Source organism: Malania oleifera, chromosome 13 (genome assembly GCF_029873635.1).
Source record: "Malania oleifera isolate guangnan ecotype guangnan chromosome 13, ASM2987363v1, whole genome shotgun sequence".
Lineage (NCBI taxonomy): Eukaryota > Viridiplantae > Streptophyta > Magnoliopsida > Santalales > Ximeniaceae > Malania > Malania oleifera.
The window spans coordinates 8,045,907-8,109,583 of NC_080429.1; the positions used below are offsets into that span (position 1 = coordinate 8,045,907).

The 63,677-nt window shown below is 33.9% G+C and overlaps 3 protein-coding genes across 4 annotated transcripts; all 3 read left to right on the forward strand.

Moving 5' to 3' along the window:
- Positions 1 to 798: 798 nt before the first annotated feature.
- On the forward strand, positions 799 to 27,555 carry LOC131146502 (glutaminyl-peptide cyclotransferase-like). 2 transcript variants are annotated; one of them, XM_058096135.1, is made up of 11 exons: positions 799 to 1,085; positions 1,563 to 1,619; positions 2,231 to 2,266; positions 6,952 to 7,016; positions 7,366 to 7,429; positions 24,920 to 25,037; positions 25,146 to 25,243; positions 26,241 to 26,311; positions 26,604 to 26,631; positions 27,053 to 27,107; positions 27,299 to 27,555. In XM_058096135.1, exons 1-11 carry the CDS (start codon positions 909 to 911, stop codon positions 27,415 to 27,417), a joined length of 888 nt encoding a protein of 295 aa, XP_057952118.1. In that variant the 5' UTR covers positions 799 to 908; the 3' UTR covers positions 27,418 to 27,555. The 2 variants fall into 2 exon arrangements, with proteins under 2 accessions (XP_057952118.1, XP_057952119.1); XM_058096136.1 differs by having other exon boundaries at positions 861 to 1,085; positions 27,305 to 27,555.
- A 7,054-nt stretch (positions 27,556 to 34,609) lies between these two features.
- Positions 34,610 to 36,995, forward strand: LOC131146904 (probable polygalacturonase). Its single transcript, XM_058096747.1, has 6 exons — positions 34,610 to 34,699; positions 34,820 to 35,152; positions 35,433 to 35,553; positions 35,656 to 35,830; positions 35,940 to 36,010; positions 36,146 to 36,995. Exons 1-6 carry the CDS (start codon positions 34,664 to 34,666, stop codon positions 36,844 to 36,846), a joined length of 1,437 nt encoding a protein of 478 aa, XP_057952730.1. The 5' UTR covers positions 34,610 to 34,663; the 3' UTR covers positions 36,847 to 36,995.
- Positions 36,996 to 56,751: 19,756 nt separating this feature from the next.
- On the forward strand, positions 56,752 to 59,994 carry LOC131146848 (probable polygalacturonase). The gene is made up of 6 exons (XM_058096655.1): positions 56,752 to 56,955; positions 57,181 to 57,492; positions 58,491 to 58,611; positions 58,707 to 58,881; positions 58,985 to 59,055; positions 59,166 to 59,994. The coding sequence occupies exons 1-6, from the start codon at positions 56,917 to 56,919 to the stop codon at positions 59,867 to 59,869; spliced, it is 1,422 nt and encodes a 473-aa protein (XP_057952638.1). The 5' UTR covers positions 56,752 to 56,916; the 3' UTR covers positions 59,870 to 59,994.
- Positions 59,995 to 63,677: the final 3,683 nt, after the last annotated feature.

Below are 63,677 nucleotides of genomic sequence, written 5' to 3' on the forward strand. Positions count from 1 at the left end.
AATAATATTTTTTTTCCAAATTACTATAGTTACGGAATGGGTTAAAGTTACACAATATGACTTGTTAATTTAAATTTATTAGATTTTTATTACTTGAACCAAAAAATAAATAATATAACTTCTTTAGTTTATTATATTTTATTTGTTCTTAGGTGCCTAATAATTGGTAGAGTATATAACATATTTTATTTTATTAATTAATTTATGAAGCATGTGATTAACGAAAATGAGACAAAAAATTTTAAAAGTTAAGCATGTCAAGGTCAAATTCTGAGCTTGTGTCAATGTGAGTGTATGATTAATTAATTTATAATATTATGCTATTGTTGTTTAAAACTAAATTTTGTATAATTTCTAATCACATATGATCCCCCTCATGAACCATAATTATTGAAAATAACTTCTATTTTTTTTATCACAAGTAATGATTATTAAATTAATAATTTTATTAATTGAATTTAATAATTTTACAGCTCCTAATAATAATTAAATTACTTTGAAACAACAAATATATATAGTAATATTTTAAAGCTATCTCATAAATAAATTGATTAGTATTCAAAACATAGGACTCGGTAATTCATTTTTAAATACTAATAATGAAATAAATTTTTTATACTCTCTAGTAATAATTAAATTAATAAGTTTAATAACTAATAATGCTTAATCTAATAATGAATAAAATTTATTTCATAACTATTTCTAATTTTAAAATTTTAATTTAATTTAATTTTTTTTACTTAATCTTATACTTAATATTATAATAAATACATTATAATTTTAAATATAGTTTTTTGAAAACACGGGTGGGGTGACGTAGCCACCAAGCGATTCCTTTTCTGTGATTTAAAACGACGCCACCTGGACTGTTCTTCATCTTCTCAACACTGCCTTTACCTTACCCTTCCATGGCTTCTCCTTGCTCACTTTTCACAAAACCATTTCCGATCGCTTTCGTTCTTCTGCTCCTTATTCTTAACTTATGCTGGAAGAGTGAGCCCTCCGTCGCGGGCCACGCTGCCGCCGACATTCAATCCGTCGAAGTAGTCAACGAATTCCCCCACGACCGCAGGGCCTTCACTGAGGTGAGTTCGTTTTTTTTCCCCCTTTTGAAAAGTTGTGCGCATTTTGATTTCGTATCAGTGGCTGGAGTTCTTGGCTAATTTTTTGATTTTATTACCAAAGTTGAGATTAATTTGAAATCTAAATCTAATACACTAAGGTAGTGTTTGATTAGATTCACATAAATTTGAAATTTAAGATATAATCTTATATTTGAATTTGTATGAATTTGAAAGAAATCTAATATCACATAAATTTAAATTTAATATCTGAATTTTATACTCCCAGACATAAAATGATTTATTATTTTAACTTGTCTTTGTGAAATTATGAGATCTTTTATGTTTGTTCGAATGATGATGAGCATAAGTTATATTTCTTCCTCATCTAAATTTCGAGACTTGAAAATTATTGTTATTTTGTTATCATACTGTTTTTGTTATTAAAATTCCATGTTTGATCCATTCAATTGATTGAGTTTGATGCTTATGTGCTTTTAGGGGCTTGTATATGGAGGAAGCGACACCTTGTTCGAGTCAGTTGGTCTTTATGGAGAGGTGACTTAAAAAATAGAATTTATTTTTTAATTTTTTAAAAATTATATGAGATAATATTTAGATCATCGATTTTGAAACTTGAATTTATTTTTTTTATAAATTTAAAAAAACATAAATATGCAAAATAATTTTTTATTTTTGTTTATAGATTTCAAAATAATGATCAAAATTATAATTTATTTTTTTCTTTTTAAAAAATATATAAAGTCCTATTTAGTATTATGAGTTTTGAAATTTAAATTTAAATTTGTATGAATTTATTAGAAGTTTTACATAACTCACACAAATTAAAGTATAGGATCTAAATTTCATGTTATCTATGTAAAGTAAGGGTTGAAATTTTCAAAAAATAATAAAAAATATCTTTCAAAATTTTAAAATAAATTTAACAACTAAAAAATAAGGTAATATTTTTGTAATTAATAAAAAATTTAAAATAGAAAATAAAAATTATTTTCCAGAAACAGATTGTGCATACAAATGTCATAGTTTTAAAAAAATTAAAATTGAAAATAAAAATCATTTTTTACAATTAAACAGGAAAAAAATTAGATTCTTCTCATGTTTGTTAATTTGTCACCTGACCACCTTAATTATTTTTGACATTTCAGTCGTCAGTTCGGAAAGTTTTCCTTCGGACTGGGAAGGTACGAGTCTTTGAAGCATCCGGGCTCTTATATTATATAGACTTCCTTTAGCATGTTCAATTTCTTAGCTTTTCATTTTGCACATTTGCCATGCACAAACATTGAAAAAGAAAATCATTATTTTGGAATAACTGTTGTAACATCTCAGAAAATAATATGTTTGTAAGTATAAAAATAAAAAATAAAAAAAATAAAAAATAAAAAATTAATTAATTAATAATTATTTTTAATTACATAATATAATATATTTTATATATATATATATATATATATATTCAGGAAAGTTGATTAAGGAATTCAGGCAACACTCTCTCTCTCAACTCACGTCTCTCAACTTTCTCTCTCCTCCACCCGTCTTTCTCTCTTTTTAATTTTTTTTCCGATACTCGACCGATCGAAAAATAGAGAATATTATTAAGTTCATATCTCGACCACCAATATTTTAACTGGAGTGAATTTGTCATAAAAGCGTCGTAGGCACTACTCTTGGGATAAGGTAAATTTTTTTTTTTTCTCTCATCAATTTTTCTTTAAATCTTTAGTCAAATCGATGATTGGACGCTACCACGAGGTCCTAGCTATCCTCTTCATTTTAATCGGAGCAGATTTTTAATTCGGATTTCTGAAGCACCACTTCAAGGTTAGGGTAAGGATAATGGAATTATATCCATTAATTATTTTTAAAAGTTTAATTAGTTATTGGGAGTGTGTGAGTATAGAAAATGTTAAAATAATTGTAATTCTGGGGTTAAGTTAATTGAATTGAGGAAAAATGTGATTTCAAGGTTTTGAATTCCGAACGCCACGAGTGTGGATTTAGGGATTTTAGCAGACCTCTCAGTAAGCAGATAAGAGAATAAATTATAACAGTTATTTTTTTTTTTGAAAACTACTAGTTGAGTAAATATGTGAAAATGAGATTATGATATATTCACTGTGATAATTATAATATGAATATCAGGTGAAAAATTGTGTGGCATGAGGAATTTGAAATAATAAATTTATACTGGGAAAATGTTAGAAATTGAAAAATGTGTTTTGTATTGAGAAATATCCTATGTTATAGTATGGAAATGTTTTACTTAGATGTGAAAATATGAGAAACTCAGTATTGTTATATATACATACATGTGTATTTTACTGATAAATGATGAAAGTGATATACTGATGAGTATTTTATGAAAATTGATAAATATTGAAATAGAGGTATATTTTACTAGATAATGATAAATGTGTTATAGATAAAATGAGATATATATATATATATATATATATATATATATATTTAAATAAAATAATGAGAGATGTGTTATACAGATATGCGAAATGAAATACATATGAGATGAGAATTGTGTAGAAATGATGAAAATTATACAAAAATGATATAATGATACAAAAATGATGTGAACTATACTGACTTGTTGAGATATATTGATATAATGTAATGTGAATACTAAAATTTGGAAATGAGAATCCTGATAGACTAGAGTAATTTTGAGAGCACGGTATCGTTGCTAACATTGTGTTAGTGTAACCACACGACTTGTATAGCGTGTGGTGTGACAGTCGATTGGGCCAGTGAGAAGGGTTGTGTTGTCCCCTAGAGTCTGGACCAGGTGTAGGCAGACCAATTGTACTATATACATGTTCATTGTTTTGATCTAACCAGGTAAGCTAATCACGGTTAGATCCAGCTTTCGGGTCGCACAACCCAATCATGTGGGGTGAATACATGCCAATGTGAATATCCTCAGGACAGCCATGTGTTACAGACATGACGTGTAATATATATAGGTGGATGTTCATGAGTTAGGGAATGTTATGAAAGTGAAAAGTGAAATGAACAGTCATGTGTTATAGACATGACGTGCTATATACTGGTGAATACCTATGAGTTAGAAAATGTGAATATGAATATGAGAAATGAAAGAATGTGAATTGATATGAGAAATGTACAGTCATGGGCTACAAACATGACGTGCTATATGCTGGTGGACACCCTAGGAAATGTGAAAATGAATATGGGAAATGAAAGAATATAAATATGAATATGATTATGAGGAATGAGAAAGTACGTAAATAGTATAAAAATGAATAAATACGTATATGATATGAGAAAGAAAGAGTATGTATATGACATGAGATGTGAAAGTATACAAATAAGAATTGAGAAATGAAAGTATACGTATGTGATTATGAAAATGATATGAAAGCTTATGAAACTATGCTTTACATACGTATATGATTATGAATACACATCCGTATATATTTTTCCAACTAGTATATTTATTAAAATGGAATGTAATATGATATAATTGAACTCATGTGCCACACTGTAAATAATTTATTTCGACTTACTGAGAGGTGTGTCACCTAAATATCTAAAGTTTTTAAGGAATCGTGACAAACCAGTAGATAGAGTTCCGTGATAGAAGAGGAGATGGTACCTTGATAGACAGGGCAAGTGTTTGAGTTGAGAAATAAGTTTTGTGAAATCTATTGGGATATTTTGTGGAGTTGTAGAGATGTATGTGTGTATGATAGATATATAGTACTCTGGTATTTGTATTCGAAATGTTATGTTAATATTGACTTTCGTTGTTAGGTTGTATGAAATGGACTGAATACCCGGTATCCCATTTCGAGTTGGGTTATGTTAATATGGTATCAGAGTTTGTGATGTGGTAGATGCTTGTTTATTATGAAAAAAAAAAAAATGGTATGAAAAAAAAGATTAGGGCGTTATGTGATACCCCGTAGAAGAAAGGTTTAAAAAGAATTAGATGTTATTACCCATATCAATAAGGTGTACCTTTCTTTTCGAGAGCCTTCCCATAAGAACTCCACGGTTAATCATGTTTAGTTTGAAGTAATCTTGTGATGGGTGACATTTTGGGAAGTTTTTTCAAGAAGTGTGTGAATGAGGACAAAACACACTTAAAAGGGCACGTGTTGATCTGTGGGTTCTGTCATTAGTTCGACAAGGCCCGCCCCCCTATTGTTTGGTCCAAGTGGAGGAGGAGAGACCCAGTGTTCCCTGGCAGACCCATGCCGGGGCATTACAAAATGGTATCAAAGCCGATTACTCAGCCGGAAGTGTGATGAGATTCACATCGCCAGGGTTTGAAAATGTGGGTTCGCAATGAGGACATTGCATTCTGTAAGTGGGGAAGAATGTGATATCCCGTGGAAGAAAGACTTAAAAAGGATTAGATGTTATTACTCATATAAATAAAGTGCACATTGTTTTTGGAAGCCTTTCCATAAAAACTTCATGGTTAAGCGTGCTTGGCTTGGAGTAATCTTGGGATGGACGACATTTTGGAAAGTTTTCTCAAGAAGTGTGTGACTGAGGACAAAATATACTAAAAATGACATGTGTTGGTCTGTGAGACCAGTCATTAGTTCGATAAGGCCCACCCCTCCTGTTCTCTGGTCCAAGTGGAGGAGGAGAGATGCAGTACTTCCTGATATACCCAGGTCAGGGCGTTACACGTTACATATATGAGTTTCTTAAATGGCATAAGCAAATACTTAATACTGTGTTTGGGAGCATACATTTTTAATTTTGAATATTAGATTTGAGTAAATTTGGAAAAATTTTAATATAATTTTATATTACATCTTATCCAAATATAATAAAAATTCAAAACTAAAGTCTCTCCAAACTCCAAACATGTAAATCCAAATGTATAAAAGAGATTGAGTTTCTGTAAATTTTTTAAATTAAAATTTGGAAAAAGGCTTATATCTTGATAGGGTGTCTGTGTGGCTTTCTAATACTTCTTGTTGGATATTGATTGCCATCTTGATTTGTGCCATGTAATATTTTGGGTAAAAGATATCGATTTCTTTTGAGGTTTGACAAAAAAAATACATTGCTTCTAAAATTTCAAAATTTTCATAAACCTCGACGGCATTTGATTTTTGAGACACTTATGTCCATCTGAACACTTTTTTTTAACCAAATATAGGGAAGGTTGTATTTTTCTGTGCAACTCTTAAGACAGGTTTGTAAAATTTTTGAAATTTCAAGAGAGTTTTTTAAAGTCTCTTAGGTCAAACCTTATGAGAGGTTACCATTTTTTTAACTTTAATATTTGAAGAGAGAGAGAGAGAGAGAGAGAGAGAGAGAGAGAGAGAGAGAGAGAGAGAGAGAGAGAGAGAGAGAGTTAGTGCGTTCTGAACATCTAGACAAGCTTATTTCTATTTAATTTCAAATTGATTCTAATTGAGTCCACAAAGGTTGATATTCGCCTTGAAAGTCTTTTTGGTTTGTATCAAAGTAAATGGTCCTTTGCTAAAGTGATAAACTACTCTATTATAAGTTGCACTACTTGGTGGTGTTTGTCCGTAATACGGAGATAGCGTTTAAGAGTATGAATTTTGAGAACTTTAATTTAGATTTTAACAGATTTGTGTGAAATTCAGAATAATTTTGTATCATATTTTTTACAAATTCATACAAATTCAAATTCAAAACTTGAAATCAAACTCCCAAATGCAGAATAAGATCACTATAATTTGAGAAATTGATGGTCGTCTTTTGTGGGATGCTTAGGTCTAAATGCCAGTATTTTATGAGAAGTTGCTAATTTATTTTTTGATCATAGTATTGTCAACAAAAAAATTTGCAATGCATCAGCTATTAATTTGGAAGTGATTCATATTTTTGGCTGTAACAGGTTGAGGTTCTTCAGAAAATGAATAAATCTTATTTTGGGGAGGGTTTAACTCTTCTTGGCGGCAGGTTTGTAAATAGAACCATATTCATTAGAATTGAAACTCTCTTGTTGGTTCATTAATTTTATTTTTTGGGTAATAATCTTAGCAACTTTAGGCATGAGCTCCCAGAGGACATGATAAAATCAATAAGCAATTAATCATTATCATGCAATTACATGTTACTAAAAAAATTATTATGGCATTAACTAATGGAGCAGTTCTTTTTCCTTTATAGATTGTTTAGATTTGATAATTAATATTAATTGTTTATGATTTTATCAACCTTGAAACTTTATAATGTTTCCACTTCAGTTAACTTTTTTAGCTTCGTAGGTTTAATTGTTCTAATGCAGCGATAATATGCATTTTTGTAGGTTATTCCAAGTAACTTGGCAGACAAGAATTGGATTCAAATACGACCGAAATAACTTAAGCAAAGTTTGTGCTTCTTATTTTTGCCTTAACTTTATTTGAGGTTCATATTTAACTTAATGAATTAGTATATCGTTATTGGTTAAATGATTTTGCGTTATATGGTTCTCTGGTTTTTTTAACAATTTAGTTTTAATGAAATATAAAAAAGCATCACCTAATATCATTTTTATGATACATTTTTTGTACCTTTTACATAATCTTTTTGAGTGAGTTTGATCTCTTTTTTTTTGTCCCAACTTTTTTAAAAATAAAAAATGGGTGTAACGTGTTTGGTAAGCAATTTTTTCAACTTTTACGTGTTAACTTTTAACTTTTTGGGAGATTTTTTAAAAATTACAGATTTGAAACTTGTAAAAGCTAAAAGCTAACTTTTTCTCCATCTTTTTTTTTTTTTTTTTCAAATATTGTAAAAATATCAAAACATAAATTATATTTCCTAAAAATATATATTCATTTTAATCATTTTAAATACTTTTAAGTACCTTTCAATGTAAATGTTCGTTTAACTTGAACACGCGCAACGGAAGCATACAATCAAACATAAATACCAACAATCACTAGTGCAAACACTGAATAATGAAATATACTCAAAAAGCAAGCAAACAATAATAAAAAGAATAAAAACCACAACTAGATTGCACAAGATTTACGTGGTTCGGCAATAACCTACGTTCACGGGAGCAGCACTTGAGTTTTCACTATAATTAATGTCTCTAACCCCAATAGAGTTATATAATGATGTTTATATAACATCTAATGTGTAAAGAAGTGTTCTAGTAAACCTAAACTACATCTATAGCGATCCCTCGGAGGAAAATCCTCTAGATAAGCTCAATCAACAAGCCTCCGAATTCAAATCACGTAATTTGCTCCGACGGAAATCGTTGGCGGTTTGATCAAATCATCAACGGTTTTGTGCTGAGCAAAAGTTCTCCTGCGTATTGCTTGAAACCTCATCTCATGCAATTGTCCCTCACTTCACGTAACTCTCTCCGGTACATGTGATCCACTCTGAATATGAATCACATCCCCAACATACGACTTTTTTACCAAATGTTCAAAGTCAATTTTTTATTTCTAATATCTCATTTTTCGCAAGGGGACCAAAATTTTTTAAAATAATATCAATAAGTTTATTCTAGTCATCATTTTTTTTTTTAGTAACTTTTGCTTCTGACATTCATTAAAATTTGAAGTTGAAGTACTTAGCCTAATTTCTTGAAACCAAAGCATAAAAGATAAAACTTTGACATTTGCTTGATGCAATGCAAGCAGCTTTAGCGAAACATAAATACTCTTGTGAGTTTTCATATAGTATCCGTGAAAATTTTTAGATATAATCGGAATAGGTTAGTGTTTGCTTAATGTAAGACAAAGGGATTGTTAGTTATAATTTATTTTGTGTTTTTTTATTTTTACGTAAGGAAGAAACAATAATGACAACATATTTATTTTTGTTGCTCTTTCACATTAATGCTTTAATATCTAGAACAATTTTTTACATTTTTATTATTTTAATCGTATGTTGTTTATGATATGACTCATATACTTGGGGTTTATAAACAAAGGGAAGGAAAAACATATGGATGTTTTTTGGCGTGGTGTAGCAGTAGGTACTCGTCGACGGGTGCCCTATGTTAGTTGATCGACTAGTAGATACCAAAAGTAAGAAAATTTCAAACTTGAAGATTCATCGACGAGAGGATAGACTTGTTGTCTCTTGTCGATGAGTGGGCTTCTTTGGCTCGTCGATGAGTGGGCTTCTTACTCGTCAACGAGTGCGCTTGGGCTACGAGTAGTGTTTTTGAATTTTGAATTTAAACATTGGGATGGTTGGGTAATTGGAGGGAAACCTCCGAGAGACTATTATATATGTCATTCTAGGCATGTATTAACAAAAAGAAGATTTGATATTGTCAAATTTGATGGAACTAGGAATTTTGGTTTATGGCATAGGAGAGTTGTTGGAATTGGTGTGTTTCCAAGAAGAAGGGAGGGGGAAGGGGGGGGGGGTGAATTGGATATTTAAAAACTTTTTGGCTAATTAAAATATTTCGATTCACCACAGTTCATATTCCAATTGAATATTAAAACGTGTACGTAAAATGATTAAGTTATCAGTGCAGACATACACGTGTGCAGTATATCTCATTTAAATTAAATGTATGCATGCAAATATTTATAACAGTGAACAAACAAGCATACACATATTATTAAAGTGCAATAATTAAATGAGATAGAGAGAGAGAGCGACACAAGATTTGTTATCGATGTTCGGCCAAACCAACCTACATCCCCGCCTTGGGCATACCCCCTAAGGATTGTACTATCCCTGCTCACTTAAATGGGCGGAGTAGAAGTCGTTACCTCTCCTTACGGGGCGAGGTAAACCCCAGCTCAATTATAAGGTTGAGCCCAACTTGTCTCACGAGGTTGAAACTCTCTAGTTCAATTTTTAGGCTAAACCGAACCGGTCTCACTTACGGGATGGAGACTCCCCAATTCAATTCTGGATTGAACCCAATCAATACAATAAATACATTTTTGTACATATAAAAATGTTTTTACAACTAAGCTGAGATGTATAACATGAAAGCTTTATAATATATACTTTAATATGATATGAGTTATGCTTAATAGAGTAAGAGTGTTTTTCTAAAAATGATTTTGCAATCTTTGAAAAGAATATATATGATAAAAGGTTTCAAAGATTTAAACCTTACAAAAGATTTTCTCCAAACAATATTTTTCAAGAACAAACTAGAGAACTTAGGGTTTTGGTTTCAAAAGATTTTGCACAAAACAAAAATACAAGCATTTGATATTCAATGTGCAAATCAAAGTAAGAATTTATTTCTCCAATATAATATCTACCATGGAAATATATGGAGAAATATCAAAACAAACTCCCAAAATGATTTTCAAAAGTGAAAAGGAAATGATAGGATTAATGCCTTGAATGAAAAACAAAATGCCTATAAAAATTACTCTTTTGTAAAAATAGTTTACAATAATAAATGAAAGAGAGTTTTGGAGAGTAAAAGATTTAACTCCAAAAAGAATTTTTGAAACAGAAGTTCAAATGGGGGAACTTTGATCAAAAAATATTTGAGAGAATTTTGGAACTAATCAAAGTTACTAATTTAAGTTATGCAAGGGATGTTTACAGTTTTTCAACAAAATATGACCATTGGGGACATATTAAGAATTTTAAAAATTATTTAATTATGTTTTTACCCTAATTACCTTGGTAAAAAATTAGCAAACCGAGAGGTTCGGTTGCTCGGTGCAATGGGCCGATTGCCCAAACAGACACTTCAAATTTGAAATAATTTCAGGGTTCGATTTGCTGTGGGCAGTAGCTAGTCGACCGAGCAAGGCGAAAATCCAAACCTTCGAGGTTTGGTTGCCTATCCTCAAGTTCGATTTGCTGGATCATGGGCTTTGGTTTGCCGAGGCATTTTTGAATTTTAAGTTCGGTTTGCTAAGGGCAGTAGGAAAAGTCAAATCTAGGGTTCGGTTAATCGTGGGTAGTGCATTCAAATTGGGTCGGTCGGCCGGGCTACGGTCAACATTTTAACTTTTGGACAGGTCGGTCGCCTGAAGCGTTTATAACGCAATGAGTTCGTTCAACTGAGGTTCTTTGAAAAACTTATTTTTCCTATCTTTTGACCTTATATGATATTGTCCCTTTTTGTGTGTTGGAAATTTAGGCTTAAGGGAATTTTCATGATGTGTCTTAAGGTCAATCTATGGCCTTGAAATAATCAAAAAAATCTAATGTCGGTCGACCGAAGATGAACCCTGAGGTCAGTCAACGGACTTGTGGTTCCTTATGGTTAGTCTATGGCCATCTGAGCATACAATCCATATCATACAGATGTATGCATTATTACAGACCAAATAATAAAATCAAATGCAATTACAATTCAAAATATGTCTTCTTTTTTTCCTTTGCGCTTTGACATCATAGAATGCGCCAGATTTGTGCTTTAAGACCTGTGTTGGCTTCCATGTTCTCTTGATCTTATGTGTAACCTGAATAATACCTGTTCACACACTAAAACACACACATAAGAGACACTTGTGTTTGTCAGCATCAAAATAGAGATCAAACTTAAAAAACCAACAAAAGTGAAAGACATTCTTGTGCAACAAGGAATGACTAAGACTCTACTTGGCAATCAAACAGAAGGAATGAACGAGGCAACATAGGTAGATTTGAAAGCAAAGGTTGGTTCTATAATATGCTTGTGTTTGACCGGCAAAGTACTCTATCGAGTGATGGATGAAGATTCTCCAGCGGCTATATGACGAACGTTAGAAAGCCGGTACATGTCCAAATCTCTCAATAATAAACTTTTTCTTAAGTAACATTTGTAACGACCTGCTCCTTTTTCGCATATATTATTTTTTTATATAAATAAATTATCATCACATCATACATTCCAGCTCAGCAGGTGACAATCCACCTGGGCCCGTGGGCACCAAGGATATAACAAAACATACAGCAGAAACCTACGCAGCAGAAAGTACAAAATCATATACATCTCATCATAATGTGCATAACACATACCAGAGTCACTACAATTACTATCTCACAGTATATACATCTCAAAAATGAAATCTAGGGACAATCCCAACAAAACCTAACTGTCCCTACCAAAAACTTACCATTCCAAAGAGGGCAAACAACTGATCTAGATCAGCGGGGCTTTTCCCGCTCTCCTATTAGGGGCTCTTGAAAAATGTATAAGATTTAGGGGTGAGACACCTCTCAGTAAGGGAAATAAACTAATACCAGTGTGTGGCAACATGAGTATTCTGTGTTCTACATATACCACACATAACATGTTCAATACTGTTTATCAAATCTGGGAAAACATATGCATATCAAAACATGGCAGAACATACTGCATTTTCATAAACATTTCTCATCTCATATAATAATAATAATAACATAAAAACAATCCTGGTAGGTTAGCTGGCTGTTGTCATGTATTACCCCCACATGACTGGGTTGTGTGGCCCGAAGGCGGGACCTGACAATGGTTGGCCGACCACTGCCAAGTCAAACAGTAGTTTGTAGGTCCGATGGGTCTACCCAGACTGGTCCGTACACCAGGGGCGATAACAGCACACTTCTTGAAAATAACCACATCGACCATCGAATCTCACACCACTCCGTACAGCGGCGTTAACACAGATATCATGATCACGAGGACCATGGACACATAGCAACGGTACCGTGCAAGTGTTAGCCTAGACCAAGCCAACCAGGTTCTGATATCATATACATATACTAAAACCGTGATACATAAATATCTCATCTCATTTATTTTCACATCAATCATATCATTTCACATATATACGTGTATCATAAAAATCATCGGCCCGTACGCCGGCAAATCACATAACACAGCCTGTACGCTGGCAAATCACATAGCACAGCCCGTACGCTGGCAAATCACATAGCACGGCCCGTACGCCGGCAAATCTCATCCACATAGCACGGCCCATACGCCGGCAAATCACATATACATATAAAAATATCTTGGCCCGTACGCCTGTTTTCCATCATAAAAATCCATATCGTCCCCATTAAAAAAAAAACAGTATTTCACAACATTTTTATACTCATGCCACACTAAACAAATTTTCTACGTATTCAACATATCATCATTTAAACAGTATTTTTCAAATATAAATCATATATATAAATATATTTATTTTTCCTGAAACCAGATGCCACATATATATACATACATTTTCTCAAAACAAAACTAGCTTAGTTTATCCCCTTACCTGATTCCTGAAAAGCCCCTAAGAAAATCTTCCCCGTACCCACAGGGTTCTCAACTCAATACCCTGAAAATGAAAACTCGCAGAATTAAAGTTTAGTATTTTCGTACGTACAACATTTTCTATAACTACCACTAAGTCAATTTCGACTTAAAAAGTCTTACCTCAACTTAGGGATGATTCCCAACGTTCCCAATCAATACCTTGGAACTGAAAATTTTCAATATTAAAGTTCAGTATTTTTACGCGTATATCATTTTCTTCAACTGTCAAAAATCCAAATATTGAATATAAAGCCTTACCTTGGATTTGGGATGAAATCCAACTTCGTTTCCCTGACGATCCGCTCCGGCAGACTTGTAGAGAACTTTGCCAGGAGCGTCGTGGTGGCTTCGGTTTGTCGATCCGGCGTAAAACTAGCCCGGAATCGAAGAGAGAGAGTCGTTGGAGAGAGAGAGAGAGAGAGAGAGAGAGAGAGAGAGAGAGAGAGAGAGAGAGCACTTCCAAAAAATATCCAAGTAAGCTTCTTGAAGAAGCTTTCCACTTTCTATATATATATACCTTTAACCTTTATATTAAATACATATCATAATAACTTACTTATATATATATATATACACACACACACATATATATATATATATATATATATATATATATATATATATACATGCTTCAATATATATATATATATATATATATATTTTCCTTATCATACTATTCATTTTACTTGTTAATTTAATTAATTTATTTTATTTTATTATTTTATTATTATTATATTTTTTTAAATTAAAATTTATTATTTTTTTTCCCGGTTACTACATTCCTCCCCCCTTAAAAGAATTTCGTCCTCGAAATTTATTGTTTCCGCAACTCGCCATCCTTTAATCAGGAAAAAGGGTCTACTCATTTTATTACCTACCCTCACTTATGGCGGAGGAATACCGTGGTTACATCTCGAGTCTTGGAAGATTACATATACAAAAGAAAACTATTCTCCAAAAACTAAAGTACTACACTATTCAACCATTACATGTACCTGCAACAGAAAACTATTTAACTATTTACATTTATTCACTCAGACTTCTTGAAATAAATGTGGATACCTCTGCTTCATCTGCTCCTCAGACTCCCAAGAAGTCTCTTCTACTGCATGATTCCTCCACAAGACTTTTACTTGAGGAATCATCCTGTTACGTAGCTCTTGCACTTTCCTATCCAAAATCTATACTGGTACCTCCTCATATCCCAGTGAATCACTAAGCTCCAACTCATCATAATTGATGACATGAGAAGGGTCTGGGACGTATTTCCTCAACATAGTAACATGAAATACGTTGTGAATCCTAGACAATACAGGTGGCAAAGCTAGCCTGTAGGCTACCGGTCCCACTTTATCTAGAATCTCAAATGGACCGATAAACCTAAGACTAAGTTTACCCTTCCTCCCAAATCGCATAACCCCTTTCATCGGAGCTATCTTCAAAAATACGTGATCACCTACGTCAAACTCTAAATTCCTGCGGCGATGGTCGGCATAACTCTTCTGTCGGCTCTGAGCTGCACTGATCCTATCCCTGATAAGACAAACTTTATCACATGCCTGCTGAACCAGCTCTGGTCCCACTACTCGCCGCTCACCCACTTCATCCCAAAACAAAGGAGAACGACATCTCCTATCGTACAGAGCCTCAAATGGTGCCATGCCAATACTAGATTGATAACTGTTATTATAAGCAAATTCTACTAATGGCATGAACTGGGTCCAACTACCCCCAAAGTCTAGTACACACGCTCTGAGCATGTCCTCTAATATCTGTATCGTCCTCTCAGTCTGCCCGTCTGGCTGAGGATGGAATGCCGTACTAAACGATAACTGAGACCCTAGAGCCTCCTGCAGACTCCTCCAAAATCGTGATGTGAATCGTGGGTCTCGATCCGACACAATAGATACAGGCACCCCATGAGAACGTACTATCTCCTGAATGTAAATCTCCGCTAAACAGCTGAGGGAGTAGCTAATCTTGATGGGAATAAAGTGGGCGGTCTTCGTCAATCGATCAACAATCACCTAGATGGCATTATGACCATGTAACGCCGTCGGCAGTCCTGACACGAAGTCCATCGATATGTGATCCCACTTCCACTCCGGGATGAATAACGGTTGCAACTGCCCTGCCGGTCTCTGGTGCTCAGCCTTTACCTGCTGGCACATCAAACACTGCGCAACATACTCGACAATCTCTCTCTTCATACCACTCCACCAGTATGACTATCGCAGATCTCTGTACATCTTCGTACTACTGGGATGAACTGTATACAAAAATCTGTGAGCCTCCTCTAGAATAGTCTTCCTGATCTCAGTATCGGCAGGAACACATAATCTGGAACGGAACCGCAAAGCTCCGTCATCTGTGATACTGAACTCCTCCCCCTGCCCACTCTGTACTTTGTCTATCACCTCCACTAGCTCTGGATCTTCCTTCTGGGCAGCTTTAATTCTCTCTTGCAGGGTAGGCTGTACCACTAGGCTGGAAATACATACTGGGAGATCACTCTCCACCAACTCTATGCCGAGTCTCTCCAGATCCATTCTGATCGGATGCTGGATCCCCATAGCCGCTAACACTGGCTGCCTGGATTTCCTACTCAACGCATCAGCTACCACGTTTGCTTTCCCTAGGTGATAACTGATGGTACAATCAAAATCCTTAATCAGCTCCAACCACCTTCTCTGCCTCATATTCAGTTCTTTTTGCGTAAAGAAATACTTCAAACTTTTATGGTCGGAGAAGATCTCACACTGCTCACCGTACAGGTAATGCCTCCAAATTTTCAGTGCGTGTACCACTGCAGGCAACTCAAGATCATGGGTAGGGTAGTTCTTCTTATATTCTTTCAACTGCCTGGATGCATACATCACTACCCTGCCATGCTGCATTAATACACAGCCAAGTCCCTTCAAGGACGCATCACTGTAAATGGTATACCCTTCACCCCCACATGGGATGATCAACACTGGTGCTGTGACTAGTCTCTGCTTCAGCTCCTGAAAACTCTGCTCACAACTATCGTCCCACTCAAATCTAACATTCTTCCTCGTCAGTCGTGTCAAGGGCCCTGACAAAGCTGAGAATCCCTCAACAAAACGACGGTAATAGCCTGCTAGCCCCAAGAAACTCCTGATCTCCTGGACATTTCTCGGGCTAGCCCAATTCACTACAGCCTCAATCTTGCTAGGATCCACAGAAATACCGCCTCCAGATACAACATGCCCCAAGAACACGACATTCTCCAGCCAAAATTCACATTTACTGAACTTGGCGTACAACTTCTTTTCCCGAAGTGTCTGCAAAACCTGCCTCAAGTGCGTCTCATACTCCTCATAGTTCCTAGAATAGACCAGTACATCATCAATAAAAACAACAACAAATTGGTTTAGGTATTGGTAGAAGACTCTATTCATCAAGTCCATAAATACCGCAGGAGCATTCGTCAAACCAAACGGCATCACTAGAAACTCGTAATGCCCATACCTAGTCCTGAAGGCCGTCTTTGAGACGTCTTCTGCTTTCACCTTCGCCTGATGGTAGCCAGATCTGAGGTCAATCTTCGAATACACCCGTGTACCCTGGAGCTGGTCAAACAAATCATCGATACGGGGTAGAGGATACCTATTCTTGATTGTCACTTTATTTATCTCCCTATAGTCTATACACATCCTCATAGTCCCGTCTTTCTTTTTCACAAATAAAACTGGAGCTCCCCACGGAGATACACTGGGCCGTATGAAGCCCTTATCTAGCAGATCTTACAACTGATTCTTCAATTCTGCTAACTCCACTGGTGCCATTCAATAAGGTACTTTAGAAATCGGCGCTGTACCGGGAGGTAGATCAATAGAGAAATCCACCTCACGGTCGGGTGGCAAGCCTGGTAACTCATTTGGAAAAATATCCACAAACTCCTTCACTATAAGCGTGCTAGCAAGTTTCGACTCATTCTCTGACATCTCTTTCACAACCGCCACAAACCCCTGACAACCACTCAGCAGTAGTCTCCTGGCCTGAATAGCTGAAACTAGTTGAGGCGGGGATTGTACATGCGACCCTACAAACTTGAATTCTGCTTCCCCCGGGGGTCTAAATATCACCTCTCGTGCACGACAATCTATGCTGGCAAAATTAGCCGCTAGCCAATCCATGCCAAATATAACGTCAAACTCATGTATGTCTAACACTATCAAATCAACAGACAATGTTTTCCCCTGAATCTCTACTGGGCAGTTGCAGAGTACCCTACCATACCTCACTACCGACCCAGTCGGTGTAGATACCAACAGTTCAACATCTAATGATTGTGTTTCAGCCTCACATAATTTAATACACCCCAAGGACACAAACGAGTGTGTAGCTCCTGAATCAAATAATGCAATAACTTTAAAAGAAAGCATAATGACCATACCTGTCACCACGTCACCTGATGCCTCAGCCTCACCCGGCGTCAGAGTGAACACCCTGGCTGGAGCCGTATTCCTTTGCTGGCCTCCCCGTGGTGCCTGATAACCTCCCTGGTATGGTCTAGGAGCTGGAACCGCATCTGGTGGAGTAGGGTAGTCTCGTACCATGTGCTCCGATCTACCGCAGCGATAGCACATCGGAGCTGCATCTGGCGGGGTAGGACAATCTCCTTCTATATGTCCCGATCTACCATAGCAGTAGCACACTACACCACCAGCTTGACACTCTCCCAGTGCCTCCTACCACAAGTCTGACAAACTAGAGGACCCTGCCCTGTCTGCACCTCGCGTCCTCCCATCTCCTGTCTCCGTCCTCTACCATGATTACCTCTCCTCCACTGACCCGGCCTGTGACCCTGCTGGTAGCTCGTAGATACAGATCTCTTTCTCTGTCCCTGCTCATCCGCATTAAGACGCTCACCAATCTCTGCCAAGGCCGCCCTGTCGACCAACTCAGCGAAGTCCTGGATCCGCAGCACCACCACCTGCCTAAATATACTCCGCCTCAAGCCTCTCTCAAACTGCCTCGCCTTCTTCACCTCATTAGGAACAATGTATGGGGCGAATCGAGAGAGCTCGATAAAACGTGCTGCATACTGCTGGACGGATAGCTGTCCCTGCTTCAGACTCAGGAACTCTTCTACCTTAGCCTCCCCCACAGTAGCTGGAAAATATCTGTCAAAGAACAGATCTTTAAACCGGTCCCATGTCATAGCTATTGGAGTCACCCTCTGCTGCTCTAATAGTCTCATCGCAGTCCACCACCTCTCAGCCTCTCCTGTCAATTTATAGGTGGCAAAGAGGATCCTCTGTTCCTCAGTACATTGCAGCACAGCCAAGATTTTCTCAATCTCCTGCATCCAGTTCTCAGCGGCTACAGGATCAACTCCACCTGAGCACGCCGGAGGATTCATCTTCGTAAATTTCTCTATAGTGCACCCATGGCCTGTAGATGGACCACTCTGCTCCCTCGAGCTCCTAGCAATCTCAGCCATAACTTGCTGAGCCACGCTACGTAATACCGCATCAGAGTCGGTCCTAGCTGCACCTGATGGTCCTGCTCCATCACTGCCACTCGCATGGGCACTATGTCCTTCTGGATCCATCCTGGAAAATAGCAGTTGCAATTCAGTAATCCTATCCTCATAATTTACCCACCTATCCTCACCACTCATCTCAACATTTCCAACTCATTGTTAATCCCCAGTCCTACATTCTAGGAACACAACCCGACAATAGCTTACTATGGTTTTCCTGAAATCGTCACCCCAGGAAAAACACAGAAACTACAATGGAAGTCCTGCCTCTAGACTGTAGAACAAAATCTCAAATCCTTTCCTAAACTCTGGTATTGTTCCTGCTGCACTCTAAAGTCTATAGAACCTAGCAACCTAGGCTCTGATACCAACTGTAACGACCTGCTCCTTTTTCGCATATATTTTTTTTATATAAATAAATTATCATCACATCATACATTCCAGCTCAGCAGGTCACAATCCACCTGGGCCCGTGGGCACCAGGGATATAACAACACATACAGCAGAAGCCCACGCAGCAGAAAGTACAAAATCATATACATCTCATCATAATGTGCATAACACATACCAGAGTCACTACAATTACTATCTCACAGTATATACATCTCAAAAATGAAATTTAGGGCCAATCCCCACAAAACCTAACTGTCCCTACCAAAAACTTACCCTTCCAAAGAGGGCAAACAACTGATCTAGATCAGCGGGGCTTTTCCCGCTCTCCTATTAGGGGCTCCTGAAAAATGTATAAGATTTAGGGGTGAGACACCTCTCAGTAAGGGAAATAAACTAATACCAGTGTGTGGCAACATGAGTATTCTGTGTTCTACATATACCACACATAACATGTTCAATACTGTTTGTCAAATCTGGGAAAACATATGCATATCAAAACATGGCAGAACATACTGCATTTTCATAAACATTTCTCATCTCATATAATAATAATAATAACATAAAAACAATCCTGGTAGGTTAGCTGACTGTTGTCATGTATTACCCCCACATGACTGGGTTGTGTGGCCCGAAGGCGGGACCTGACAATGGTTGGCCGACCACTGCCAAGTCAAACAGTAGTCTGTAGGTCCGATGGGTCTACCCAGACTGGTCCGTACACCAGGGGCGATAACAGCACACTTCTTGAAAATAACCACATCGACCATCGAATCTCACACCACTCCGTACAGCGGCGTTAACACAGATATCATGATCACGAGGACCATGGACACATAGCAATGGTACCGTGCAAGTGCTAGCCTAAACCAAGCCAACCAGGTTCTGATATCATATACATATACTAAAACTGTGATACATAAATATCTCATATCATTTATTTTCACATCAATCATATCATTTCACATATATACGTGTATCATAAAAATCATCGGTCCGTACGCCGGTATTACACATTTTAACATAGCGCGGCCCGTACGCCGGCAAATCACATAGCACAGCCCGTACGCTGGCAAATCACATAGCACAGCCCGTACGCTGGCAAATCACATAGCACGGCCCGTACGCCGGCAAATCTCATTCACATAGCACGGCCCATACGCCGGCAAATCACATATACATATAAAAATATCTTGGCCCGTACGCCGGTTTTCCATCATAGAAATCCATATCGTCCCCATTCCAAAAAAAACAGTATTTCACAACATTTTTATACTCATGTGACACTAAACAAATTTTCTACGTATTCAACATATCATCATTTAAACAGTATTTTTCAAATATAAATCATATATATAAATATATTTATTTTTCCTGAAACCAGATGCCATATATATATACATACATTTTCTCAAAACAAAACTAGCTTAGTTTATCCCCTTACCTGATTCCTGAAAAGCCCCTAAGAAAATCTTCCCCGTACCCACAGGGTTCTCAACTCAATACCCTGAAAATGAAAACTCGCAGAATTAAAGTTTAGTATTTTTGTACGTACAAATTTTCTATAACTACCACTAAGTCAAATTCGACTTAAAAAGTCTTACCTCAACTTAGGGATGATTCCCAACGTTCCCAATCAATACCCTGAAACTGAAAATTTTCAGTATTAAAATTCAGTATTTTTACGCGTATATCATTTTCTTCAACTGTCGAAAATCCAAATATTGAATATAAAGCCTTACCTTGGATTTGGGATGAAATCCAACTTCGTTTCCCTGACGATCCGCTCTGGCAGACTTGTAGAGAACTTCGCCAGGAGCATCGTGGTGGCTTCGGTTTGTCGATCTGGCGTAAAACTAGCCCGGAATCGAAGAGAGAGAGTCGTAGGAGAGAGAGAGAGAGAAGAGAGAGAGCACTTCCAAAAAATATCCAAGTAAGCTTCTTGAAGAAGCTTTCCACTTTCTATATATATATACCTTTAACCTTTATATTAAATACATATCATAATAACTTACTTATATATATATATATATATATACACACACACACACACACACATATATATATATACATGCTTCAATATATATATATATATATATATATATATATATTTTCCTTATCATACTATTCATTTTACTTGTTAATTTAATTAATTAATTTTATTTTATTATTTTATTATTATATTTTTTTTAAAATTAAATTTTATTATTATTATTTTTTTTTTCCCGGTTACTACAACATTTGTATGGTTGAAGGATCAAACTTAGATCAACATATTAATGTCTTCAATAAAATCATTAGTGATTTGATGATAGTTGATGTTAAGTTTGATGAAGATGATAAGACTTTGATGTTGTTAAACTCTTTGCCCTCAACTCATACCTATGAAAATCTTGTGACCACTCGTACATGCGGAAAAGAAACTCTTGATCTTGAAGATGTAACAAGTGCTTTACTAAAACTCATGTTATCACACACTGATAATAACCTTTTCTGTCTTACTGAGAAAACACCCCGATATTTATTCCAACATTTTAGCATCTCGAGAGGATGAAGCTTAACACTCAGGGCAGGACATAGATAGTGTGTTGAAAGTTAGTACTGGTGAGAATTGTTTTGTATGTGGAGATGTTTCTGTACACCTAGGATTGTGGTACATTTTGGAGAGTGACTTATGTATATGTGATAGTACTAAAACTCTTGTATTTTATTTCGGATTTGATGTTTATGATTCTACTGCATATATATATAAAATGGATTGTGAAGTTATGGTATTAGAGAAAAAAAAAAAAAAATAGAAATTTCAGGTTGTGACAAATGTAGTCTTTGATGAGAAGGATATGGTGAAGCGTACTTAAGAGTGTGATGAACAAAAATAGGAGCCAGAAAGCTAGGGCAGTAATGAACATGTTGTACAGGTGGAGTTGGAAGCTCAGGGCCACGACAATGATTTGGTCCTATGGTTGCAGGGAGTTCTAGCTTGGGAAACCAACAATTCGACGATATTCCTATACGGAGATCCAAATGCACTATCAGACTTCCACCAAGGTATGAATTTGAAGAGCTAGTAACTTATGCTTTCCTTACTAGTTATAATGATCCAACTATATTTCGAGAGACATTGCACGACCAGGAGAAAGATAGGTGGATGGGTACGATGATTGAGGAGATGTAATCATTACATAAGAACCAAACTTGGGATTTAGTGGAGCTTTCATATGGGAAGAGACCAATAGGTTGAAAATGGGTATATAGGAAGAAGGAGGCAATTTTAGAAAAGAAAAAGAAAGAAATTCAAGGTACGATTGGTGGAAAAAAGATACTCACAGAAGAAGGGGATAAATTATGATGAGATTTTTTTTCTAGTGGTCGGACATACTTCTATCAGAATTGTGTTAGGGTTGGTAGCCCATTATGATTTTCATTTGGAACAAATGGATGTGAAAATGACGTTTCTTTATAGTGACTTGGAGGAACGAATCTACATGGTACAACCGGAGGGATTCATTAAACCGGGAAAAGAAAATTTAGTTGGTAGGTTGAAGAAATCTCTTTATGGACTGAAATAGTCTCCAAGGCAATGGTATAAATAGTTTGATTCTTACATGATCAAGATTGACTACAAAAGGTGTGAGTATGATTGCAGCGTATATGTGAATAAGTTTGAGGATGATTCTTTTATTTTCTTGTTATTGTACATCAATGACATGTTGATAGCTGCAAAAGTTTTAACTGAGGTGAATTAGTTAAAAGACCTATTGTATAAGGAATTTGACATGAAGAATCTTGACTCGGCCAAGAAAATACTTGGGATGGAGATTCACCAAGACAGAATTGCAAGGAGATTATGACTATCTCAGGGCGATTATGTGCATAAGGTGTTGGAGAGGTTTAGGATGACTGATGCAAAACCGGTGTGTAGACCTCTAGCGAATCATTTTAAGTTGTCTACTACAGGTTGTCCAAGTATGGATGAGAAAATTCGGTACATGTCAAAGTTTTCCTACGCTAGTGCTGTGGGGAGTTTAATGTATGTCATGGTGTGTATGAGGTCAAATTTGACTCATGCTATGAGCGTGGTAAGTAAGTTTCTCTCTAATCTAGGAAGGCAGCATTGGGAAGCTATCAAATGGATACTCATATACTTATGGGGTACATCAGATATGACATCATGTTTGGCAAGCAATACAGTTGTCTTTCAGTTATGGGGTTTGTAGATGCTGATTATGTTGGAGATATGGATGAAAAAAGGTCTACAACGGGATATATATTTACCCTTGTAAGAGGACCAATATGTTGGAGATTCATGGTATAGTCTCTGATAACATTATCCACGATTGAGGCGGAATATATGACAGTTGCCGAAACTACAAAGAAAGCCTTATGACTTACTGGTTTAGTCAAAGAGTTGAGGTTACAACAAGATGGAGTGATGCTGCATTGTGATAATTAGAGTGCCATTTACTTGGTGAAGAATCAGATATACCATGCTAGAACCAAGCACATTGATGTGAGGTTCCACTGGGTTTGGGAATTGATAGCTTCGGGTGAGTTTGTGTTGGAGAAAGTTCACACGTCTGAAAATGCAACTGATATTCTGACGAAATCAGTTACTTCTGACAAGTTTGAACATTGCTTGGACTTACTCTATGTCTCCAATTGATAAAAAGGAGACAAACCCAATCGAGTGATTTAAGTTCAAGCTGGAGCATTTGGACATGTTTTTCAGGATTCTCCTAAGGGGTGTACAATCGCCAAGGTGGAGATAGTTGTTTATGGTATGACTCTTATACTTGGGGTTTATAAACAAAGGGAAGGAAAAACATATGAATGCTTCTTGGTGTGGTGTAGCAGCAGGGACTCGTCGACGTGTGCCCTGTGCTCGTCGACGAGTAGATACTGAGAGTCAGAAATTATCAAAGTTAAAGACTCGTCGACGAGAGGATAGACTAGTCGACGTGTGGGCTTCTTTAGTTTGTCGATGAATCCCCTGTACTCATCGACGAGTATGCCTGGGCTGCGAGTAGTGTTTTTGAATTTTGAATTTTGAATTTGAACATTGAGTGGTTGGGTAATTGGAGGAAAACCTCTGAGAGACTGTTATATATGTCATTCTAGGCATGTATTGATAGAGAGAAAAATATCATTGTGAAGTGTATTGTGTACATTGACATTTCTTTAGTGAAATTGTTTGTGTCATTACTTTCGTGGATGTAGGCTTTGCTGAACCACGTAAATCTTGTTATTATTGTTGTGCTTGTTATTTCTTGTTTAGTGGTTGTGATTGATTTGCTTGTTGCCTTTTTATTCCATTATGCATCATTTATCTGATCCTTATTCACAACATCGTACTTGTTAATTGCTTTTGTATTTGGTTCTAATGAGGTCTTAATCTTTTCCTTGGAGTTGAAATTGCCAATCTTGTTAAGATAGAAGTTTTTGGGCCTGTTGGAATCTTTTGTAAGTTGTTTGGGAAAGGAATGCTATTTGGAGATTGAAGTAGAGGCCCATTAATCACTAAAAGCATTGATTATTATTATTATTATTATTATTATTATTATTATTATTATTATTATTATTATGTTTTTTTGGGTGTGTTTTAGATTGTTTCCTTGAAACTTTTGCATAAATTCATTGATTTGGTTACACTTTCTATTTAAATTTTTATTTATTTATTTATTTTTTACTTTATTTGATTTTGCTAACCAAACATGCCGTAATTTTTGTATTTTCATAATTGTGCAGTTTGTGAAATTTAAACATTATATGAAAGATGGTTGGGGCCTAGCAACTAATGGTTTTATTTTGTTTGGAAGTGATGGAACTTCAACATTATATCAGATGGATTCCCGAACATTTAAAGGTTTCTTATATGCAACAAATAATGTTTAGGGTCATTTTTAACTTTTGATTTATGATGTTTGTTTTGTTTTGTATTACCAATGCCTCTAACTAGTTTCCATTGATACAGTACTAAGAAAACAAAAAGTCAAATACAAAGGTCGCGAAGTGTACAATCTCAATGAACTTGAATTTATGAACGGTGAAATCTTGGCAAATATTTGGCTGGTTAGTAATCGTATCTTTGAAGAAAAAATTAGGTCTTTCTGAGGGACCAGTGTGTTCTTCCTATCAATTCTCTTTAGCCAATGAAATCATACCAAACAGTGTGTCATGTAAGTTCTACATGATTACATGTGAGTCATACCAAACTTCTTACTTGAGCCCACATGCCACGCTACTTGGTATAATTCCATTAGTCAAGAAGGACCGATAGGACCACAATTGTCCTCTAAGAGGACTTCATTTTTATTTGTTTCTTTGGGATTATTGATATATATTTGATATTTCTATTTCTAGGAGATGATGTTCCTTTTGGAAGTCAAGTAGCATAACACTTGTTACTAGATGTTTATTTCCACGCCTGGGGGAAGTTGTTGTAAAAGTTTGAGGGCCCATTCGTCATTTTTTTTATTTTTATAATATTTTTATTAAATAAATGAACAATAATAAACAATTTTGGGCATAAATAGTTTTTTTTATTTTATTTTTTTTAAAGAATTACAAAAAAGGTCATCTTGTTTTCTAATTTTTCAAATTTGTATAGAAAAGTTGAGCAAACATAAATTTTATTATTTCCCTAGATTTCTAACTCTTTTTTGGATAGGAAAGTAAAGAATTCGGATCTTGAACTTTAATTTGTATCTATTATACATAGAGTTTCTTGTAAATCTACACAAATTCACATTCAAGACCCAAAATTTATAATTATAAATATTATATTGTAAATTGTTTAGAAAATAAAAAAATTTATTTTTTTGTTATTATTTTAAAATCTAGAATAAAAATTTTAAAAATTGTTTCGTACATTCAAAGAAACCCTTATGTTTTTTAAAAAAAAAAAATTAAAAAAATAAGATAAAATTTTAAAAAATTGAAAAATATTTTCCATGACTAAATGGGTCTTAACATATTGAGTTTGCAAATTCTAAAATATCAAGTTCCTTGAGGAACCATTTCTATTTTCTATTGCCTAATGAATCATTTATATTTTCTACTTGAGCAGACTGACTGCATTGCTAGAATCTCAGTGAAAGATGGGAGTGTTCTTGGATGGATTTTCCTATCAAACTTAAGGTTTTATTTTCCCTTTCTATTTTCTTTTTAATGCATCTAATATTTTCATTTGAAACTACTTATAAGAAATTATTTATTTAAAAAAAATACTTATAATAATAATAATTTAAAATTAGTTTTCTAAAATAAATTATTTTCTTAAAAAAATATTTTAAAAAATATTTTAAATAATTTAAATTAATAAATATTTATTTTTTAAAACGTTCCAAACTTAGACTGAATAATGATCTAAAGAACAACTTCAAATTGATTTTTGGCAGTTGATTAACTCTTTCTTCTCATGTCCTTATAGGGAAAGGCTAGTGGCAGCTGGAGCAAAGGTAAGCTAGGGCCTTTTGTAGATGCAAGTAGGGTGAGCATAATTCGGGAAATCCGAATTAACCGATCAATTTTGATTGGTTCTATTTGGTTAAGAAATAGGATCGGTTTGATTCAATTACGGTTTTACCGAATTTTGATTTATCAGTTATCGGTTCGGTTAAGAGGAGTTTTAATTCGATTAACCGAATTACCTAAAAAGGTAATTCGGTCGGGTATGGTTCGGTGAGCTCCCTTTGTTCGGTCGGTTTGGTTAATAGAAATCATTAACTAAAACTTTTGATTAATTTGATCAATTAACCGAATTTGACTGAACCGATTGTTTGTTCACCCCTATGATGCAACCTATACTTGAACACTATAAAATTTTAATTGTTAATCTCACCTCTAAATTTCTTAATCCTTGATTTCACTATCTTGTAGGGTATTGATGTTTTGAATGGCATAGCATGGGATTACAAGCAAAAACGTCTTTTTGGTAAGTCGTGTCAATAGACGATTCATCTTCAAATTATATCGTGTTCGAAAGAATGAATTTAAGGGTTTTTTTTTTGGCGTTTAATTCGTATCTTTTTTTTTTTTATTTAATCGATTCAATTTGATTTGATATGATTCATTTTCTAGTTTTTTTGGAATACCCATCTGATTCTGCATTTTTTTTTTTGGTAGTGACAGGAAAATTATGGCCAAAGCTTTATGAAATCAAGTTGCAACCAATGAGGAAACCATTGAATGGATCAATTGAGCATCTTTGCATGCCACACCCTTCTAATTTTTCACATCAATAAATCCCATTGAGATGACGAGCATGATTGAGCAACTCGCCTTGTTTGTTTCGATTCTTAGACAAAATCCCAATTCGAGCAATTGTGTGCTAAATTACAAAATGGTTTTTCTTCCTAATAAATTGCAGTTAGAAGACCAAACTTACTTATATTTCTAATTGACTTCATATGTTCTTTACTTGTTTTGAAAAGAGTATGGGATTGCATAATGGAATTTATGAACGTAGCAAATAATGAAGCACCAAAATATAATATATATACAGAATATATCTGTAAATAACAAGGATCAACACGAAAATATACGTGGTTCGGCAATGCCTACATCCACAGGAGCAATTCGGCAAAGGTTTTACTATGTAAAATGAAAGTGCACAATACAAATGGTTTACAGTGATCTTCTGCGTCACAATATGTCCACAATGACATATTTAACAACCCCTCGGAGGCTTCCCTCCAAATACCCAATCGTCCCAACATTCACATTCAAAATTTGAATTCTTTTTTGTAGCCCCAAGAACACTCGTCGATGAGAAGGCACCATTTGTCGACGAGTGGACCACACTTGTCGATGAATAAACCCTTTTCATTGACGAGTGCTAAATTTATGAATATTTCTGCTCTTAGTATCTCAGATGTCTGAACTTTTCTGGCTCTCGGTATCTCCACTCGTCGACGAATAAGGCCCACTCGTCTATGATTTCCCTGCTGCACAGTACAAAGACTTCATTCATATGTTTTTCTTCATTTGTTTATGAACTCCACTAAGTATAAAGGCCACACAAATACAACAATCTCCAGTTTGGTAATTATATGCCCCATAGGAGAACCTGAAGTAAGTTCAAGTAATGCTTGAACTTTTTAGTAGTGACCGGTTTTGTCAAAATATCCGCTGCGTTTTTAGACGTATGAACCTTTTCTAATACAAGTTCGCCTGAAGTAATCAACTCCCGAACCCTACGAAACTTCACATCAATATATTTGGTTCTAGCATGGTACACTTGATTCTTCACTAAGTAAATAGCACTCTGATTGTCACAATGCAACATAACCCTATCTTGTTGTATGCCCACCTCTTTAACTAAATCGGTAAGCCATAAGGCTTCCTTTGCAGTTTTGGCAACTACCATATATTCAACTTCAGTTGTGAACAATGCCACCAGAGATTGTACCATGGATCTCCAACATATAAGTCCTCCTACAGGGATAAAGACATAACCCATTGTAGACTTCTTTCATCCATATCTTCTGCATAATCAAGATCTACAAACCCCATAATTGATGGACTATCCTGTTGCTTGCTGAACATGATGTCATAACCCAATATACCCCATAAGTATCTGAATATCCATTTGACAACTTCTCAATGCTGTCTTCCCGGATTAGAGAGAAACTTACTCACCACACTAACTGCATGTGTTAAGTCTAGCCTTGTACACACCATGACATACATTAAACTCCCTATGGTAATAGCATAGGGAACCTTTGACATGTCTTGGATATCATCATCCATACATGGGCAATATGTAGCAGACAATTTAACATGACTTGCTAGAGGTGTACATACCAATTTTGCATTAGTCATGCTAAACCTATCCAACACCTTCTTCACATAATCGCCGTGAGATTAATAAAACAATAAAAGCAAACAAACACGTGAAACATATCTCATATAAAATAAAGGTGTGCATGCAAATAATTATAACGACAAATGAAAGCATACACATGTAGAAATTAAAGTGCGCGAATTTAAACGAGATAGAGAGAGAGTGGCACACAAATTTGTTTTCGAGGTTCGACCTAACCAGTCTACGTCCTCGCCTTGAGCATACCCCCAAAGATTACACTATCCCTAGTCACTTAAATGGGCAGAGCAGAAGTTGTTTACATCCTCTCCTTACGGGGCGAGGAAAATCCCAGTTCAATTTCTAGGCTGAACCGAACCCGTCTCACTTACGGGGCTAAGATTCCTTAGTTCAATTTTTGGGCTGAAACGAACCGGTCTCACTTACGAGGCTGAGACTCTCCAATTCAATTTCGGGCTGAACCCAACCGATACATGAAAAATATTTTTGTACATATTAAAATGTTTCTAAATACAAGTAGAGATGTGCAACGTTTAAGCTTATAAAATATGCACTTTAATATGAAATGAGTTAAGCTCAGTAGAGTAAAGGGTGCTTACTTAAATAATTTTGCACAAAAAAAATATATACGAAAAATGAATATTATTGTTCTCCTATAAATATTTTTGCAAATAAAAAATATTTGGAGAATCTAGGAATTTAAGCTCAGGAAAATATTTGTGCTGTAAATAATTTTCTCCCAAAAATATTTATCAAAGAAATAACCAAGAGAAAACCTAAGCAAATACTCTCAAAAATGTTTTTCAAAGATAAAAACTATGTGAGAGTAAAAGCAAATAAAATGCCCTAAATAAAATATTCTCCTTAAAAATGATTTTGAAATAAATGCATGAAAGAGGGTTGGAGAGATTTGTATAAAAAATTTGGCCCGAAAAGAATGATTTTAGTAATAAAAAATGTTTTAAGGGAACTTTGATTAATAATGGTTTAAATAGAAAATTTGGGTTAATCAAAGTTGCTAATTTATAGTTATGAGAGAGTATTTAAAGATTTTTCAAAAATTATGACTGTTGGGGACACACTCGGTATTTTGGAAAAGTTTAATTAAAAGTTAATGACGTTTTAGCGCTTTTAAAAAATTCCAACTCAAGAGGTTTGGTTGACCATATTTGAGGTTCAGTCGACCGTGACATTTTTGAACTAAGGTTTTGGTCGACCGTATTAAGGCGATTTTGAACCCTCCGAGGTTCGGTCGACTAAGGCATGTTCGGTTGACCAAATTTTGAGGTTTGGTCGACTAGGTCATTTTTTGAATTAGAAGTTCAGTCGATCAAGGCGTTGGGAATCAGCCACATGCCAATTCGGTCGACCATGCGGTGTAAGTTCATTTTAAAAGTGGTCGACCAAATGGTCAACAGTTGACCCTGGGAGGTTCGGTCGACCGAATAGTCTATGTAGGTTTGGGTTAGGTCGATCGAACACACTAAAAGTGCGCATTTAAGTCCTAATTGACATTTAAAGTCACCCCTGTTTACATAATTGTAATTTCTAAGTTGTAGGGGCCTTGTTATGTGATGTTTGAGGACCTAAAGTCAATCTATGGTCTTTGAGAGTTAACCCCAAAAATATGACGTTGGTCGACCGACTACTGTCGCTCTATGGTCCTATGACTTCCTATGGTCAATCTATGGTCTTGTATGAGTAAATAATCATATAATGAAGATGCATACATTATTACATGCCAAATAATTAAAATAAATACAATTACAAAAGAAATATAATGTCTTCTTCTTCTCCTTTGCTTTTTGACATCATGGAATACGCCAGATTTGAGCTTTTAAGTCCTGTTTTAGCTTCCATGTTCTTTTGATCTTATGTGTGACCTGAATTATACCTCTTTAGCACTTAAACGCACACATAAGAAATACTTGTATTTGTTAGCATCAAAAGAGAGATTGGACTCAAAAAGTCAACAGTTGGCTCCTTGAGTGTATCCACAAAAATCCGATCTCCTAATGCTCCTACTGGATTGTCTGGCACCGCCTCTGTGTGGACACATAAAATTTCACACTCCCTCTAGAGGGAGGATTTTTAGGAAAAAAAAAAGACAAAGGAACTTGACTAATTTTTTAAAAATGTATTATTGTGTAATATGCCCTAATATTATACAAACAACGAATTAAAATAAGCCATCTTGTGGGGGCTCGGCATAGAGATACATTCCTTGTCGAGAGAGAGATGGAGTTTCCAAAAAATATAAGAAGAAAGTTACTTATTATTATTATTATTATTATTATTATTATTATTTTTAAATGTTTTTCCGTGAAAAGAAAAGAAAAGAAAAGAAAAGAAAGATATATCTAAAAAATTTAGAAAAAAAAAATGAAATAATTTACGTGATTTAACAATGTGTCTATATTTGTAGAACTTCTATAAAATTTTCGATATCCCGGTAGCAAAAACGACCTTAATCTTTAAACCAAATTATAGAGGGGATGAGCCCCTCCATGTTGTCCCTGCACTTGTAGCCTAAACGTGAGATTTGTGGTAGGTGAATCTCACTCTTGATATCATATTTGAAGATATGATGCTAGGAGAAGCCAGATCCACCCACTACATGTCTCAACCGTCTCACTAGTGGAGTATATAGTGACACTATCTGCTGATTTGAAATACCTTAGTATAGTTTTTATTTTTTTTTCTTACTTGATAATCAAATATAAAAATATTGATTCGTTCTAATTTTTGTTTGCTTTCTTTAATATTTTGTAAGTTTCAAATAAAGTTTAAGGGTGTCCGAAGTAGATCCTAAAGAGATCATTTCTTTTCATGAATTTGTTTCGAATTGAGATCTTTTGGCTAAACTTTCTTCTTAACAATCCTCTTTTTTACCTTAAATTAGTCAAAATAAGCTAAATTCCTACTTTTCGTAGAGGATTTTATTTTATCCAACAATCGGGAGTCTATGGTTGACTGGTATTATGCACCATTATTTACTATTTCAATTCTTTTCTTAATTAAAAAAAATGGATCCTATTTTTTCTTTTTGTAATATTTTTATAGTAAAATTAACCTCATAGTTAAAAACTTGAAATTCAAAACATGGATTTGATTATTTTTTTGAGTTTGAATAAAATTTAATATAAAATTGTATAAAATTTGTTCCAAACCCAAACAAATTTAAATCCATATATTGAAATTCATGTTCCCTAACACAATTTAAAAAATATTAAAATGATGTTTCTAAATTTGTTTTTATACAATATAAAACTAGAAGACTAATTTTTTTTTTTAAAAAAAAAAAAAAGAAAGAAAGAAGGAAATAGAGTCTCTTGTTTTCAGTTTTACTAAAAAATTTTTAGAAGCCTCAACTAAATGGGATAAGATTCTCTCAGCATTGAGCACTTGTCATTCCTCAAGCATAATGACATTTATTATATTTAATCATCTATATTAATTTACAAGATTAATTAATTTTTTCTTGATGATAAAAAGTAAAGCAATTAATTGCAACAATAAGATCCAAGGGGTCTAGCTTGTTAATAAAAATTAAAGTGATGTTTAAATATCTAATTAACGCTCTGTTTGGCCCTTATCATTGACAAAAATAATTTTTGAAAATAAGCTGATTTAGATTATTGTAAACATTATTCAGTCCTCTACTGAAAAATGAATTATTGAAAAAAAAAAAAAACTAATCATGAGTGCTCGACTAAAATATAGCATGTTAATTTAATGTTTAACATAAGAAAAGATATATGTTGTTTTGTGTAGCCTTAAAATAGTGCACGGATAAATATTTTAAAAAGTTAAGAACACCCATAAAATAAAAGTAATAGTTAAAAAAGTTATTTAACTTTTTTTTTACTTTACTTTGAAAAAATGAAAAGTTTAGCAAAAAAGAAAAATCCAAACCCCCTTTCTCGATTCTAAATGGAAGTTTATAAATGGTGATTTTTATTTTTTATTTTTACAATAAGTCTCCAATAATCGATTGATTTATTTATGCCAGACACAATTAGTATTCCATCTCCTTTTTTCTTCTTAAATAAAATGAAAATTTTGCTTCAAATAAAAGTTGAGAGGTAAAATTATTATTTAATATATTAAAAAAATAAAAATAAAGTGCCAAGAAGGCTTTGCAGACATGGCCAAGAGGTATTTAATGCATTTAATTTTAGAAAATATTGAAATATGGCAAAGCATTTAACACCTTTTACCTAATTAGTAGAGTCAATTGATAGTTCACAAAATCCACATAAATGAGTATAATCAAAGTCATTTATGAAAATAGCATATAATTATTGATGTTGTGTCAATTTAAGTGGATGAATAAAGGGGTACAGATAATGAAATGTATTTTGGAAGAGAGGTGTTATTGGCCCTCTTGCTTTACTTTTTTTTTTTTTTTTTCCTTTTAAATGATAAACTTATTTTTTTTTTATTTTGAAAAAAAATATTAACCTCCTTTAAGATTTGACAAAAAGACAATGATTTTTCCTAAAGTTTTGAAAATTCTGATGACCTCTAGTGAGGTTTCAAGAATTCAAGAACCTTTCATGAGTTTTACCAAAAAGACAAAAATTTCTTTTCGTATTTTGTAAAAAGATAAGTCTCTCGAGGAGAGATTTGTGATATTTTTAAAATTTCAGTGGAGGTCAAAATTTCAGTGAAAGGAAAAACATAGAGGGGTAAATTTACCATTTTATTATTTGAAAAAAAATAGTTTTGCTCATAATTTTTGAAGTGTAAATAGAACCTTCCTTTTAAAAATATGGCACTTGAATAAAATTTAAAATAGTGAAATCTTTTAAAAGGAAGCATCTTTATGTAAAGCTCGTAACTCACTAATTATTAGTATTAGGTGTCCCATTAATGTTTTGACTCTATATTCATTAAAGTGTATTTGACCAACATTAAAGCACATCTCTCATTGGTCTGACCTTGCCATTTTATGATTAGCAAGTTACGAATCTTATATGCAAAGACGGTTCCATGTCTGTGGTTTTTTTAAATCCCATGCAATTATGTAAGATAGAGATTATATGATAATAAAAATTATTATTATTACTATTATTATTATTATTATTATTACATAGGAACTCCAATCACCAACGAGCCATTCGGACCCCTCGATGCATATTTCATACACCTATCAGGGCGTTAAGCATCATAATTGGCTTTCGTTAGTTTAAACATAAATTGTGGAGGAGTTTGTTGAAGAGAAAACTATTGGACCTTCTATTTTAATGTGTGTGAATTTTTGGATAAAAACTTAAAATTACCATAAATACTCAATAATCTTCCAAAAATGGGAACAAATTGAAATAAAATTTTTAAAACCGAAGTTGAAAATCAAAATTAACCAGTCAACTTCAAACTTCAATTTCCATTTTTAGAATTGAATTATTTAATTTACATCAACTCAGATATACTTTTTAAAGATCAATTAAAATAAGAAGTACAAATATAATATTTTTTTCACTAAAAGAGACCAACCCAATCCAATGAACACTATTTAATACTTATATTAAATTAAATGGAGGGCGTTGCCTAACAAAAAAAACTTAAAATTACCATAAATACTCAATAATCTTCCAAAAATGGGAAAATTCTTTCCCTATAAATATATCTACAAATTAATATCACAAATCAAATCCCACACAATGGACCACTCTACCAAATCCATTAGTTCCAATATTGTAATTGCTGTTATCTTCTTCATGTTCTATCATCAAATAATTTCTTTTTTCCTTTTTCATGAAAGTGCATTTTTCTTTTAACTGTTTTCTTAATGTTTTTTTTTTTTTGGGGAAGTTTAGGTGGCTGCGATAATCTCAAGCATTTTGATAGTTGAATTGTTGAGCTTGAATTTGGTGGAATGCAGAGCAGTGGGTGAATCAAATTTGTTGCAGTATTCTGCAATAAACTGTCGAAAACACAGTGCATTATTGACAGATTTTGGAGCAAAAGGAGATGGAAAGACTTTGAACACTAATGCCTTTCAATCTGCAATTGCCCAACTCAGCAAACTTGCACTAGACGGCGGAGCGCAGCTAATCGTCCCACCAGGGAGATGGCTCACCGGTAGCTTCAATTTGACTAGTCACTTCACCTTGTTTCTCCAAAAGGACGCCGTTCTTCTTGCATCTCAGGTATCATCTAACTTATTCTGAGACCATTTTATTGCTGCACCTCTATCTCCCAAAGGCATTTTGTTTGAACCAAGAGAGGAGAAAAAAGGTTGAGAGAAGGGGGAAACAAGGTAATAAATGGGAGTTCGATAATATTAAGCACTAATTGCTGAATGCCGAATCAAGTTTTGAATTTGTAAACTAGAATCATGGTTCTTTTGATTAAGTTTGTTTTCTATTTTCTCATTTTCTCTCTAGCCAAACATCAAAATAAGTCATGTACTTCATTATCAATGCACAGGACGAATCGACATGGCCCATTGTTGCTCCATTGCCTTCTTATGGGAGGGGGAGAGATGCCCCTGGCCCAAGGTTTGGCAGTTTCATTTCTGGAACAAACCTCACCGATGTTGTCATCACTGGTAAAATTCCAATTCAAGCTCATAATTTTATGTGATTAAGCTGCATTTGTGTCAAGTATGCCAGTAAAGTTTATCTAAATAGCACAATGGTTGGATCAATAGGTGCAAATGGCACAATTGATGGGCAAGGTGCCTTGTGGTGGAAAAAGTTTCGGTCGGACGAGCTCAAGATCACCAGGCCATACCTCATTGAGATCTTGTACTCTGACCAAGTCCAAATTTCTAACATCACTCTATTGAACTCCCCTTCATGGAATGTCCATCCCACCTACTGCAGGTTAATTTCATCATTAATCTTCAATCTCAACTATGTTTCAGTTCATTTTTTATGCTACTCTGACCACAGATTCATTTTTTCTCATTAATCCATTTCGTCCAATGTGCAGCAATGTGATAATCAAAGGGCTCACTGTCCTAGCACCTACTGATTCTCCCAACACAGATGGGATAGACCCAGGTTTGCATATTTTCTCAGATTAAACAAGGCCCAGAAACAGAAGCTACACAAAAACATGTGGGCAAGTAGATTTAGGCCACAATTAAGATCAAATGGTTTAACATTCTGAGTGTGTTTTCTTGTTTGGCTTCTCAGATTCATCCACAAATGTTAAAATTGAAGACTGCTATGTGGTCTCTGGGGATGATTGTGTATCAGTGAAGAGTGGTTGGGACCAGTATGGGATCAAGTTTGGGAAGCCCGCACAGCACCTCATCATCAGAAGGCTGACCTGCATTTCTCCCGATAGTGCAGTGATCGCCCTTGGTAGTGAAATGTCGGGTGGGATCAGCGATGTCCGGGCCGAGGACATCACTGCCATCAACTCGGAGTCGGGTCTGAGGATCAAGACAGCCCCTGGGAGAGGAGGGTTTGTGCAAGACATCTACTTGAAAGGGATGAATGTGCACACAATGTATAGGTATGTGTTATGGTTTGCAGGAACATATGGGCAGCACCCAGATAATGGGTTTAACCCAAACGCATTGCCTGTGGTTAAGAATATAAACATTAGGGACATTGTAGCACAGAATGTGACCATGTCTGGGCAGCTGGGCGGGATCAAAGGCGACCCTTTTACAGGAATTTGCCTTTCGAATTTGAAATTTGAGTTGGCAGAGAAACCCAAGAAGGTGCAGTGGAATTGCACAGATGTCGCAGGGGTGTCGAGCAGTGTGACACCACAGCCCTGCACTTTGCTGGAGGGCAAGAATCTTGGGCCGGGGGGGTCCTGTGCTTACCCTGCTGATCAGCTTCCCATTGACAAAGTTCAGTTGAAGACTTGTGTAGTAAAATAAAGCAGAGGCAGTGTGGGAGTGGGCTAACTGAGTCCGCAGAATAAGAAACTTCTAATATTCCAAAAAATTTTTTGAGCAAGTTGGCGTTGATCAATGTACTAGAAAAATCTCAAGTGCAAAAAAAATGAGCAAGAAACTTTGAAGGCAAATATTGTTTCCCTCTTTGATGCTGTTAGATATAATATGCCCATGATTGTAAGCATTTTCTAAAATTATAATATGGCCTCCTAAGGACTAATATTATAATGTAGCCTTCTAAGCAACCAAAAAAACAATCTCCACAAATATAATTCTATTAAGAAAGTAGAAAATTTAATAATAAGGTGAAACATATTCAAGTTTAAATATTAAAATGTTAAGCTTTTGCAATGGATTTGTTTGTTTGTTTGTTTTTTTTTCCATTGCCACTGCAAACTTCACAACATAACATGGATTCAAATGTAATTAATGGTCTTTATTGCTACAAAAACATGGTAAATCTACAAAAATGCTATGTCTTTGACATAGAATTTAAGTACTGAAGTTTGAAACTTTAGAGTTGAATGTGTTCTCCATAATCAATTAAATAACTTGAAAATTTTCCTACACATTAGATTGATTGTCACATTTCTAAGTTTGCTATTTTAAAGCGATAATGAGTTAAAAATATAATCGAAAATCACAGAAAATTGTATAAAAGGCGAATGAAGTCGTTATCGGTTATGTATGAATAAAATTTCTATCTGTTGTCACGCAATTAAAATTAAAAAGAGAGTATAAAGGGAGTATTCACGTTTCATAAAAAGAAAATTACTCTTTAGTCCATTCCTTTTTTTATCGTCTCTCACACAACTAAATATATTAAAAAAAAAAAGTGCGTAGGCATGCAGAAGTGCAGTTGGCATGTAGGATTTACATGCTTAGTTTCTAGGGAGCAAGAAATGAGGATTTAGGGGGAAGGAAAAAAATAAAAAATAAAAACTTGGATGGATAGGGTATAAATGTAGACAAGTTAAAAACAGAAAGGTAGCGAATTGGAGGAACATTATACAAAACACATAACTCTCGAGCTAAAACTTACTGCTAAAAGTCAAAGGCTGAAACCAAAAAAAGAGAAAAAGAAAAAGAAAAAGAAATCCAGGGCCATTTATAAAACTTTTAATCCACTAATACTTAAACAATTTGATCATTGAAATTCTTGACATTTTATATAGATAGATGGTTTATTGTAATTAAACAGTTGTTCTTTCAAATCCCATGGTCATTTTAAAGTAAGTGATTATATGATAAAAAAATTTGTTAATAGGTATATGTTCCATGAGTACAAATACACCCAAAATTAATAGGAATACTCATAGGGTTGAACAGTTATAAGACCAACATTTGATGTCTCACGTAACCTTCCTTAAGTTACCTATAACCCCCCTAAGTTTAATGGTATGGTTACAAGAGAATTGCTATTGATGACTTACATAACCTCCCTTAAATTACCTATAACTCCCTAAGCATAATGACATACTCATAAATGTCAAATTGAAGGAGGGTTTGCCTCCACCACGATAAAAAAGGATCCTAGAAGGAAGTAAGCATCTCATTTTCACTCACTCTTCATTTACTGTTGCAATCTGAACCTCTCATTTCCTAACTTAGGCATCAAAGTGTTATCCTAGAGTACACCCCGAATCCTTCAAACTGTTATTATTTGATTCCTTTCAGATGGTCACGATCGAAGGACAGTTCCATAAAAGCTATTCTCGTTCCTGTTGGGTCTCCTCTGCTCGCGAGGTTCCCTTTGTGGATCTTCTTTCTTTATAAACCTTGATATGTAACGACCAGAATTTAAATTGGAAATTGAGTAATAAAGAGAGAGGGAAATAGAGACAAAAACAGAAGGAGGCCATAGACTTCGTCGACGACATTGCATTTGGGGAATAAAATAATTTTTAAGAGATTGCCTGAATTCGTCGACGAAACACAAGGAATTTCGTCGACGAACATAGGGTTTCGTCGATGAGAAAATGTTGAGAGGGGTTCGGAGTCAGCCTGAATTTTGTCGACGAATACAAGGTCTCGTCGACGAAATTTATGAAGAACTCGTCGACGAAGATCGGGCTCGTCGACGAATTCCGCTGTCTATATATATGAAAAATCCAATTTTTATTTCATTTGAAGCTTCCTCTCTCTCATTCTCTCTTTCCTCTTTGGCCCTCTCACTCTTTCTCTTCGATTTTAGGCTAGTTTTATGTTGGATCGAAGATCTGAGGCTACCACGACGCTCTTGGCGAAGTTCCCTACAAGTTTGTCGGAGCGGATCGTTGGGGAAACGAAGTTGGAAATCATCTCAGAGTTGAGGTAAGACTTTTTAAGCCAAATTAGACTTTATGGTAGTTATAGAAATTGACGTACGCATGAAAATACTGATGTATAATACTGGGAGTTTTGAGTTTCAGTGTATTGATCAGGAAGTCATACGGGGGTTAGCCTAGGATATTTTGGGGGCTTTCTCAGTAGTCAGGTAAGGGAATAAACTAAAGCAATAATTTTCCATGCATATTATTATTAATTATGAGCACATTTATTTTCAAAAAAGCCTATGCTATCTTTGTATATTACATATGAAATGTATGATTGGAAAATACTACTATTGTGATGAAAATGTATATGTATGTATAAGATGCTAGAAATGATGATTTTAAAATATGAAGTAAGACTTAACAGCACATGTGTGGCATGAACATTATTTTTATGTGAAGTGAATCATGATATGAATGATTTTACGAGCAAAACATATTTTCAGGTATTTTGAAAAGACGAATTATGCTATACTGAGTTTGATGAATATATGATAAATGAGCTGCTTTCAGAATATAAATACCTGAAACGATTTTGGCGCGAGGCCACATGTATGTTATTGGCACGAGGCCGTATTTATTATGATTTTGGCACGAGGCCATATGTATGATTTTGGCACGAGGCCGTATCTATGTTTTCGGCACGAGGCCATGATGATATTATGTATGTTCATGTATTATATGTTATTACAGTCAGGATGTTAGTTTAGTTCAGTTCAGGGCTCGGTACCGTAGCTATATGTGTAGATCAGATACCTACTTCAGATTAGTGCTAACCGTCCCACGAGGGGATGAGAGATGGATAGTCGATGTGGCTTTCAGTAGAGTGTGGACGTCCACCTGGCAGTCCGGACCAGGGTGTGGCTGGCCCATCGAACTTACAGACATATTTGATTCGGCAGTGGTCGGCTAGCCATTGTCGGGTCCCGCCTTCGGGCTGCACAACCCGTCATGGGGGGTAATAAATGACATTAGTTAGCTATTCATCCTGGGTATATTTTCAGTACTACAGTTACAACAGATAAGCACTTTAAATGTTCTGTAATATTATGATTATTTCTAGAGTTATGAAATGTACTGTATATGTATAAGCACTTTAAATGTTCATGTTGCCACACAACTGTATTTAGTTTATTTTCCCTTACTGAGAAGTGTCTTACCCCCAACATTAATTAACTTTTCAGGAAACCTAGAGAGACCGGCGGGTCAGGGCCGCCGTTGAGTGATTGGTGCTTCCCTACTAGAAGGATAAGCATCGAACTAGGACTAGGAGATTTTTGTTGTATGGTCCTAGCGTCATTTTTGACTTTTTGAAAGATTGTAAATAAATACAGTATTTTGGGAATGTAAATAACTCTGGTATTATGTTTCATGGTTGTATGATTGAGATTTTATTTTACTGCTGCTTAGGCTTCCGCTATGATTGACAGGTGTCCCCGTTACCCACTGGTTCGGGTTGACCATTTTTATTTGTTATGTTATATTTTATTGAGGGACGTTACATGATAGGTATCCCCTTTTTTATCAAGGCTTCAATCTCATTCTTTAGTTGAATACATTCCTCTGTGTTGTGCCCGTGATCCCTGTGGAATTGACAAAACTTGGATATGTTTCGTTTATGTAAAGGGGTTCGCATAGGTTTGGGCCACGAGACATAGTGATTCTTCCTTATTTGCATCAATACTTTAGAACGCAACACATTTAGGGGTGTTTAGGTGGAGAACTTACTGGGCTGCCCTCTCATCCTAAGGCTGGTGAGCAGCGTACTAGTCTCCTGTCTCCTCGTGGATCTAGAGGATTCTCCTATCTCCCGACTATTACCTTTCCTTTTCAGCTCGATGCGATTTCCCCTGGTGTCCATCATTTCTTCTAGGTTGATGTACTCTTTCCTAAAGAGTACAGGAAGCTTCCGGGCTGAAGGGCCGTGGTCAGAGCTGCCAAAGCCACCCCCATGTCTAGGTTGTGGATCTCTAGGGTTGCAGTGTTGAAGTGATGCATGAATTTCTTTAGTGTCTCCTTCTCTCCCTGGACAATGCTTATTAGGTGGGCTGTTGTTTTGACGATCCTCCGACTGCTGAGGAAACGGCCAATGAACAGATGCTCCATCTCTAAGAAGGAGCCAATCGATCCAGGTCGCAGGGTCCGGTACCAATCTTTGGTACTACCTTTAAGGGTTGTGGCAAAAGCTCGACACATAATGGCACTAGGAGCGCCTTACAACTGCATCAACACCCTGAAGGTATCTAAGTGGTCAATTGGATCGGATAGAACTTCGTACCTCTCAAAAGTGGGCATTTTGAATTTGCTCGGCAATGGAACCTCCATCACTTCTCTAATGAATGGCGGCTCCGAGGACTTCAGAGACGCTTCCCCATAGAAGAGGTTGGTCTTGCCTTCTTTCATCATTTTTTCTATTTAGTCAATTTTCTTGATCCTTTCCTCCAGCTCCGAGGACCTTTATTGGTTGATATCTACGCTATTCGTGTCTTCTACCTTCTTGGGAGGGAAGGTTTTATCCTCACTCTCCTTAGGTTTATCTGCTTTCTTGGGTGGATTGGGACTCACCTGTTGTTGATGGGGGACATGCCATTCTTGACTCTTTTGCTGTAAGAGTAGGTTGAACATATCCTCTATTTTCTTCTAGAAGGCAAGGAACTCTTCTTTGGTGACTCTTGAAGGTTGTGCGGGTGTGGAGTGGATGGACTGGGGAGACTCTTTTCCAGCGGAGCCAGAGTTAAAGCCGTGTGTGGTTGGAATTTTTTGAACGTCAGAGGTTGAGAGCAAGATGAGTGCCTCTTTGAAGTAGTTCCCACAGACGGTGCCAACTGTTGCAGAATAAAATCGATGATGACCAATGAGACTGCTCCTAGATCTCCGAGGACCTGAAAAGGATGAAAGTAAAAAGGCTTGGAGGACCTGGGGTGTACTTCGGAGGATCATTCTGATGCCTAAGGGGAATGCTCTAGAGAGGCTGAATGAAACAATAAGAATGGGTGTCGAATGACTTACCTTGGCTTCTTCCCTGCATCCCTTCTTATAGGGGCTGGAGTTGATCCTTGGGTTGATTCGTCTTTATTGCACGGGGGCGTGAATCGCTCTTGAGTCATAAAGTGTCTGCGCACATCACTCCGACTATTTAAGCCCACTTGCGTGGATCTCTCCTCCTCTTTATTGGCTTGGAGTTGATTGCTCTCGCCAGAAGGTTTGACTTGGGGGGTGAGGGTTAGGTGTTGACTCGTTCTTATTGGCTGATTTATTTTGGGCATATCACTAACTAATGTTAATTATTGCAAATATTGTTTAGGATACTAATGAAAGGGAGTTTGTTGAAGAGAAAACTATTTGACCTTTTATTGAAAGTATAGATCTCAAGACTTAGATTTTAATTTGAGTGAATTTTTGGACAAAACTATATATATATATATATATATATATATATATATAATTAAAGTAAGTTTTAGTTGAAATGTTTGAAATAGGTAAGTTATTTTATGAAACATAAATAATGTATGGGCAATTTTGTTTGTTTGTTTTTGTTTAAATCAAAGACATCTATATAAGAAAATGATTTTTTTGAAAAACCAACTTAAGTCTTTTTAGAGCCCCAAATTTTAATTATGGAAAGATTCCAAAAAAAAAAAAGAGATTTTAAAAAGTCAAAGTTGACCCCTTTTTAAATGTATTTCTATTTTTGTAAAGCCAATATGTATTTGGTAAAACTATACATTGATTATCCATACATTTTGTTATATAATCTCTTTTAGTGAACAATTTTTTTTTTAATTTCCTATATAATAACAAGAATAATGCATACACATGTATATACATACATACATTTATTTTTAAAATTTCAATTTTGAATCAAGAATTTGACCCTAATAGGACATCTTTGAAATATTAAGAAATTTAATTAATAAAAATATAAAAATTAGTTAGTATTACCAACATATGACAATCATATTTGTGTTTTTAATAAATAAAATTAAAAAAATAGATCTTTTATACACCATTCTTCACATTTTTGCTTAGAAAAATAAATTAATTTAATTCATTAAATTGTAAATAAAATGCTCAGAAAATTAGTTATTTCACAAAACTTTTCATGATTAGAAGGTAAGAATATCACTACTCCACACACCTCATTGAGTAGAAGTGCCAATAAAATTATATAGTGCCAATTACTCTAAGATCCATAAGTTGTGCATAATTACACCATAAATCCCTCAAGATTTTAAAAAGAAATATACTTTATATTTGAGAGTATAAAATTCAGACTTTAAATTTTGATAAAAGATAGTAAAACATGATATAATTTTTTAATTTACATAAATTTAAATTTAAATCTCGAGATCATGTTACCGCATATAGTGTAACATTATTTGAGGTTTAGGGTGAATTTGGTCCTTCCTAAAAATAAAAACTGAGTTACTCGTATTTGGTAAATAACTTTTCCAACTTTTAAACGACAACTTTTAACTATTTTTTTTTATGAGCTTTTAAAAGTTTCATAATTGAAACTTTTAAAAGCTAAAAGGTAACTTTTTCTCTAATAAATTCAATTCCATTATTATCCTTGATTTTTTTTTTCAAACATTATAAAATTATCAAAACATTAATTATATTTCCTAAAAATAAATATTTATTCTACTCATTTTATATACTTTTAGATATTTTATAACTTTTTACCAAACACTTAAAGTCATTTTTTTTTTCTTTCTAACTACTCCTATTTTACAAGAGAACCTTGTGACTTTTTTAAAGGTCCTTTTAAGAAGGAGCCTATGAAAAAAAAAGGTTTTTGATATTAAAAAGAAGTTGTTAGAAATAAAAATGTTAACTTTGAGTGTGATAAAAAAGTTTTATGGTGTCTAAAAGTATTTAAAATGATTAAAATAGATATGTATTTTAAAAAATATAATTAATGAATTAATAATTTTGCAATATTTTTTTTTTAAAAATAAGGACAATAATAGAATTGAATAATTTTTTTAAGAAAAAGTTAACTTTCAAATTCATAAATGTTGATGAATGAAATTGAATGGTCTTTGGACACGTTCCTCGATTATGACCACATGAAAAAGAAAAGGTATGAATGGCTCAGAGGACTCGATGTGTACTCTGAGAGATCACTCCGATGCCTAAATAAGGAATTTTGTTGAGAGGCTAATTGCAATAGTAAAAAAATTGGTATGAATGAGATGTCTTACCTCTTCCCCACATCCCTCTTTTTATAGTGGTGGAGGTTGACCATTCACTAACTTGACATTTATGAGCGCATTATTGCGCTTGCGAGAGTTACTTAGACTTTATGCACACTGATTTGGGGGTTTTGGAATATGCTTTTGTAACTGCCTCTCTCATCAATGTTGGTGCTTTAATCTTCCCGTTGGTTATGGAAGACATTTTAATGGGAGAATGGAAGCCGGTCCCCCTGTTTAATGAGGGTATTTTTGGGATATATCAATAAAAAAAAACTAAAAGTAGACTTTTAAAAGTTAAAAAAACTATTTACCAAATACACGTGATTTAAATTTTACTTTTAAAAAGAAAAAGTTAAGACAAAAAGAAGAGGTCAAACATGCCCAAACATTTTTAAAAAATATATATCAAAAAATTCTTTTCATTAGTTTAAAGGTCCTTTTCACACCACTCAATTACTTTTAATCAACATGATTTATTATTTTTTGTTGTGACAACTTGAAAGTCAAGTCAAGTCAAGTCAAGTCAAGGCCTCGAGCTGAAACAAAGTCAAAGGCTGAAAAATATTTTTTTTTCAGTGGCCATACATAAAACTTTTAGTCTGCTAATACGTAAATAGTTTGATCATTGAAACTCTTGAAATTTTATATAGGTGGATCTTCCTTGTAATTAAATAGTTGTTCTTTCAAATCCAATGATCATTTTTAAGAAAGTGATTATATGATAACAAAATTTGTTATTAGGTATACATTCAATACGTGCAATATACTATTATCTATTTTGAAAAATCTATATTTGATGATATTCTACAATGAAAAAATATTAGGCATACTTACCTCATATTTGAAGAGACCTCGGAGTTGGAATTGTATTGAACTTGGATGAGATGTAGTATAAAATTACATTAAAATTTATCTAAATCTAAATTAACGATTAAAAATTCATACTTTCAAACACTATTTTAATGTATTAGAGTATTAGTTAAATCAAAACTAATGTCATATTGGCACTTGCTCCGCTTGAGAAAAAGAATATTAATATCCATTTTGGTCAAAATAAATGATTCTATATTTGATCAAATGTACAAATAAGTGAGAAAATATGATTGATTCTGAGGTGGTCTAATTTAAAAGATCAAAGAATCGAGTGCTAATGATTGATGATGAACTCTTATTATTTATTTATTTGTCTTGTGAGCATTGAGCGATTTTCCCTACCATGATTAATGCATGCAATATCTCATTTGTGAGAATCTAACTAATCTGAGGTGTTTCGAGAATCTGGATCTACACCTTAAGAACAACTCTCATATTCTCGGATCTGATAAGTGCATGCAAAGACCGTGAAACTAACAGTTTATTCTATTTTTTTATAATAAATAAAAAATATAAAAATTAAAAATTAAAAATTTCATGGTTATATGCAATTAAGTTATTTTTTATCTTCATAATATTAATTATTTTAAAAATAAAATCTTTTCATCCATTTCTTTATAAGGGTGATGATATAGAGTATATAATATTTTTGCCCTTCACATCCATATGGATATGGGTACCACCACAGTGTCTAATGTACTGAAAGTGCCAATGCCATTTAGAATAAGTTTCCCAAATAATTTGTCAACAATTAATTAATATGGTCAAATAATTTGTCAACAATTATGTTTAATAGAAGAATATTAAACACCTTAACCAAGGCGCTACTAAGACATTCATTAATTAGCCAAATCTATAAAATAAAGTCAAAAATGACGACCACGTCCACATATTTTGCAAAGAAAATACCCGATGAGAGAGGAGCATTTTTAAAATATAATAATGAAAATAAAAAATCATTAAGTTAGACAACTTAAAAACGTTTCTTCTTAAACAACCAATTATCTTCTTAAATTTTGCATGATTTTGAATAATTTTAGAAAAAAAATAAATTAAAATATTCATTTTTTTTATTCAAACTCATTCAAAATCCTAGTATGTAATTAGTTGTTTAAAATGTAGCATAGATCCATTTATTTTTTTGATTACATAGGAACTCCAGCCACCACGAGCCCATCGGACCCTCTGGTGCAATACCAAACCTACGGATCAGCGTCCTCCGCCCCCAGGTCTTACTGATCAAGGTAAAGTTCGGATGCAGACACGGCTTTTGTGTATCAGCTGGACGTTCGGCCAACCCGACTCCTGGGACATATCTCCATTACTATCCACGGTTTCCGCTAGCTCATAGAGGACTCTCACCATTCATGGTTTCCGTTGGTTCATAGAGTGAATTCTCACCATTCACAGCTCCCGCTAGCTCACAGAGTAAACTCTTACCGTCCACAGGTACTGCTGGGTCCGTAAGTGTATCTACCTAAAATTGAACGCCTGATACTCCTTCTTACTTGTTAATGTCTTTCTACCGCGTCATGCCATGGGGGCGTATAGATTCAAATATTAATATAACATCTTGTGATTAGTGAATCGTTCCTTAATAAGTATTTCTCCTCTTTCTTATACTTAAATCTCACTAACATCTTTTGAATTTTGGGAAATAACATTAAATCCTTTCATGTTTCGAAAAATACATTTCCCATTCTTTGATTGAGGTGTACTTAATTACAGTAGTATCTACTCAAATAATCCACAAATATTAATTAAAAAACTCATTTATTAAAAATAGTTTATACTTTTTATTGTAAGAAATTTAAAGTCAAGTCAAACTATTATTTAAATGGACTCCGACTTTATCCTATTCTAGATGCATGGTGAGGTGGCAAAAAGGCTTCCTCATCAATCCCTTACCATAGGAGGATGACGTGTTTGTGAGTCTTATCACCAAAAAAATAATTCTTTATTAAATAACATAATTATTTTTTATCACGAAATAACATATTTATTTTTTTTAAAAAATAATTTTATTAATATATATTTTTTTAAGTAAAAGATGACGACACCTCATTTCTTAATTTTATTAATAACCCTTACTTATGGCGGAGGAATATCATAAAAACAAAAGAACATTTAAAAATTTACTTAAATCAACTTATAAATTCTATAATACAATCAAAATTTGAAAAGTCTCCTACAGAAATCACTTGGGCACATATTTTTAGGTCCATTTCAGATCACATAATGAGATTCATTCAAGGTGGTATTGTTAGATGATTAATTTATAATATTAAAATACATTTATTTATATATTATTAATATTAGTTTTAATTTAATAATATATTTATCTTTTAATATGAACAAAATTTCATTAATAAATTTCTAAAATTTAGACAATTGGATGAATTGAATAGTAAAAACTTTTGACTATTATGTTATTTTGTTCAAATAATACAAACAATTCAATCTTTTTTTCTAATTCAAAAGAAATAGTCCTTAAATAATTAACAAAATGTGAGGCCATATCTACATACTGCTCGATCGATGTAACAAAATGTTAAAGCCTATTTAGTATTGTTGCTGTTTACTCTTTTCTATTTCTATTTCTCCATTGTGAAGAAGCAAATTATAAAAACATATTTCTTTATATTGTTAGTTTTCTTCTTTTATTGCTAGTTTTAGTTGTTTGCCAAAAAATTGAAAATCAGATTTTATGATTTTTAGTTGTTTTGACAACCTATTGCTATAAATTTTAAAATATATGACAAAATACTTCCACTATTTTAATAAAACCAATTACAAAATACTTCCACTATTTTTCAATTGTCACGTCTAAAAAATTTTTATTGTGAAGTAAAATTTGAAAGTAGAAAAATTAAGTAAAATAATTATAATAAATTTTATTTTTATCATAACAATTTTTAAAATTTATATTATTTATAAATTTATTATTTTAATCATATTTTTTTGATTTAAATACAAAATGAGTATTTTTTAATTCAAATTTTAATTTGAATTAGTTTTATAAATGTTAATCAAATAAGTTGGTGATTTCTAGTTTTAGTTTCTATTTCTAGTTTTTTTTTTTTTTTTATGTTTTCATTTCTTGTTTTTGTTTCTCTAATTTTTAATGACAAATAATATTAATCAATTATTATCTGAAGAAAGGTTATCATAATTAGTTGTAATATTGTAGTTAAATTTATTTTATTGTTTAAAATAAAAAATAAAAAAATAAAATGATAGAGTCCTCCTCTATTTCTATTGGGGTGTATAATTATTGAAATGTATAGATAAGTATATATTTTATTAATTATTTATTTAATAATTATAATAGTGACTATAGAAAATATTAATTCAATATTAATGGCTAAAGAATTTTTTTCAATTATTATTAATAGTAATAGAAATATTAAATTCAACCACCAGTGATAGCCACAAAAAAAAAAAAATTTAAATTCTACCATTATTAGCTGTTAAAAAAATTGCAATTTTATGTAAATTTTAAAATACTAATTATTTTATTTATTATGTAACTTAAAAGACATTTATTATCCAGCTAAAAATGTAGAATAGACCTAAAAAATTTTTCAAGATAATGAAATATCTAAGAACTTTGATACTTAAAGAATTAAATAAAATTAAGTTAATTTTCAATATTTTTAAATTAAACTAATTTTCAATAGTAATGAGAATAATGAATTTTCACCACTTAATATTTAGCAAACATAACTGAAATCCAATATATTAAGCAAACTTAAATTGAAAATCCAAATTAAAAAACCGAAGCTGCATACATTAATATGAAGCAAACATGACTGAAATCTAATATATTTAAATTATATAATGTATAAAATTTGTAAAAAATATATGTTCAGTTGTTCTAATGAAAAGGATTTTATTGTCTATGATACATTAATTGTATATTAAAATTATAGTTGGGTTTATGCTTAAAAGTTGCAAATTTTTATTTTGACTTTCAGAAAAAGATAAAAAAAAATTCCTTGAAATTTATAAATTTATATTTTTTGAATATATTGAATGTTTTATATTTATTCATTGTCAAATAATTAAAACTCTTCTCATAATCTTCTATTAGATATCATTTATAGATTTTTCTAATTTTAGTTAACTGGCATGTTATGATAAAATGCAACATAATTGAGTGAGAAACGTGAACAAAACCTAAAAAAAATATATTACTCAATCTGCAATGTTTCATATAATCTTTAAATAGAATGTAATGAAATTGATTATATAAAATGCTAATTGGGATAGTCGTCACGAGTACCTTGAATTTGACAAGAAGATAAGGATCCAAAAAGCCTCAACCACCTCAAGTACCCAACTCTTAAGGGCCCACTTGAATAGAAGATTTTTTTTTTTTTTTTGTTTAGAAAAGAAAAAAAGTTTAAAAAAATTATTTTTTAATTGAGTTTTCCTTCTATATCAAATATTATTATAAATAAAAATTTATTTTAATATAATAATTTTTTTTTAAAATTAAATATTAATGATATACAAAATTGAGTTTTAATTGTTGTAAAACGTGTATTTTATACATGTGGATGACTATCTTGATAATATGTTATAACTTTTGGTATGCTCACATAATGGTTTGTTATGGAATTGACCTTTGAGATGTCAATATAATCTTTGTCTATATAAGGATGTGTTTTACAGCCAAAATAGAGGGAAAAAAAAAAAATAATTAGCAACATCTAGTTCTTGAAAAATTAGACTGTAGTTCCAAATTTCTTTACTTTAATTTTTCTATAATTCTCTCTTTATTTCATTTACAACACGTTATTAGCACGATCAAGTCTCTAATGGTATAATAGAATCTTTTAAGTTTCGTTGGTATTATTTTAAGGAAAGAATCTTATTTTTTTTTTAAACATTTATTATCTATATAACTTTTAGTGTTTTTTTTTTGGTCAAACTATATTTATGTATTAACTATATCTCTTATCTTGAATACATGTCCTTAAATGTTTTTATGTTGAAATATATGTGAGAATATCATTTTCATTTTAATATTTACCTAACTTTGACTTTTTATTTGTTTCTCAAAGTGACTTTATGATGTCAAACCTCACAAATTTTGAATTCGTTGCCCTTGATATTTTTAAAAGAAATTATCTACCATGAGTACTTGATACTGAGATTCACTTTAATGCTATGAATCTTAGTAGTACAATTGAAGAAAGAAATCAAGTATTCCTGCAGGATCATGCAAAGATAATGATTTTCCTTCGACACCATTTACATGAAGAATTGAAAATTGAGTACCTTACTATTATGGACCCATTAGTCATTTGGAACAACTTGAAGGAGAGATATGAACACCAAAAAACGGTAATTCTTCCAAATGCTCAATATAATTGGATATACTTGCAACTGCAAGATTTTAAAATTGTAAGTGAATATAATTCAGACATGCTTAAAATTAGCTCTCAATTGAAGTTATGTAAAGAGAAAATTACTAATGATGATATGTTAGAAAAAACGTATTCGAATTTTCATGCCTCGAATGTGCTCATGTAGCAGCAATATCGAGAGCATATATTTACAAAATATTTTGAACTAATTTCTTGTTTACTAGTGGCTGAACAAAATAATGAGTTTTTATTGAAAGATCATCAATCTCGTCCAATTGACTCAACACCATTCCCTGAAGTGAATGTGGTTTTTTCTCAAGGTCGTGGACGAGGTCATGGTGGTAAAAGGGGTCGTGGTAGGAAAAATTGTTGGACCCATGATGATCATCATTTAAAGTTTGAAAGCAAAGGTGCTCCAAAGATTCAAAGGAAATGGGTAAAGAATTAAAAAAGTTCTGAACAAAATAACAAATCCCAAAATAATGACAATATTTGTTATAGGTGTGGAACAAAAGGTCACTGGTTTCGAATATGTCGCATTCCTAAACACTTACTTGATCTTTACAAGACATTGTTAAAAGGGAAAAGGAAAAATGCTGAAGTGAATTTGTCTGAAGTCATTTATGCTAAGTATGAGTCTCCTTTAGATGTTGATTTTGATGTTTCTGATTTTTTTTTTTTTTAGGATCTTAGTGGCAAAATTGATTATTTGATTAGGGATGAAAATCTACTAAGTTTTAAAAATATACATCACAATGGATATCATGTTGAAACAAAAAATGAAGGAGATATGAAATATTTTTTAATTATATCTACAGTTTCAAACCAGAAGATCATATTGGAAAAATTTTCAAGTTTTTCATCTGGCCTATATTTCACAAAAATAAGGATGGTTGAATTAAATTTTATGCAGCGGAGTGCTCCGATCCTAGAAGTTTTATACTTTGGCATGACCATCTTGGTCATCCTAGTTCAACTATGATGAAACGAATCATTGAAAATACACATAGACATCCATTAAAGGATTAGAAAGTTCTTTTACCTGGTGATTATTTTTGTATTTCTTGTGCTCAAGGAAAACTACTTGTTAGATCTTCTCCATCTAAATTACCTTTAGAGTCTCCATCTTTTCTGTAAAGAATACAAGGATATATTTGTGGCCTGGCCCAATCCATACATCTTGCGGACCATTTCGATATTTCATGGTTTTGATTGATGCTTCCACTCAATGGTCACATGTTTGTATACTTTCAACTAGTAATGTTGCTTTTGCTAAATTTCTTGCTCAAATAATAAAGTTAAGATCAAGTTTTCCTGATCATCCCTTTTAGACTATTTGTTTAGATATTGCAGGTGAATTTTCTTCAAAAACATTTTACGACTATTGCATGTCAATAAGAATAAGTGTTGACCATTCTATTGCACATGTTCATACACAAAATGGTTTAGCGAAATCCTTCATTAAACGTTTACAATTTATTGCTAGACCTATGCTTACACGATCAAAGCTTCCTGCATCTACTTTGGGTCATGCTATAGCGCATGCTGCATCTTTGATTAGAATTAGACCAACTGCATATCACGAGTTTTCACCTTCACAACTTGTGTTTAACCGCCAACCTAATATATTTCATCTTATAATTTTTGGTTGCGCAGTATATGTTCCAATTGCACTTGCGCAACGAAGTAAGATGGGACCACAATGTCGACTTGGTATTTATGTTGGTTTTGATTCTCCTTTTATCACTAAATATCTTGAACCACTAACATGTGATCTTTTTATAGCAAGATTTCTAGATTGTCAATTTGATGAATCAATTTTCTCGTCATTTGGAGAAGGAAAAGGTAAAGGATTAAAAACACAAGAAATTTGTTGGAACACACCAACTTTATCTAATCTTGATACACACACAAATCAATGTGAACGTGAAGTTCAAAAAATAATTCATTTGAAGAATGCTGCAAATCAATTGTCAGATGCTTTTATAGACACCAATGTTGGGCTTTTGTGGAGCCTAGTTGTGTTTTAATTTGGATGCCGAACCGACCCCTATTTAATTAGAGATTTCTATCTTAAGGCTTAGTCCATGGAGCGAAGGCTTGGGCCGTAAGGCGCAACATATAAAAGGGATTGATTTCGGGTGATTAGGGTTGGCGTGGTTGTACCTGCGTGAGAGTGAGAGGGAGAGCATTGTATCGCCGCACTCTATGTGTTTTTCTTCCTGATAATATTGAAATCTCTGCAACTCTGTGGACGTAGGCAAAATTGCCGAACCACGTAAATATTGTCTTGTGCGTGTGATTGATTTTCTTTGGCGTTATTTTTTTCCTTCTATTTTGTTTCTCATAGGTTTCGGGAATTTGTTCTTTATTCCCAACAACCAAAAGGGTCACTCAATCACATGTTCCGGCTGCAAATATTCCTGCTAGATTGATTGTTCCTGAAGAACACCCAATGGGAATAGTATCTGATGAATCTAAAATACGCGATGCGTGGTAGACCAATTGGTGCAAAGGATACTGTTCCTTGAAAGAAAAAGGAAATGAATAAAAGTGATACTCCAAAAGAGGTCATTAACACTCAAAAAGAGGTTAAAAGAAACATAGATCAACAATCCCATATTTCCACAGAAGTAACACCGGAAGTGTTTTTGGTGCTGAAAAATTATGAGATCTCATTAAAATTTGGAAATATGTGGAGAAGAAATGAAGTTGTTGTTGACAATGTGTTTGCATATGCGATTGCTTCAGAAATTATTAATGATAATGAGACTAAACCTCAAATTGTAGAAGAATGTAAATATCGAAATGATTGGCCAAAATAGAAAGAAGCAATACAGGCTGAGCTAGACTCATTAGCCAAACATAAGGTGTTTGGACTAGTAGTTCAAACACCTGAGAATGTCAAACCTGTTGGGTATAAATGGGTTTTTGTAGCACAAGGTTTCTCAAAAAGGTCTGGTATAGATTATAATGAGACCTATTCCCCTATTATGGATGCGGTTACTTTTAGATTTCTGATTAGTTTAACGGTTTCTGAAAGACTTGACATTCACCTCATGGATGTAGTAACAACTTACTTGTATGACTAATTGGATAATGACATATATATGAAAATCCCTGAATGATTTAAAATGTCTAAAGCATATAATCCAAAAAACGACAAATGTATTCTGTTAAATTACAAAGATCCTTGTATGGACTGAAACAATCTGGACGAATGTGGGACAATCGTTTAAGTGAATATTTGTTGAAAATTGGATATGAAAATAATTTTATCTGTCCATGTGCTTTTATCGAGAAGATAAATTTTGGATTTGTTATAGTTGCAGTTTATGTTGATGACATAAATATAGTAGGAACTCCAGAAGATATCTCAACGAGTACTGACTACTTAATGAAAGAATTTGAAATGAAGGATCTTGGGAAGAAAAAAATTTGTCTTGGTTTTCAAATTGAACATTTAATAAGTGGAATTCTTATTCATCAATCATCTTATGTAGAAAAAATCTTGAAACAATTTATATGGATAAATATTATCCATTAAACTCCCTGATGGTTGTTTGTTCACTTGATGTGAAAAAGGATCTTTTTTCGTTCTCGAGAAGATGATGAAGAAATCCTTGGTCCTGAAGTACCCTATCTTAGTGCAATTGGAGCACTCTTGTATCTTGAAAACTGCACTAAACCATATATAACTTTTGCGGTAAATTTTCTGGTAAGGTTTAGTTCTACACCAACTTAGAGACATTGGAATTGAGTAAAACATGTTCTTCGTTATCTTCGCGGTACATTTGATATAGGTTTGTTTTACCTAAAGAGAGTAAAGGTTGTGTTGAAAGGATATGCTGATGCTAGCTATCTTTCTAATCCTCATAAAGGTCGATCACAAACAGGCTATAATTTTACATGTGGTGATACTGCTATCTCATGGTGATCTGTAAAGCAAACGATCACTATTACCTCTTCAAACCATTCAAAAATTATAGTAGTTCACGAAACAAGTCGTGAATGTGTATGGTTAAGAACTATAATCCAACACATTAAAGAGACAAGTGGATTATCATTGCAGAATGACAAACCAACATTATTGTACGAGAACAATGCAGCATGTATTGCACAAATCAAGGTGGGTACATAAAAGGTGATAGAATTAAATATATTTCACCAAAATTCTTTTACACACATGAACTTCAGAAGAAAGGAGATGTTAACATTTGCAAAATTCGTTCAAGTGATAACTCAGCAGATCTATTCACAAAAACATTGCCAACTTCAATTTTCCAAAAACATGTACATAACATTGAAATGCGATAACTTAAGGACATTTCTTAATTGATTTTACTTTTGAAGGGAAGTATGAATAATGTACTCTTTTTCATTCGTTAAGGTTTTGTCTCACATGATTTTTCTTAGTGAAGGTTTTAACGAGACATATTCATAGTGTATAGTTATCCAAGGGAAAGTGTAATAAAACGTGTATATCATACATATTATCTTGAGAATATGTTATAACTTTTGGTATGCCACATAATGGTTCATTATGAAATTGACATTTGGGATGTCAATATAATCTTTACCTATATAAGGACATGCTTTACAATCAAAATAGGGAAAAAAAAAAATGATTAGTAACATCCAGTTCCTAAAGAACTAGACTACTAAATTTTTATAATTCCAAATTTCTTACTTTAATTTTTCTATAATTCTCTCTTTATTTCATTTACAACATTAATTCATTAATTTAATATATATTTTATCATCTTTCTTATTTTTCTCGATAATCAAATTGAAAAAATAGAATCATTCATAATTCCTTTTCCCCTTCTCAATATTACCAAATTTCAAACCGCCCAAAAAAGGAAAAAAAAAAAATTTCTAAAAATTGTGGGGACACATTTAATGGCTCTTTCAATCGGACCTCCTAAAATTTTTATTGGCTGCAATGAATTATTAGAACTATGAATGTGATTCATATGCAAAACTATTATTTATAAACTGATGGATAATGATCTGTATTTAGTCTTCCTATCATACAGATGTTTATTATGAACTTCTCTTTTAAAATTACAGAGATCTTAACATCTTGAATATGAGTATATAATATATATATATATATATATATATATATATGTATTTTTATGGGTTCTTTTTTTTGTTTTTTGTTTTTTTGGGGTAATGTGAACCCAAAAATATAATTTCTATATCACGTGAATATTTTTATTTGACTGGTTTATCTGGGTTTTTAGAAATATAAGATTACCATATTTGAAATTCATTTAAAATAGGTTACGGAAATACTCTCATCTTATAATTAAAATAAAATTATAATGTACATTTGGTTCCAGCCATCTAGGTTTCCATTGACAAAAATAATCTTAATAATAGTATAATTATAATATAATCTGAAATAATAATATTGAAGCATGCTCCAAACTGAGTCAAAAATAGACAAATGCAGGTCCACAAAACGTGAAAAGTATTTATAAATATATAAATAAATAAATAAATATATATATATATATATATATATATATATATCAAGAAATTCATATTTTCATATTTTATTATCAAAAAAGTAAAAAAAAAATAAAAATAATACTAAAATCATGAGTTAATATTTAATTTTACGCATAATTAATATTTAGTTTTTCTTAATTTTTAATTATATAAAAATATTTTTTTATTTTAAATAAAATTTAATATAGAAAAGAATACCATAAAAAATAAGTTTACTCCTTATTTTCCTTTCTTTTCCTTTTCTCAAATAAAATCTTTGACCGAACACACACTTACTGTCTTACCCTATATTGGGAGAGACCTTAGATTCGGAATTGTATTGAATTTAGATAAAATATAATATAAAATTATATTAAAATTTATCCGGTCAGCCTAAATCCAAATCTAACATCTCAAATACATACTTCCAAACACTGTCTAGTCTTTTCACTTGCAAAGAGAATAGTAAAGAATAAATTGTCATCTAATACATTAAGATAGGGCCTCCATATATATATATAAAAGGGATTAATAATTAAATTGTTTTAAGGAGTTTTTTTTTAAAAAAAATATAAGACCAAAAAAAATGGAAGCTTTAAAGAGAGCAACTCTCATTTTAAAGGGAATACCAGAGTCCATGCGTGTAGAGAACCGCTCCTCTTTCCTTTCACGCTTAGCATCGTTTACAATTCTAGAATTGCCAAAGTTTCTTATAATTATAACTTACAATAAAAGGAGAACTGCCTTAAATGCAAAACGCTTTTGCTATAAATATACGCAGTTGAAAGCACAATGATTTCATCATTCACATTCACAATGGATCCCTCTCGTGTATGTAATTTCTTCTCCTACGGTTTTTTTCGTCTATTTTTTTTTTTTTGGGTGTACCCATGTTTGTGAAATGAGTTTTGAATCTCGATCACAGATTCATAATTTTTTTCTTTCTAATATTCATAATTTTATATATCAATCTGTGGGCTTTGATCAGTGACCAATAATTCAGAGTCAAAATATTGTTCATGATTATTATGAATTACTGAATAAATTCTTTTACAGATTATTTATATGATTGCAAGTATTTTGATTGTGGGATTATGGATCGGAAGAGTGGAATCGGAAGTATTGCAATACCCTGCAATAACTTGTAGGAAACATACTGCCTTATTGACAGATTTTGGAGCAAATGGAGATGGGAAAACGTTGAACACAAAGGCGTTTCAATCGGCGATTGCTAATCTGAGTCAGTTTGCGGCAGATGGCGGAGCACAATTGATAGTACCGCCAGGGAAATGGCTTACTGGTAGCTTCAATTTAACCAGCCATTTTACTCTGTTTCTTCACAAGGATGCTATTATTCTTGCATCTCAGGTATTATTATTCAATTTCTTTTTAGCCCATTTAATTGCATTCAAAATCTATTTATTCAACTTGTTTGAAATTAATGGTGGGTATGACCGTATGAAGGAGGAAGGAAGAAGGAAGAAGGAAGAAGGAAGGCTTAGTCCAAGTTAAAAAGCCCTTAAATATTTCCAACAACTTTCCATTTTATAAATATATTTTTGACTTAACCTCAAGTTAATAGGCAAAAAATCCGCTGCTCCCTAAAATTTTATGTGTATTGCCATCCTAATCAGTCAAATCTTGGAAATACTTGGAGAATTCTAGTGAATGTATGTTATATATAAGCTTTTGCAATTAATTGCTTAAAATAAAGATTAGATTCTTAGTGATCAAGAATTGAATCGATCAAACCCCAGGGTGTAGTTCAGGTGGTAGTGCGGGTTACGGGAGTGCCTTTCACGAGGTAAGGTGTTCAGACCCTCCCAGACTCGTTTCCGCTCCTGGACTCTTGAATTTACCCTCCCTTTGGAGTTGTAGGGTCAACTTTAAGAGGCGCAGGATTAGTCATGTGAACCGTAAAACAAACACGTGAATACCCGGTGCGTATTCTAAAAAAAGAATTGAATCGATCAATCTTATTTGACAAACTCCTTAATTGAGGTTAAATTATCTTTCACTACATCATAAGTATTTCCCTTTATGATTAGATAGAGAGATCATTTAAAGATTTTGCCTAAAAAATGAATAATTTCAAAACATTTCTTCACATACTAGTGTTCAAGTGTGTTTAAAACTTGATTGCCATATTCAATATGTTAATTATGTCAATTGAGTCAAGTTCCCCACTTTGATCCTTGAGAGCCATATTATTTTGGTTCATTCCAAACCCGATTGTTCCTAATGAAAATTTTACTCAAAACATTCGCAAACCCGATTATTCCAAAAGAACATTTTCATTTATTTTGAGACAAACAAGAAGGTTTGAAACAGGGCATGTACAATACTAAAGACGTTTTTACGCACAGGATGAATCAGACTGGCCCGTCATTCCTCCATTGCCTTCTTATGGGAGAGGCAGAGATTCCGCTGGTGGAAGGTTCGCCAGTCTTATATCTGGATCAAACCTCACTGACGTTGTCATCACAGGTACTTCTAATTTAAGCAGAGTCTAATCACTCCCTGGATACCCCCAATTTTCTTCCCCAAATGCTTCAAAATCACACTGTAAATTGGATCAACAGGTGCAAATGGCACACTTGATGGGCAGGGCTCCTTGTGGTGGGAAAAATTCAAGCAGGACAAGCTCAACTACACCCGTCCTTACCTCATTGAGCTCATCTACTCTGATCAAATCCAGATTTCAAACATCACCCTTCTGAACTCTCCATCATGGAACGTTCATCCCACCTATAGCAGGTTTTACCATTTCTCAGTTCATCCTCAACCTCAACTATACCTCATTTTTAATGTCATTTTTTATCTAATGTTTTGATCATTTTTAAATTGATCATACGTGCAGCAATGTGATAATCCAAGGGGTCACTGTCTTAGCACCAATTGATTCTCCCAACACAGATGGGATAAACCCAGGTTTGCATATTTTCTCACATTAAACACAACCCAGTGTGGGATGTTGATTAAGGCCACATTTCGGATCAAATGGTTACATTCTGAGTATGTTTTCTTTTTTGGCTTCTCAGACTCCTGCACTAATGTTAAAATTGAAGACTGTTATGTGGTCTCTGGAGACGATTGTATTGCAGTGAAGAGTGGCTGGGACCAGTATGGGATCAAATTTGGGATGCCCACACAGCACGTCATCATCAGAAGGTTCACCTGCATTTCCCCCGACAGTGCTGTCATCGCTCTTGGCAGCGAAATGTCGGGTGGAATCAGCGACGTACGAGCCGAGGACATCACAGCCATAAACTCAGAGTCAGGTCTAAGGATTAAGACAGCTCCTGGGAGGGGAGGGTTTGTGAAGGATATATATCTGAAAGGGATGAAGGTGTTCACAATGTACAGATACGTTCTGTGGATGGCAGGCACATATGGGCAGCACCCGGATGATGGTTTTGATCCAAAAGCACTGCCTGTGGTTAAGAACATAAATGTTGGAGACATTGTGGCTGAGAATGTGACCATGTCAGGGCAGCTTGATGGGTTGAAGGACCTACCATTTACAGAAATCTGCCTTTCCAATTTGAAATTTGAGTTGACAGAGAAACCCAAGAAACTTCAGTGGAATTGCACTAATGTTCAAGGAGTTTCAAGCTGTGTGACTCCTCAACCCTGTGATTTGCTGCCAAACAAGGATCTTGGAAATGACAAAGGGTGTTTTTACCCTACTGATAAGCTGCCCATTGACACAGTTCAGTTGAAGACATGTTCAATTGTTCATTAAACTAAACCCATAGAATAGGCTTTTGTAATTCTTGTCTTTTGCTCCATTTGTTGATATGAAAAAGAATAAGCAAGATTTATACTAGTTCCAAATACTTTCAAGACAAGGGATCATACTGCTATTGATCAGATGGTAACATTTAGGATGATGATGCAGAACATTGTTGGTACCCAATATTTTCTCATATCTGCATACCTTATCAACTCAAGGGTAATAGCACCCCTCTAAGCTTCACTCTGATTGCAAACACAAAGTTCTATATGCTTTGATTGACCTTGTTAAACTTATTTTAAATCAGTACGTTAATTAGGTGACACAATCAACAATAAAAACTAAAAAGTTGGTCGAACGATTTCTTCTATTTCTTATTTATTAATTTTTGTTCATTGACTACCCTCATGACTTTGATTAGATAACATAAGCTACCCATATGCCATCTCACAATCCTTATCTCTTTTAATATGTCAATTTAAGACCTTTTCTTTAATTGATAAATCACAAAGGTGTGTGGAACACCTGACTTTAATTTCTAATTTATCCTCATTTTTCTAAACAGGTTTAGGCCTCGAGCTCATTTTTCGCATTGTGTTTGCATTTTGTAGTTGGATTTGCTTAAATGGTGTTGTTAATGTAATGGTCTTGGATCCAAATCTGGTGAGGTATTTGTCTGCTTTGGCTTATTGGCCTCACAAGTTTGTCCTCTAAAAAACATCTCCCTCAGTTGAAGCTCAAACTCTCCTTATAAACTCAAGATCTCTCTAGTATATATCTGATGTGGGATCGTGACATGTTGTCCTGTCCGATTTTTGACGTCCTTGTCAAAGCGGTTGACACCTCTGTGTAGGAATCACTCGCATGATAGTACCCTCAAGATCGCTTTGATACCAAATATGATCTGAACCCAACTCCGGTGAGATTCACCGCTTTGATCCATTGGCCTCACGGATTTGTTCTATAAAAGACGCTCCCTTAGTTGGAGCCCAAACTCCCTTATAAGCCCAAGATCTCCTAGTAAGTGGGACAGTGATAGGTTGGGTATAGATATAGCATTTAAATATAGGTTGACCTGGAATGTTGAGATTGCCTTAATATTTTAATGTTGAAGGAGCTTGGTTATGGGTATGTTTAATTCTAATTCCATGTTTGCAATAGATATTCATATGTGTTCCCATGAGAGAAGCATATTTGGATTTGCAAAGAAAAGAGTGATTACCAAACTAATCAAAGACCAATTCATCTCAGATGAAAAATAAGATGTGAAATAACAATAGTCAATCAAGATCAATAGACACTTACAATTAAGAAACTTTTTTTCTATTTAATGGCATCTTCAGGCACACAAAAAACTTAGGTTATGACAGAGAAACTCAAATGCGCTATTGATGGATTGAACTTAAACCCATCGGTACCGAACAAATTATCATGAATATTTTTCTAAAAAAGGCGAAATCAAAGAAATAAAAACAATTGCACACCTAATAATCAAGAAATTTGAAGATTAATCCCAGATTTTAAAGCAAAAAGAGAGAACACGTAGCTAGTTTTCATAATGAGAGAGAGAGAGAGAGAGAAGATGTACCTTTAACTGTAAGAGATGAACTAAGAGCAAATGCTGTCCAGGAGAATCAGGGAAACGCTTGTGAACGAATTGTCCAAAAACCCAAGATTTCAAATCTGACTCACTTCTAAATATGAGTAGCTCAAAAGCTATCTCAAGTATAGGAGTTATGTTGTGTAATAATTAGGCAAAGATGTCAGATCGTCTCCTTAGGGAATGCAGTTCGGTTTCAAACTCGCACAAAAATAGAAAACAAAACTAAGAAAACAAAGTTTTATTGAACATAGTTCAGATTCAAAATCTTAGGTTTTTGGATAATTTGTGATGGAATTAAAAACAAAGGCCTAAACAAAAATAACTACACCTAAACAAACGAAAATGAACTCTACCTAAATAAAATCTTAAGAAAAAATAAACTACACTCAAACAAAATCTTAAACTCAACTAAGTGCTTAAACAATTTAACTCCACATTAAAATGAGCGTACATGAAAATTAACCCAGCTATAATAAGTTCCGTTAAATATGAAAATGACATTTGAAATTTAAGCAAGTTAATTAATTAAAGTGACAAGAGAACAAGAGAGAGTGTGAGAGCACTAAAACAAAAATTTACCTAAATGAAAAATTCCTTAACAATAAAATAAGCTTAACACACTTGTAGACACCATATTTTTGCCCGGGCCAAATACAACAAAATTATTATTATTATTATTATTATTATTATTATTATTATTATTATTATTATTATTATTATTATTATTATTATTAGTAGTAGTAGTAGTAGTATTTTTATTATCATTATTATTATTATTTTCATTATTTTTATCATTCTTATTATTACTTTACTATTGTAATAACCCCAAAAATAACTCTATAAGATTAGTGGGGTGATTCCAAAAAAAAAAAAGGTCATACTACGGGCCAACACCAGATTGTCGCAGACCGGCTCCGGGCCGAGGGGTGTGAAGACACCGGGTATATCATGGGCATGTGTATGTGTGCGTGTGCGTGTGTGCACAGTGTAAAATTAGTACTAGACTGCATTTAACTATGTGTATGTTGCATCATGATAACACTCAAATGTCACACACCGACATAATATGTGTTCTTCCTTACTATGAGGTGTCTCACCCCTACTGTACGTTTATTTTTCACAGGTCCTTCGAGTAATAGAAACTAGCGTCCTGGTGTAGGGAGCGTAGTGGCCGTTGTATTGCGGTTAACGCTTAGGTAAATGCTAGGACTGTTTTCGATGGGTTGCCTTTTTGGGATATATTGGGCACTCGTTTGTACGTTAGTTGATGGAACCTTGATTTTGTCCTTGTATAGACTCTGGTATGGTACTGTATGTATATAGTATGACCTTTTTACGTTGCATATATTCTGTTATGTTTGGATGTGTATAGGGTGCCTGGGAACCCCACGGGGTCGGACCCTCATCTATTGTCCTGTATCTTTGGATGTTTTGTATGATATAGGGACTGGTTGGTTTACATTTTCACCCCTGGATTCCATTTTCGAGTTCGGGGTGTGACAGCTTGGTATCAGAGCTAACCAGGTTGTTAGGTCTTATAGACTTGGTTAGGCTTAGCAGTGAGTACATACCAGAGTATAGGATGTTGGACATGGGTAGAGTTGGTTAAGGGGTGTTCGGTTGCTAGACCAAGATTTATCGACAGTATTCCATGTTTTTCCTAGGGTGACGTTTCCAGTAAAAGTAGGGCAGATCATTGATGACTTTCGTGTCGGTGTGATAGGACAGACCTAGACCCAGCAGGGGGTAGTTAACACGATTAGTATAGATCATTGTCTTAACTATATGTGTTGTAGGGATACTGATAGATTCCTATTGTGCTGCAGAATGGAGCCCAAGGATAATGACCTGAGAAGTGGCTCCTAGGAGACTGCTAGTGATGAGTCTCCTTCTGTGCCTTGAGATTTGACGAGGCGGGTATTACGGGAGATCGAGTGGAATGTGAGGAGATGCGAGCGCTCTCCTACCGTTGTGAGGTGCACCATTGAGAGGTTCACACGCATGCATCCTTTGACGTTCTCATGAGGACCTGACCCAACGGTAGCAGAGGACTAAGTGGAGAAGATTGAGAGGATTCTAGAAGTCTTGCACTACACGGATAGGCAGCGATTCCTCGATGTTACCTTCCAGCTACCTAGGGAGGCGGGTCGATGGTGGACTGCGGTGAATCTGCTGGAGAAGCAGAGGGGCGGTCCTGAGGAGATGTCATGGAGC

What these genes read in the sequence shown, in the direction of transcription:
- LOC131146502 (XM_058096135.1), top strand. Translation starts at nt 909, where the DNA reads ATGGCTTCTCCTTGCTCACTTTTCACAAAACCATTTCCGATCGCTTTC. An exon ending in TTAACTCTTCTTGGCGGCAG is followed by an intron (nt 7,017 to 7,365) that starts GTTTGTAAATAG and finishes GCATTTTTGTAG; the next exon opens with GTTATTCCAAGTAACTTGGC. An exon ending in GGATTCCCGAACATTTAAAG is followed by an intron (nt 25,038 to 25,145) that starts GTTTCTTATATG and finishes CCATTGATACAG; the next exon opens with TACTAAGAAAACAAAAAGTC.
- LOC131146904 (XM_058096747.1), top strand. Translation starts at nt 34,664, where the DNA reads ATGGACCACTCTACCAAATCCATTAGTTCCAATATT. An exon ending in CACCGATGTTGTCATCACTG is followed by an intron (nt 35,554 to 35,655) that starts GTAAAATTCCAA and finishes TTGGATCAATAG; the next exon opens with GTGCAAATGGCACAATTGAT. An exon ending in GTCCATCCCACCTACTGCAG is followed by an intron (nt 35,831 to 35,939) that starts GTTAATTTCATC and finishes TCCAATGTGCAG; the next exon opens with CAATGTGATAATCAAAGGGC.
- LOC131146848 (XM_058096655.1), top strand. Translation starts at nt 56,917, where the DNA reads ATGATTTCATCATTCACATTCACAATGGATCCCTCTCGT. An exon ending in TCACAATGGATCCCTCTCGT is followed by an intron (nt 56,956 to 57,180) that starts GTATGTAATTTC and finishes ATTCTTTTACAG; the next exon opens with ATTATTTATATGATTGCAAG. An exon ending in GTTCATCCCACCTATAGCAG is followed by an intron (nt 58,882 to 58,984) that starts GTTTTACCATTT and finishes TCATACGTGCAG; the next exon opens with CAATGTGATAATCCAAGGGG.